This window comes from Narcine bancroftii, chromosome 6 (assembly GCF_036971445.1).
Source record: "Narcine bancroftii isolate sNarBan1 chromosome 6, sNarBan1.hap1, whole genome shotgun sequence".
In the NCBI taxonomy this organism is placed as follows: domain Eukaryota; kingdom Metazoa; phylum Chordata; class Chondrichthyes; order Torpediniformes; family Narcinidae; genus Narcine; species Narcine bancroftii.
The window spans coordinates 27768211-27837701 of record NC_091474.1 but is presented as its reverse complement, the minus strand read 5'-3'; the positions used below and the strand labels follow the sequence as shown (position 1 = coordinate 27837701).

At 44.1% G+C, this 69491-nt stretch overlaps 1 protein-coding gene across 2 annotated transcripts; it reads right to left on the bottom strand.

The window, feature by feature from the left end:
- Positions 1-27732: 27732 nt before the first annotated feature.
- Positions 27733-59248, bottom strand: LOC138735875 (angiopoietin-1-like). Of its 2 annotated transcripts, none has more exons than XM_069884420.1 (8): positions 59097-59248; positions 55722-55843; positions 49636-49868; positions 44430-44545; positions 41792-41893; positions 37762-37928; positions 33155-33285; positions 27733-28419 (listed from the first exon to the last, which is right to left on the bottom strand). In XM_069884420.1, exons 1-8 carry the CDS (start codon positions 59214-59216, stop codon positions 28259-28261), a joined length of 1152 nt encoding a protein of 383 aa, XP_069740521.1. In that variant the 5' UTR covers positions 59217-59248; the 3' UTR covers positions 27733-28258. The 2 variants fall into 2 exon arrangements, with proteins under 2 accessions (XP_069740521.1, XP_069740522.1); XM_069884421.1 differs by having other exon boundaries at positions 44430-44542.
- Between the last annotated feature and the right edge of the window lie 10243 nt (positions 59249-69491).

The window sequence follows — 69491 nt, the reverse complement described above, 5'->3', positions numbered from 1 at the left end:
TACCCCTCCACCATCAGATTTTTCCAACAACAAACTCAATCAGGGACTCATTTAAGGATTCTTATGTGGTGATACACCACTAGCCTACTGCAGGGGGAAACCTGTGTACCTGGAGGACAAGGCAACACCTGGCCGGCTGTCAGCTAGATCCAGCCCTTTGAAGCCAGTCTCAGAGCTTGCAACAGCATTCTCACAGCCAGCTCTGTGGAAGTTTATGTTGAATAAAGCCTGTACAACAGATTTTATGTTTTGTGTGTTTGCTTCTGTTCGATAGCACACCACATCTTACTTTTGCACTTTATTGATCTTTTATTCTCTCTGTATTGCACAACCAGTTTGTTTACATTCATTATCTGTACATTCGCACAATTGTTTTTCTGTACTACCAATAAGTGGTAATTCTGCCTTGACCACAGGAAGAAGAAACTCAGGTTGTAGGTGATGTCAATAAATCTGAAATATATCTTTACCTCCTACAGATGATGCGAGATCTGAGATCCTCCATTACTTCTGTGATTTTAAGACATAATATGAATCATCTTGCTTTATGCAATTATGAACTGTTTAACATCTTGGTGCCCAATTCCTCTGATATTTTTTCTGACTATGTCATGGTTAGGACCCAATTCTTTCGAGCCCGTGGAGCTGTTTTGGTGTCACTGGCAAGACCGGCATTGATCCACACCCTCCATCGAGGGTGATTGGTGGTGAGCTGCTGCTTTTGTACCACTGAAGTCTGTGTGGTGAAAATGGTTCTGAAAAGTTTGAGGACATATCATTAACAAGCTGAACTCATGCTCAGAAACCCTTTTCCGAATGGACACCTCTCCACGTTAAACGGAAAGCTGTAAAAGACTGAATAAGTTCTGATCACAGAGAGAGTAAGATCGTGAGATTATCTGTAAGTGTTGATTTCACTCGCAGTGTGATTTTAGTGTAAATATAGATCACTTAAACTGGCTCATGGGAATCGATGGAGGTAATTCTCCTCGTATGTCTGTCACCAACAATTTGTAAACAGCCCTGTTCGAGAATAACATGCTGTTTCCATTTAGTAATTATTAGGACTGAGGACTGTGATGGACTCTGTGACCCAGACGTTGCTCTAACCTGGCAGAAACTCAGCGTGAGAAAGGGAATGGTTACACAAGGAAAGGGAAGCATATCACTGGCTACTGCACAGCCAGTGAATTCAATCAGCATCATGTTGCAGAAAACAAGCCAGGAAAATGCAATATAGAAAGTTCCCTCAAACCCACACTGTGGCTCACAAAATTAGTGAGGACACCTACCACCCTACACACAGCATCTATCAGCTACTCCCATTGGGAAAGAGATACAGGAGTATCAAAGGCAGAATCACCAGGTTGAGGAACAGCTTCTTCCCACAGACAGTGAGAATGCTGAATGACTGATGAGCTGCTCATACAAACCCTCTGTGACTCTACTATATATTTAACAATAATACAGTATTTATTTATTTCAATATTTCTATATACTGTATATACTATGCACATGTATCATTTGTCTGTGTGTGATGTGTGTTTGCGGTATGTTGCACTGAGGACTGGAGAAAGTTGGTTTTCATTTTCATTTTTCAAGACAAACAGAATATCACTTTTGAAGACACAATTATTTTTATCATGTTTGCACTATATCACTTCTGAATTTCAGATACAATGCCAATTTACTTGTAATTCCCTTCTCATCTCCCAAAAGTCAAAAGAAACAAAATAACTAAAGAGACAGAAAATAAGGAAGGAAAATTCAGTGCACCGCCAATCTTTCTAATCTACTTCCACTCTCTGAGGTGCTTCACTGTGTTGTCTTTATGTTTTATCAGATTTTCTGATCTGTGAGCTGTTATTATAACTGGGCACCAAAGTGCTCTAGACAAGGTTGCCATATTTTTGCAAATGTGTTGTATTTATTTCTTAAATTATGTGTTATCTTCTCCCTGGGCACACAGTTGTGCATCTCTGTGGACCATTGAATGATGAGCGGGGGGAGTTGGACTTCCAGGTGATCGCAATACATTTTTTTGATATTGACAGGGGAATATTTATAAATTTTATCTGGAATTTTGTCACTTTTCTGCCCCATCCTCTAAGTTTCTCAATAAATACAACTCTGAGTCTAGCTGGAAGTCTACTCCCATAATCGTAGCTAATATGTTAGATAATTCAAGCCAAAAGGGTCTCACCTTTGTACCAATTTCTAACCCACACCTAAAGCACATTTTTGATATCCTTGGTTTTCCTTCATGTAATTTTTGTGGTGTGAGGTTAATTGGTGAAAGAAATTGTATTGTACCAATCTTAGTGTAATGCGGATCACCAATATTACACTTTCCCTACGTAAATCTAACCAAAACTCATTGATCGTTATTCCCAAGTCCAACTCCCATCTCTCTTTGTAGGCCTGGTTTTGGGCTCTCATTTTGAACTGCAAAATATGTTCTGGATATATATTTGGGAGCGCCTCCTGGTCAAAGTAACCCACCTTGTTCCCTTCAGGTGGGGTCATTGTGGGGCCTCATTTTTCCCTCAGGAAGGATCTTAACTGGAGAAAATAGTGAAAGGTTCCATTAGGCAAATCATATTTATTCTTCAGCTGTTTGAAGGACATAAGCTGTCTATTTTCATAGCAGTCCTCAATATTTCAGATCCGCTTTTGATGCCAGATATCCAAAATTTTGTTGTCTAAGTTCATGGGCATTAACTCATTGCATATCAAGGGTGCTTTTGGCAATGTTACAATATCTTTACTAATGCAATCATTAATTTCCTTCCAGATTCTTATATCATGTTTTTGAATGTGGTTATTCATTCTTTTACCTATTTGTTCCTCAGTGGTGTTTGTCTTGTAGGTGAAATCCTTCACCATCTTCTCCCCCTAAATATGTAGTTATATGTTAACCCATTTTGGTGGGTCACCTTCAAATAACGACACAAAGAATCTCGACTGGTGACTGCCATTCCAAAGAAAATTCTTATATTACTGTTCATTGTCTTAAAAAATTTCTGTGGACTGAAAAAAGATACTGCAAAAAGACACATTCATTTTGATACAGTTCATCCTGTCCATCAGAATGATGGGTAGGCTTCTCTATCACTGTTCGATTTTTGCAAGGATAGGGGGTAATATAGTTTATATAAGTTTCCCAAGTCTCTATCTATCGTTATCCCTAGATAATTTATACTACCCATCTGCCATTTAAATCGACTCCCTTGTTTATATCACCTATAATCCAAATTAGTTAAGGGCTGGTTCTCACTCTTTTCCCAATTTACTTTATATCCAGAGATTATTCTTCCAGGGTGGCCTGTAGTTTAGGCAAAGATTCAACTAGTTCCATCACATACAACAGGACATTGTCTGCAAATAACTTTATTTTGTGCTTGACTTGTTCCACCTTAAACCCCCTTATGTCTGGGTCTTTTCTAATGTATTCTGTTAATGATTCAATTGCTAATACAAACAATCCTGGAGAGGGCAGACAATCCTGTCTGTTAGACCTACTTAAGGGGAATGTTGAAGAGATTTGCCCATTTGTAATAATCCTTGCTTGTGGTTTATAATATAATATTTTCACCCAATTGATATATATATATATTTGTCCCAGTCCAAATTTTTCCATTACTTTGAATAAGTACGGCTAGTCTAGTCTATCAAAGGCCCCAAGAATTTTGTTTTGTCAGGTTGTACTTATACAATTGGATGATGAATAGATTTGAATTTGAACTTGAGATGCAATGAAAGTTATTGTCATGTACACAAGTATAATGCAGATGCACCAAAATTCTTACTTGCTGCAGTTACACAGGTATGTAACATAGTGCATAAAGCACAAAACATTACCATTCAGGCCCTTCAGCCCTTGAAGTTGTGCTGACCTATATATTCCTACCAAAACACCACTACCCTGGCGAGGCATTCCCTATGACTTTCTGTGTAAAAAACCTTACCCCTGTCATCTCCCATAAACTTTCCTCCCTTTACTTTGTGCAGATGTCCTCTGGTGTTTGCTACCCCCACCCTGGGAAACAGGTGTTGGCTGTCTATCTTATCTATGCCTCCCAAATTTTGTAGGCCTCTATTAAATCACCTCTCATCCAACAACATACACCAATCACAATAGTATATGCAAGGGGGAAAAAAAAATGACACTTCAAAAGAGCAGACAGATCTTTTGGTGTTTCTGCAGTAGTTTATGCTTAGGGGTAGTATGTATGCCTGATAGTTGATGGTAAAAAAAAACTTTTTCAGCCTAGAGGTGCTGATCTTCAGGCTTTCTACATCTTCGGCCTGAAGGTCACAGTGAGAAGAGGTTGTGACCAGGGTGATGGGGGGGGTCCTTTATGATGTCGGATGCCTTCTTGAGGCAGCACCTCATATAGAGGTCTATAGTGGATGGGACATCAGAGCCTGTGATGGACTTGGCCAGGTTTGCCACTTTCTGCTGTCACTCATGTTCCTGGCCACTCAAGTTTCTAAACCAGATCACGAATGCAAACAGTCTATATACTTTCCAGAGTGCACCTGTAGAGTTTGATAAAAGATAGAAAACAGTTTATTCCCTTCTGCCATCAGATTTCTGACTGGACAATGAACCTGACACCACCTCACTTTTTTTCTCTTCTTTTGCACTAATTTATTATTATTTTAATAGTGTATTTATAAGATGTAATTTATAGTAATTTTTGCACCTGTAATACACAATACTGCTGCTGCAAAGCAACAAATTTCATTACACATGTTCACGACAATAAACCTGATTCTGAATATCTGATGACAGGTCAAATCCCCTCGGATTTTGATAACAATAAGAGGCAGAAATTCATCTTTGGACTGTTGTCTTTGCTGGGATCAAATGTCCATGATATTGAGATATATTGTATACAGGAATCCAAGAGCAAATTTAACCAGTTTTCATTTTAGATTAATTGATGTTTATGGTACGGAAGCTGGATAATTGTGTCCATATCAATGGTGTTGACTGAGGGACAAATAGTGACCTAGATACTGAGCAAGATTCCCTGCTCATTAGAAAATAATGTGTTGGGATCATTTACATTCTGCCTGTGAGATAAAACGACAGGTTAATTGGAGAAGGGTGGAACTAAAATCCTCTTTCATCTCCTCCTTCTCCAGAGCCTCTCTGATTTCAGGGATTGAGCTATCCATTCTGCTGGAAGCTCACTGTCACCCCCTCTTTCCCCGCCTCCCCCTGCTCCTGAATCCCCCTCCCTGAAAATGAGCTTTCAGCAGGGCAAAATGGGGATCGGGGGGGTGGGAGTAGGGGAGTCGGGGGGAGGTGGAGGCAGGGGGAGATAGAAGGGCCTGTTATCCTGCTGTATGTCTATACATTTAATTTAAATAATAAATATTCACAGTAAATGCTAGTGCAAAAAAAGTGACTTGCAATACAAACAATTGTTTTGTGCTGTCAGAGCAGTCTGTGATAACAAAGGGAGCACTTCCCACCACCAATGTTCAGGATACAGTCTTGACTCCTCCAAAAACTGTCAAACAAATTCCTGGTCATGTCCCAATGGCCTTCCCCTCCTTACAGTGCCAGCGACTGGGGTCAGAATCTGGTGCTGTCTGTAAGGAGTTTGCATGTTTCGTCTGGGTGATCTGGTTGCCTCTTGCTATTTAAAAAAATACCGAGGTTGTAGGTTAATTGTGTGGCAAGGGCTCATGGGCCGAAAGGGCCTGTTACTGGGCCATATGTCTAAATAAATTAAATTACTCCACTTCCATTGTTTCCCTTAAAACCAACTTCTTTCACAAGGCTTTGGTCACCTGGTCTAATATTTCCTTTTCTGGTTTGAAGTTAATCGTTCTTTGAAACTTCCTGGAAAGCACTTTGGGACATTTTATTAGTCTAAACAGGGGAATTCTAAATGCAAGATGCTGTGACTTGTCATGTTCTTGTGAGACCAGCCTTAAAAATAGAGCTGTAGGCTTCCAACAATCTGACAGATCAACCATTTAGTGCACGGTGAATGGGACTGATGAGGACATGATCATGGGAGTATCACCTACACACTAGCACAAGTGTTTACCCTAATAAGGTTAACATCAGAAGTGAAGGGGGGGTGGTGGTGTCGATTGATTCCTGGGAACAGGTGGGCGGTTTATATTGTGGGCACACCGATCCAAGTTTTTGAGTCGATATCCCAGAGCTGACCTCTCTCCAGGGTCACCTGGTCTGCATGCTGTTCATTTACGAGATCTGTGCTCTCAGGATGAAAAAAGGATTTGGAGTCAGGGTGATATCTGCAACATAAGGACGGGTGTCAGTGTTCACTCTCTGTGGAGCATGCAATTAAAGATGTCCAGAAATTTAATTGCATAATAGTGTTTTTTCCTGAAATTGTGATTTTTCAGAAGGAAGCATAATGTCTATTTCTGATCACTCAGAAAATAGGAGCAGGCACTTTTTACCCTGTGTACACCTGATTAAATTCCACAATTTTACTCAAACTAGCTGGATGATTGATATTTTCTTGTTACCTCACTGTCAGCCATGCCCTCCTCAATTTAGATACAAGCATGAAATCTAACCATGAGTCTTAGAATTATGTCCAACTCAGATCCTAAAACCCAGGCCCCTGAGTCGAGCCTCGTGGTGCATCACTGCACACAGCCCTCCAGTCACTAACACTCCCAGCATTTGTTCTCCTGGGCCACTGATCCTACATTGAATCCCACTTGCCAATTTCCCCAGGCTTCCTCCAAATGCTCCCATTTGCTCCCACATTCAGATTGTCCCTTGTGCAGGAGATTACTCGACACCGGGGGACATGATGGAGAGAATAGGGAGAATAAAAATGGGATGTGTAAGTGGGTTGGCAGGAACACAATGTGCAAATTGTTTTTTTTGTGTTGCACTGCTGTTTGATTCAGTTAATTTATCTTTGATTTGCTGATTCATCTCTGGACAACTATTTTGTTTTTAGACACTCAGATTTTTTTTCCATCTCACCTCTCAGCTCCAGAGACCCAGTTCAAACCCAACCTTGGGTGCTGTCTGTGTGGAGTTTTCATGTTCCCTCTGTGACTGAGTGCATTTCCCCTGGGTGTTCTGGTTTTCTCTCACATCCCAAAGTCATCTCTCTGTGAATTGCCCCAAGCATTTGATTGAGTGGTAGACTCTGGAGGGTTACAAGAGGATATAGACAGAACGCAGAGTTGGGCAGAAAAGTGGCAGATCAATTTCAATCCAGGTAAGTGTGAGGTGATGCATTTTGGAAGGTCAAACCAGAAGGAAGAGTACAGGGTTAATGGTCATTTACTCAAGATTGTGGATGATCAGAGGGACCTTGGGGTCCAAATCCATGCATTCTTCAAGGTCACTGTGCAGGTTGATAGGAGAGTTAAGAAGGTCTATGGGAGCTGGGCTTCATTAATAGAGGGATTGAGTTCAAGAGTAGAGAGGTCATGTTGCAACTCTATAAATCTCTGGTGAGACCACACGTAGAAATATTGGCTCAGTTTGGTCACCGCATTACAGGAAGGATGTGGAAGCTATGGAGAGGGTGCAGAGGAAATTTACCAAGATGTTACCTGGATTGGAAAATAAGTCTTATGAGGCAAGGTTAGCAGAGCTGGGACTTTTCTCTTTGGAGCAGAGAAGGATGAGAGGAGACTTAATAGAGGTCTACAAGATTATGAGAAGCATAGATAGAGTGTACAGCCAGTGCAGGGCTGGCCTTAGGAGCTGCAGGGCCCAATTGGAAACATTTTTTGTTGGGCCCAAGGTCTGTAAAATCTTAGAGAATAAAGTTTATTATAAACTTTTTATCTCTATGGTAGAATGGAAAGCAATCAAAATATGCACTTAAAAGTGGATAAAATTAGATCTAAGCACATTTTAATATAACATTGCATACATGTAAGTCTGCAAGTAAACAAACAAAATGTGTAGATTACCTTTGAAAAAGAGATAGTTACAAAACCACTTGTTTGAGTGACTGTAAAATGATTTAGCATCAAGTCTTTAGCAAGTTCACTGGCATCAATCAAAGCTTCATCAAACCTTTCTCCCTGTACGCCTTGAACTAGTTGCAAAGCTTTTGGAATGAAGAAAGCCCTGTAGCAACATCTATGGTATTACTCTAAACTTCCTTACTCACAAAATTCACTTGAAAGGGTAAGGCGTGCTAGAAAACTAGCGAGACCAGAAACTTATAATCTCTCATTTGACTGACTAAAGCTTCAGCATTGCTCTTTGCTTTAGCATCATCAGTGCTTTCAAGTGCATCACAAACTTCAGCAGCTCGGTCCTGTACAGCTTTGACCCTTTCCTTTCTATATTCCCATCATGTTTCAGAGAGAGGTTTTACAGACAGACCTGACATGTTTTCTTAAAACAGTCCATCTTTTAGTAGATGATGCAATAAGGGTGTAAATACACTGCAAAATTCCAAAGGAAGTCATTGCATCTGGACATGTTTAGGCCATGTCTTTCAAAACAAAGTTGTAGATGCAATACGTGCATGGTGTGAAGAAAGCTCTTGAATTCTTTGCTAGAAGTCACGCCTGCACACCTGAGGTGTGTTCCTTCATATTGGCACCATTATCATACCCTTACCCGCAGATATTTTCAATAACCCTAATGTTTCAAGTTCATGTAGAAGGATGTTGCATAGATTTTTCACCTGTGCTACTTTCCACCTCTAAAAACATTGAAATGTTCATATATTCCTGCTGGAGCATTTGACTATACAGCAGCAGCTCTACATCTAATTACCATTGACATTTTCTCTTGATGGCTGATGTCAGGAGTGCAGTCGAGAATTATTGCAAAATACTAAGCAGTCTTGATTCGCAAAATGATTTCCTGTAGAACAGCTTCATTCATTACATTAATAAGCTCATTCTGGATGTTTTTTTCCTAAATAATGATCATGTATTTCCTAATTCTGGATTTTTCGCAGATGATCTTGCATTACTGGAGCAAACTTTTCTAGCAGCTCAATAACACCACGGAAATATCCATTATGTGGTGTTCCTATGTGTTCCTCAGATCCACAGAATGGCAAGTTTCTTTCAGACAGGAACTTTACAGTGGCTACCAGTCGCTCAAAAACCTGACGCCAGCGTTTTGCCTCTTGTCTGATTAGTTTTTCTTCTACTTGATCAATCATTTTTTTTCATCAGATAATCTTTGCTGCAGTTCACAGTAACTGAGCACGGCTTTCAAATGCTTTATGGTGTTCTCATGCTCATCTGGTGTTGTATGAACATTCGGCCAGTTATTAAAACCACAAGTTGCTCGCACACTTGCTGCATTACTGTTAAAAGCTCGCAGTAGTAACAGAAGACTTTATCACTTAATGCAGAATATATTAGCCATGGGCGATCTACAATTTCACCAATTGGTAATTTTCTCTTTCAGTGAAATTTTGAAAAACGTGATCCACTCTCATTCTTGGGGAAATGTTCTAAAATAATTGTAGGTGGTCCTTTTTTTCACTAAATAGTCCCTGACACTCTGACTGATCATTTCTGGCCATGTTGCAGGACCATCTGGTAATTCTACAGGACTGGCAGATTTTGAATTCCAGTTCTCCCTTGCCTTACAGGCATCAGCGTTCATGTCAACAGGCAAGTTTCCTTGTTTGTCAAATTCAATGCTTTTGAAATGGGTGATATCATCTTTAGTACTTTGATTATCTTGTATAACTTCTTCAGACTGGCTTCCTTCATTGTTATCATTTTTACTGTACTGTGCTTCTGCATTTTCTGAGGTAGGTTTGCTGAAATACTTCTCTAATGCACCTTTCTCCTTTTCTGCTTCGGCCTTCTTTGCCTCGGCTACAGCCCTCTTCTTACTACCACTTAATTATTTTCTTCCGATAACCCTCATATTTACAGGAACTATAAAGAAAATAAAAAGTATGTGTGTAGCTTGTTCATAGCGTGGCGCTGCAATGTTTGTTGACATTAATTTAGCCTCAAAACTTGAGCATCAGTGGTGCTAAATCTAAATTTTGACTGAGTTTTAAAAAGTTTGTTATCTCAGGCTCTCTGGTATTTTGAAGGTCGTACTTTGGACTTCTACTGCACAGTAAAAAATAATTCAAAATATAAACAGTATAAACAAAAACTATTGACTTTTTAAGAATTCAGGAGAAACTTAAAATCGTTGCTCTTCTCTATAAACTGCAGTGTGGTGTTAGGTGTATGTTGCAATGTGTTGTGTATTTGACAAGACTAGAGTAAACATTACCCTAGTGTGGGGCCCCCTTAGGCATGGGGCCCAACTGGGAGCAATTGGTCCAAATGGCTTAAAGCCAGCCCTGAGCCTGCACCTGTTTCCCAGGGCAGGAATAGGAAACACCAGAGGACATGAGTACCGGTACAAAATGAGGGGAGGAAAGTTTGGCGAGACACAGGGAGTTGTGGATGCCTGGAATGCCTTGCCAGGGATGGTGGCAGAGGCTGGATCATTAGGAGCATTTAAGAGTCTCCCAGAGAGGGTCATGGATGGAAGAAAAACAGAGGGTTACGAGGTAGGGAGAGTTTAGTACTTTATTAAAGTTATTATCTGGATTGGCACAACATTGAGGACCGAAAGGCCTGTACTGTGTGAGTAAAAGGTAGACAAGGATCTGGATTAAAAGGATGAGAAGAAGGGAAGAAATGAAGAAAGGACAGGAGGAGGAGCATGGATGAACAGTCAAAAGGTGTTAATTCAACAAATGGGAGGAAAGGTGAGAATTAATGGAGGTGGTTACTCTGTGATAAAGGATAAAAAGGTTTTCCAATCATATTTTTATTAATAGTTACCCACCAAAAGAGGGTTGACTCAAACCCTGCTGCTCGCTGATTGCGTGCCTAAAATTCGTTAGGTACTCTCCTTGGCACCCCAATTAAATCAATATAAATTTGGTTATCTAAAGACGTCCCAAAAAACTCCCTCTTACTTTATCCCTATTACCTTTTCCCATTCAAATGCCAAGGTGAAGGGTATGGCTAATCGAATGATTGCACAGGTGTCCTTCCAACTGGGAGGAAGAATTGGTCTAAGGATTCTGTCTCTGCAGAACCACCATAGATCCACTTGAGGTACTTTCAAGGCTAGTATTTCCCTCCCCTCTCCTCCGTCATGTCTTATACCTTTGTGCATAGTTGTAATTTTCCTAGGTCCTTCGTGAACTGTCTTATGCAGGTTGTGTGATTCCCTGACACAGCCCAGAATGTCGGCAGAATTCGGACATCCTTCCTCTTCAGGCAAGGGAACATCGAGGATGGAGATTTACAGGACTGCTTACCCCAGGCCTCTCTATCCTAATACAAAGCCATCATGCACCTCATTCCTTGTCTGTCTTTCCCCACCCCAACGGAAGTTGAACCACCTGTGCTATCGGACGTCTAGAAGCGCATGCATAGCAATTGCTCTTGTTTAAACTCTTCACCATATATTTTACCCATTCTACCCAGGCATTTGTATCCCCATATCCTGTCTCAATCTCAATCATCTGTCTAAGGTCTTCTCCCTCTACTATCTTTACTATTTTCGGATCATTAGATGGAGTATAGGATTTCACACATACTTTTTATTTTCTTTATAGTTCCTGTAAATATTGTGAAGGTACTATCAGTTGGATTAGTCTTGGATCCTTCTATGATTATTCTAAAACAACACGCCAACAGGTCCTTTCCACTGATGTTTATTCCCTTTCCAATTTTTTTTTCCATTCACCCCTTTCGAGTAGGTTTTTCCATTTATTTCCTCAATCCATGAGGTTTGTTTAATGGTCATATAGACAGGATTACAATCTTTGTTCCTGCAGTTTGTGACAAGAGGTCCTCTCTGAATTGATATGATTTTTTATATGAGATTTTGTACTAGCCGTCCAGCCCTGGATCTGGGTGGTCCACCATCCATCACTCCAATAGGGGCAGTATCTATTAAGACACATATATTTCTCCTGAACACTATATCATCTCTGACTCTTGATCCCTCCACATTTTATTAAACTACAAGCACCGAACCCTATCACCTGTGGTTTAGAATTCTTGGGAATGGTAATAGTGAACTTTACTGGCTCTGAGGGCTTGACAATGAATTCCAATCCTCTCCTTACTGGGATATGAATCCCATCAGCCCAACCCTGGTTCCCACTTACCAAACCTATTCAGCATATCCACCACCATCTTATGTTTCTTTTTTACTGAAGGAGGAGGGTTGTACATTGATATTTAGCTTATGCTTCACAAACTATTCAAAGTCCTGTTCTGATGACCATCAATGTCTTTTCAACTGGATCTTGAGCAGGTTTTCAGTGGGAAGTATGTGCCAAGTTGGTGACTCAGCAGGGGTCCTCACTGGTCCTTTCACTCTGGTGCGATGTGTTCACCCTTTTTCTGCTGTTCTTATCCTCATCTCAATGGTCAGGAGAGTTAGAAATGGTCCCTCCCAACTTGGCTGAAGCTTGGCATCCTACCACGTCTTAACCAGAACCCAATCACCTGGTTGTATTTTGTGAACAGCAAATTTGAGTGGAGGTGTCTGGGCCAACAGACCCTTTTTCCTAAGAACAAATAAAGAAGAAGCGAGCGCAATACATAGTTCCTTAGAAATTTGTCAGTGACTTCTACAGTAGGCAATTCCCCTTCTCTTCCCAAAAATGGCAGTCCAGAATAGCATCTCATAAGGGGACAATCCGACATTCCTTCGAGTTGCTGTTCAGATTCACAGTAATGCTATAGGCAGGCATTTAGTCCAGGGTAACTTTGTTTCTAGCACCAATTCGTTCTACCCATCCCGAGGAAGGGTGATGCCATGGGATATGAAAATCCCATGTTCTTTCTAACTTTTGAATTGTTTCTTGAAGTATCCTCGAGGTGGATTATAAGTTTCTAGTCGTTTGTGCATATGAATCTATCCACAGTCAACAATAACCCATCAGTCTCAGGAACTTCCTTAGTTCCTTCTTTGTTATCGGGAGAACCTGTTTCAATATCCCCTTAATCCTTTTGGGACTCATTTTCCTTTTACCCCCTCACTTATTAAATGTCCCAAATATTTTACCCCCTTTTCTAACCCCAGTTGTAACCCAGGAGGTTACTTCCAATATCTGTAATGTTAGTAATTGCCACGTCACTTCCTCATGATCTGTTCTGATCATAATGGGCTCCAAAATAGGTACAGAAAACCCTTCCCCTTTTACCCGATACCTTTAATTGTTGACTAGTGAATCTAACTCCCTCCGGTATAAAGTTTAATGATGATCTAGTGGCCTCTGTGTCCACCAGTAAAACAGCATCCTCTTTGTTGGGTCCCACCTGGAAATTTATCAAAGGTTCCTGGTGGGTCCCAGGAGGAAGAAACCCCTGAAGTCATCAGAGGGATCGCATCTTTTTCCCTCTTTAATTCAGGACATTCCTGTTTGAAATGTCCCTCTTTCCCACAATAGTAACACCCTGCCTGCTGGAGTTACCCAGAACTCAAGTACATCAACATAATAACAACCGGAACATTTCCATCGCTCAATTTCTCTATCAGAGGTGTCCCTCTGGTGGAGTCTAATCTCCTGGATGGAAGGTATAAGGCTCGTTGAGGAGGACTCATGTTGAACTAAATCTTTGGGGACCAAATCCTGATAACCCTTTAGATACTTTAGTTACTTTATCTGCTGCCTCATTAAGTTAACAAACCATATCTTTATCATGGGTATGTGCTCAACTTTAAACTGCAAACAAATTGGTATCTTGCATGGCCCCTTTAAGAGTATTCCTGGCTGTCTTAGTTCTGTGCTCTGTAGTATTCTGCACAAACTGGTTGCATTCTCTCTTCTTCTGGGCTTCCTGCCAATTTACCTGGCTGGCAGAGCAGTATCTTAAGTTTTTCTGCCGAGTTCTCTCTGTCCTCACTGAGAACAGCTTAATTTTTAAACTGTGCAAATGCAGACAAACGTGTTTTAACAAAAGCTTCTAGAATTTTCCACAGACTTTCTTTAAATCTTTACTTCTTTGTTGCAAGGGCCCAGATGATTTATCATGGCTCTGGGTTCGAGCACTAACAGGATCCGAAAATACTTTGGGTACTGCTGGCACAGAGAGGACCGCTGCTAGGGGTCTAGATACAGGCAGATGATATGCTAGTGGTGGTCCTTAGGGGGCCCCTGAGGAGTACTTGGGGTCACTCGCCTCTCCCTCCTCCATCAGCCTTAGGACTTCCATTTGACTACATAGTCTTTGTTTATCCTCCTGCTCAGGAGGCTTCTCCTGCCTACCCTTTGCTTTTTTTTTCCCCCTTTCCTGATTTTTCCTGTCCTGCTCCTTTCTATGTGCACATTCTTTCTGGAGGACATCCATAGGTTTTACTGTCCCCCCTTCTGCCAGTTTTACAGTATTAGTTTGGCAACCTGCAAGCCTATCTCTTTTCTTTCTTGTGCTAATAGGTGCCACTTTCCAATTACCTCTTTAATGAATTCATCATCCCAAGTACCCCCCAACGGCCAGCCTTCTCTCCCAGAAATTTTTTGAATTATATTTTCATCCTCCGGATAGTCGTATCTACACAATTCCCCATTGTACCTCAGGATCCCAAAACCTGAGCTCCCCGAGCACACACACACAGACACACCAACAGACCCTGACTGGACTAGTTCCCTGAACTCTTAACTGAGCTCCCTGAGCTTTTATTCAACCACGGTCCCAGACCGCTGAGTTCCCTGAAATCTCCCCAGAGACATTGTTGGTCTCCAACCCAAACAGGTACTTCTCAACCCTTTCGAGTCAATTCCCAACTCTTTTGGGTCTATTCCTGACCCTTTTACAGGTCATTTCCTGACCCTTTTACAGGTCATTTCCTGACCCTTTCGGGTCTATTCCCGACCCTCTCAGATCTAGACCATTAAGGTAATTCTTAAGAGTCTAGTTTTCTTCCCTTGGTCCGTGCACAGAATTACCTGCTCAGCGCTGTACCTGCCTCTTCATTTTCCATACTGGTTCACCCAGACTCAGTCCAGTCCTTAGTCAGTTCATCTAAGGTGCCAAGCTCACAAAGTACCAAGACCATTCAAACCTGGAACAGGATGCATCTTCTTGATACCATGACCCTTGGAAGATGATGGGATCCCAGACGAGTCCCCAAATTGTGAGAAACACAGCTCACTGATGAAATAATTTCTCAGAGTCAGTAGGTGAAGCGATGTAACCTTTTATTCAATGTTCTTGCAAGAGCGGGTCTCCTTCAGAGAAGGCACACTCACTGATATTCATTGACCTTTTTATACATTTCTTTGTGTTAATAACCACTCTTTTGTTCACTTAATTGGTTAGTTAACTGAGTAATTGATATGTTAGTTTATCCTATCAAAAGCTGTTCCGCTCCTCGTCTTAAAGCCCGCCCTTGTTTATTTCTCCCATTCCCATGATTTTTGCGACCCCGACTTATTTATTCTTATCCTTATTTGCTATGATGCTTTGTCACATGTTCCCGCTCTTTTGCAGTTTTTTTAAAATATATCAAGTTGGCCTTGCCTGCAATCTCTTGCAGGAACTGTCCTTCCTTTGTATTCTAGTAGACAGCCCCCCCGCCTCCCCGCCCCCCCCCCCCCCCCCCACCTTTTCCTCTCTCACGTCTCATCTCTGTACAGCCATTGTTAACACTGATTATTACATTTTTCTGAAACAGCACTTTGGATAATTCTCATGGGGGGGGGCAATAGGGGAAAGGTGACATAGAGAAATATGGGGAATGGGGGGGGGGGGGGCGTGGGGTGTAACAGAAATCAGAGAATCTATGTTAATGAACAGTTTGCCCAGAAGATGGGGCCAGAGTCACAGTAGCTTGAGATCACTTCAACGTTACCAAATACATTTTCTGGACATTTTCCCCTTGTGAGTTTTGTTTGCAACATATTATATTAATTGGTTAAGTTAATGCGATTTGTAGTTGTTCTTTGAAATAAAAACAGAAATTGCTTTGCAGTTTTCGCTGGGTGCTCCTGGTGCAGGTTAGTTAGTCCTGGTGTAGGTTAGTTATACATCTTTATCTCCTGTGGAAGCTGTGAGACCTACTGAGTTCCTCCAGTAATTCTGTTTTTAGTCCTTTCATCTCCAGCCAGGCTAAGTCCCAGTGCTTGTTCGTGAGTACTGGCGATGAGGCATTCTGCAAAGGTCTGCTCTGGGAACCACCCCATTATGTCCAAACTTTCTATTTCCACAAAAATAAACTTTATTCACAATAAATTATTTACAAAAAGGAAAACAATTAAAAGTCTTTAAACATCATAGTGTCAATCATATCCATACATTCCTATCAATGTACATTGCAACATTTGTATTCCCATTACCACCCCAATAAGCACCCTGTCGCTTCTCCCCACCTCCATCTCAGCCCCTCAATGGCGGGTTATGGGAGGACACTGTTCTGTGATCCTTCCCCACAGAGCCCTTGCGTTGGCTGCACCAAGCCTCAGTGAGTAAATCAGCATGTACTCCTGCAGCCAGGAATGTGCCAGTTGGCAGCATCACCGCACCAACACCTCCATGTGCTGAAAGATGAACAAGTTTCCAAACTGGCTAAGGGGAGATTTCCTTCCCCAAAGTACATCAGAGAATCAGGTGGGTCTTCATAGCAGACCATCATTCCATCCCATCTTTGGGTCAGGGTCGGTTTCTTGGTTGGATCGTTGTTCTGCAGGAATGTGCATACCATCTCACCGTGCGTGCACACACACACACACACACACACACACACACACACACACACACACACACACACACACACACACACACACACACACACAACCTGGAGCAACACTCTACTGGAGGAACTCAGCAGGTCAAGCAGCAATCATGGGAGAAAGAGAACGGTTGACATTTTGAGATGAAACTCTTCACTGATGCACTCTGGACACATAACCATATATTTTGCATAATTAGGTGGGGAAGAACTCTAAAATGAGCATTATTGGCTGCAGAAAATGTACAAACTAAAACAAAACCAGGCTTGTACAGAGAGAATTCTGGAATGAACATTAAGCAGGGAATGTCAATTTTTAGCACGGCCCCAGACTGGACTTTTCAGACTGCTGTAGCTCTCTGCCTTAGTTACAGTCAAAGAATGTTGCTTTTCAATTGTGTTGATTTAAATCTGGATTATATGGTCAGAAAACATCAGCCAAAGCCAAGCAGAGTCAGGGCAGGAATCACAGACCGAACTGGTCCCTTGCTGAGTGAATGTGCTGGCGGACAGTTCCCACGGAGCAGCACAGTAGGGGTAAATGTGGGGCAGGATATGACCCCATGGTCAGTTTGCCTAGGGACTGGAGGGCTCCCTCTGCTCTCTGGGGAGTAGGTCCTTTGCCTTCTACTGCCAGTGGTGAAGCCATGAATTTTACTCAGGATTTCAGTTCACTCACAGGAACACCCAAAACCAAATGGCCAATGAAAGACTATAGAACCATAGAACACTTCAGGCCATTCAGCTCTTTTAGTCTGTGCCAAAACTCCATTCCACTACTCCCACTGACCTGCACCCAATCCATAGCCCTCAAGATCTCTCCAATCTATTAGCTATCCAATTTATTCTTAAGAGTGAGCTCACATTTATCACGTTTGATGGGAGCTCATTCCACACTCCCACCACTCTCTGAATAAAGAAGTTCCCCCTAATATTGCCCCTAAACCTGACAGAGATGGAACCTGTAACAGTAACAAGGCTGGGAATGGTCTATGCCTGAGCTCAGGATTGAGTGCAGGTCCTGGGTGGCAGCTATTAGCTTCAGCACAGCCCAAAAATGGCCTGTGTCCTGCACACAGGCCTAGTAAAATTCAGGAAAGAGTGGTACACAGTCCCAATATGCTGGAGAGATCAATGCACAGGTCTAGTACCCTGGAGAAACCACTACACAGGCCCGTGGCCCTATGTGGGTCAGAGCAGTCCGCAGACTGAATACACAGGACTGAGCAGTCCACCGGCCTAATACATGGGGACAGACCATGGGACAAAATGGTGCACAGGCCCAGGAACAGGGCTGCATATAGGTAAAGCACATAGTCATGCACAGGTCTGATACACAGGAGCCAAGTAATATACAAAACCAACACACTGGAGAACAGGATTGTATACAGGCTTCCCATAGCGTTCAGTTCTGCACACAGGGCTAGACTATAGCTTCCTCACTGTGACATGTCACCTACACCCTATCACACCCTCACCAGCCTCATCCTACCTCACCCTCACCATTCCCACCTTCACTTTCACCCTCACCCTACCTCACCCTGCTAATCTCTCAGAACATCCAACCTTGCAGTTCATTTGCTTTCTCGAGTCCACAGGGAAACTAATAAATTCTTCATCATCCAATTGGATCTTTCCTCATTCTTTAGTGTCCAAACAGATAATACTTGGATAATCTTTCTCCAACTGCTTCTATTCCTGGCATCTCTTAAATTCTTAAAATAAAAAATCAAACGTATTCAAGAAAAGCCAAACACTCAATGTTTCAGACACTCCCGTAATTTCTCTCCTGGGTTTTACTCTGAGCTCTTTGCTGGAGATTAATCTTCAATTTCGGGAAGGCCCGGATCTATTCTGGAGAGTTGGCAGTGTTGGGACAGGGTTTAGTGCAGAGTGAATTCAATTCTCTTATTGTTTCCTTATCCTTAGGAGAATAAAAAGTTCACCATGGTTCTCCCAGTGAAAGGGGCCATAAAAGTTTGGGCTTGCCTGGGAGATTTCAGTACAAGAACCAGATCTGATCTGTGATTCACAAAAGCCAGATGTGGAGTGTGTTGTCAAAGCATGATTCAGAGATTGGTCTTCCCTTTCCAAAGGTTGCGACCAGTTGAATTGACTGTCTGCTCTCCGAGATAGTTGCCGGAACAGTTCTGATTTACTTTCCTTATTTATAAGAAATTTATGAACCAAGATCTTAACAGAACGAGAATATATGGGAGGTGGAACTGGAGAAATATTAAAATCCAAGTGAAACACGAAAGCCTGCAGATGCTGTGATTGCAGTAAAAGCACACAGAGGCTGGAGGAGCTCAGTCGGTCTTGCTGCATCTGAAGAAGGTGAAGATGTACAGCCAACATTTCAGGCCTGAGATCTTCTTCAAGGTGTGAGTAAAAAGCAGGCAGGTGCCTCAATTAAAAATCTTGTGAGAAGGGAAGAGTGGGAAGTACAGAGGAACAGACAAAAGGTGTTAAGTGGATATGATAAGGGGAAAGGAGAGGAAAGGTGAGCATCGATTGAGGGAGGGGGGATTGTTTTTGGCTCTGTGCAAGGAAACAGAGGGAAAAGGGAAAATATTAAAAATCATCTGGCAGAAAACTAAATCATTAAATTCTACATACTAAAGAACAAAATAAAAAATAAATCTCATCATTCAATCTGAGCGACTGGAAATGTTTTGTTCTGACTGTCTGGTTTCTGTGGATGGAGCAAAACCAAGTTAATTTGGACTGGAATTTTTTGATTTTTCATTGCCATGACTGATAATTCCTCAAAACAATGCTCCCCCGCACAGCCAAATGAAATCCAAGCCATCGTGCAAAGGGCCAGTGAGTTGCTGGCTTGGCTGCTCCATCTTACCCAAGACTTACTGTTACCTTGCTACCAGGTTACTGGCTGGTTACTTCGTTACCCTGAGTTAATGACAGGTTAGTCAAAGGTCATCGCTGGAGAGAGGAGCCAAAATTTCTGCAAGTTACCAGAGGACGTGATGGAATCAGATAGAAGAATGATGGTAACGATGCATTTTGACAAACAATTAAAGTCATGGAAGAATCAGGTACTAATTGAGGGTGAGTGGGATTAGTGTAGATGATCTAGGTACTTGATGGATTAGGTGTTAAATAGGGGTGAGTTGAACAAGTGTAAATATTCTCAATCAGCCATTCTCAACCGTTTTTTGGCTCTGGCCCCCCCTTTGCACGCTACTCAAAGTTTATGGCTTCCCTTCCCTGTGAAGCAGTCAAGTTTAGTTGGTTTCTTCTGTACTTTCAGGGTAGCACGGTTAGCTTTTATAGCATCAGTGATCGGGGCTGGGGTTTGAATCCGGTGCTGTCTGTAAGGAGTTTGTACGTTCTCCCTGTGTTTGTGTGGGTTTCCTCCCACTTTTCAAAACATACCGGGTGTGGTAGGTCAGTTGGATGTAATTGGGTGGCATGGGCTCGTGTGGTGTAAATTTAACTTCTCTCCTATCGATGACGTAAAAAACCAAAAAAAATATTTTATGATTTCAGTCCGTGGCCTCCCTTAAATGTGCTGTGGCTTTTGGGTGGGAGGTGCGGGGTGGAGGAGGGAGGTGGGGGGTGGAGGAGGGTGGGGTGGGGTGGCACCATTGAGAAAGGATGGTCTAGGTACTTAAGGGATCAGGTGCTAATGGGTGTGGGATTAGTGTAGATGTTCTAGATATTTGAAGGTGGCATGGGCCAGTGGCTGATGGGCCTTTAGCATGCTATATGGCTCTATGAGGGTCAGGGGTTTTGAATGAGTAGCAGAGATTGTAGGCTCCGTAAGTGGAGGAGATGGAGAAAGCCCAGGGAGTTTTCTGTCGATCCCACTGGGAGGTCATACAAACGTGTGGTTGTTGTTGCAGGCTCCAGCTCAGGCTCAGCTCAGGCTCAGCAGCTGCTACTTCACACTTCGACTCAGCCCCTAGAGGACAACAACTCTGACACTTCTTTTTTACCCCTCCAACAGCACCCCACGCACCATCTCTGAACTCATCACTTCCTGTCACCTCCCTGGCCCAGCCTCCATCCTTATTGTTTCCCAACCCTGTATCACCCCTTTCTACCTCCTACCTAAGATCCACAAACCCAATCGTCCTGGCTGACCCATCATGTCATGTGCTCCTGTCCACTGAATTGGTCTCCACCTACCTTGACATTATTTTCTCTCCCCTGGTGCAGTCCTTCCTCACCTAAATCCAGACACTTCACACGCCCTCCATCACTTCAACAACTTCCAGTTCCCTGAACTCGACTGCCTCATGTTTACCATGGATATCCAATCCCTATACACCTCCATTCCCCATACTGAAGGCCTCAAAGCCCTTTGCTTCTTTCAGGACAATAGAATCAACCAACTCCCCTCTGCCACCACCCTCCTCCGGCTGGCAGAACTTGTCCTCACCCTCAATAATTTCTCCTTTGACTTATCACACTTTCTCCATGTCAAATGGGTAGTCATGAGTACCCACGTTCGCCCCAGCTATGCCTGCCTTTTTGTTGGCTATGTGGAGCAATCCATGCTACAAGCCAACTCAACCAAGGCCTATCAACTCTTCCTCTGCTACATCGGTGACTACTTTGGTGCTGTCTCATGTACCCATGATGAGCTCAATAACTTCATCCACTTTCACTTCCAACTTCCACTCCGACCTCAAATTTTCTTGGTCCATCTCTAGCAACGCTCTCCTTTTCTTGGATCTCTCTGTTTCCATCTCAGGAGACAAACTCTTGACAGACATCTTCTATAAACCCAACAACTCCCACAGCTACCTCGACTACACCTCTTCTCACCCTGTCCCCTGTAAGGATTCCATTCCATTCTCTCAATTCCTCCTTCTTCATCACATCTACACCCAGGATGAGGACTTCCATGCCAGATCATCAGAGATGTCCTCCTTCTTCAACCAATGTGGCTTTCCCTCTACCACCATCAACTCAGCGCTCACCACATCTTCTCCATTATCCACACATCTGCCCTGGCCCCCTCTGCCCCACGCACAACAAGGACAGGATTCCTCTTGTCCTCACCTACCACCCCTCCAGCCTCCACAACACTTCCACGATTTCTGCCACCTACTATGTGGTTTTACCAGTAGACACATATTCCCCCTCTACTCCCCTCTCCACCTTCCACAGGGACTATTCCCTCCATGACACCCTTGACCATTTCTCCCTCCCCACAAATCAACCCCTTGGGACCTTCCCCTGTGACCACATAAGATAATCCATTTGTATCCACACCTCCTCCCTCAGCACCATTCAGGGCTCCAAGAGAAGCAACATTTCACGTGAATCTGCAGGGGTCATCTATTGCATCCAGTGCTCGTGCTGTGGTCTTCTCTATGTCGGACAGACTGGACGAAGACTAGGATATTGCTTTGTTGAGCACCTCAGCTCTGTCCACTGCCATAGTGTGGATCTCCCAGTGGTCACCCATTTCAATCTCCATCCCATTTTTTTGCTGACATATCTGTCCATGGTCTCATGTTCTGCCAGACTGAGACCACCCATAAATTGGAAGAACAGCACTTCATCTTCCGACTGGGCACCCTCCAATCGGATGGCATTAATGTCAACTTATCATTAAAAGCCCCTCCCCCTTCTTCCCCTGTCACCTTTCCTTATCTGTCTCTCCACTCAGTCTTCTTTCACAGAAACATGATAAATACTTACTTTGCACATTTTGTTGGTCTAGATTCCTCCCCCATTGTCTGAATTCTGAGACTTTCCGAGATTTCCTGCTTCTGGCTTATTCTGCTTATTCCTTGTAGAAGGGCTCAGGCCCAAAATGTCAGCAATATATCTTGTCTCCTATAGATGCTGAAAAGACCGGCTGAGCTGCTCCAGTATTTTAATGTATTTTTACTCAGGCCCTAGGTGACCAGGTTCTGGGAACCAGGAATCAAGCCCAGGTTTTGTGAAGGAGCAATGGCAAGCAGGCACCCCCGAGAGACCTCAGGTGATGATGACTTGCTAACACTTTGGGGTTTGGAATCAGAATAGAGGAGATGTGATTTGGTTATCTTGAGCTTAGGGGTCACTGCTGAACAGGCTGTGCAGCTATGGAGATCACAGTATCATTGGAAGAAATGACATCAGAGGTTACAGGATGCCAGAGGTGGTGACATTGGAGGTCATGGGGCACCAGAGGTGGTGACATCGGAGGTCATGGGGCACCAGAGGTGGTGACATCGGAAGAGGTAGTGGAATCCATACTTCAGTAATTTGGCAACCTGGTTATATTTCACAAATTTGATTGAGGGTTTTGCAGATGTGATCAAGAAGGTTGTCAAGGGCAGAGTTGTGGACACATATACAGATTTCAACAAGGCATTTGATAAGGTTCCACATGGTAAGCTGTTCTGGAAGGTTAGATCACATGGGATCCAAGATGAGATAGCAAGATGGCATGATTAGTGTGGCGGTTAGTGCAATGCCGTTACAGAGTCAGCTGTCGGAATTGGGGCATGAATCCCATGCTGTTTGTAAGGAGTTGGTACATTCTCCCCGTGTCTGAGTGTGTTTCCTCTGGGGCTCCGGTTTCCTCCCACCGTTCAAACATACTGGGGGTGTAGGTCAATGGGGTGTAATTGGGCAGCATGGGCTTGTGGGCTGAAGGGCCTGTTACTGTGCTGCATGTCTACATTTAATTTTTTTTAAAAAGTGGATAGAAAATTAGCTTCACGGAAGAAAGCAGAGGGTGATGGGAGAATGTTGTTTCTTGGACCAAAGGCCTGTAACTCGTGGTGGGCCACATTGCTATTTGCCATCTAGTTCAAATTGGTTGAAAATGTATACATCGTGATTAGCAAGTTTGTGAATAACATTAAAGTGGCTGGTATTGTAGAGAGTGAAGACGGGTGCCAAAGATTACAGCAGGATCTTGATCGGTTGGGACAGTGGGCAGTGAAATGTGAGGTGTTGTATTTTGGGAAGTGTTACATGGTTCGGACCCACACAGTGAATGGTAGGGATCTGGGGAGTGCTGTAGAACAGAGGGGTCTAGGAGTACAGGATACATAGTACCTTGAAAAGGTCAAAAAGGCTTTTGGCACATTAGCCTTTATCAGTCAGAATACTGAATATAGAAGTTGGCACATCACGTTGCAGTTGTTTAAGACATTGGAGAGGCCCCATTTTGAATATTGTTTTCAGTTTTGGATACTGTGCAACTGGAAAGATGTTGTCAATCTGGAAAGGGTGCAGAGAAGGATTGCGAGGATGTGGCCAGGATTCAGGGGCCTGAGATACAGGGAGAGGTGGAGCAGGTTAGACCTTTATCCCTTGGGAGGATGAGGGGTGGTCTTGTAGAGGTGTACAAAATCATGAGAGATACCGATCGGGTGAACGCAGATCAAAGTTGGGAATAGTAACCAGAGGACATGGGTTGAAGGTGAGGGGAGAAGAGGCTGGTGGATGTATGGAATGGACTGGCAGAGGAGGTGGATGAGACAGGTAGTACTGCAATGTTTTTTTTTTAAATTTGATGGATACATGGATAGGATGGGTTTGGAGGGATATGAGCCCTTCTGGCAAGAGGGGGTTGGGGGAGAGGTGTGACTTGATGTACCTTGAGATGTTTTGGTTTGTTGGAAGGTGACTCATCTATCACAGGATATTGTTCAGCCAATGAATCTATATGACTCACAGAGCAATCCTTCTTTTCCCTAATTTTCCCCATAACTTATTATCTCCTTATTCTGATCAACCCCACACCCCAAGCCCCAGATTCTACCCTCTCTCCTACACACTATGGATATTCAGAGCAGCAAATTAACCCACCAGCCTGCACATCTTTGGGATGTGGGAGGAAACCTTCGAGAGGGTGCTGAGGTCAAGGGCTCCTGAAGGGACTCACTTTTGCTTCTCTTTCTCTTGTATGGGAAGGGGTGCTGGGCAATGATCATGGTGACTTTTTGTTTGCCTTACGGATACGGCAGACAAAAGTTGAAGCATACCATGTATATTTCATTTTTATTGTACTTTTACAAGACAATAAAAGGAACTTAAAAGGAATCTTGAAACTGTAGCATCCCAAGGAAGGCCACACAGTCTCAAGGGGAACACAAAAACTCTACATAGACAGCACCAGAGACTGGGATTGAACCCTAGTTACTGGGTCTGTGAGGCACTGACACCTCTACTGCACCACTGTGCCACCTGATGTTCCTCATTATTTCTCCCTGGTTTCTCTCTTGCTTTGAACCCAAAATCTGAGACAAAATGTGATGGGACTTGGAATACTCTATCCCACACCACCCCCCCCTTCATTCTGGGATATCATGGAATAACTCTGTCACCTGGATGGGAGTTTGGTTGAAGTTAGCGGAGGACAGGACAGTGGCATATGGCGTAGAACCTCTGCCTCAGAGCACCAGGGAGCCGGCTACAATCCTGACCTCAGATGCTGTCTGGGTGGAGGTTGCATGCTCTCACTGAGACTGCCTGGGTTCTGCCAACATCCCAAATTTATGCTAGTCGCTGGATTAATTGCCTGGTGTGCCTTGCACTTTTCACTCTGCAGACAGTGAGGTACTGTTCACAGGTTGTTACTGCTGATGTATGGGGAATAGGGACCACAGCAAGCCCCCACAAAACTAGACCTGTGACAACATTGGGGCAGACTGTGTGTTCCAATCCTGTTTGGGGTCACCAGATGTAGGAACTACAGAATCCTATGATAAAACAAAGAACTAACAAAGTTAAGTTGAACAAGACATACTGTTTATTGGGTGCGTCTGCATTACGGTCTGCAATAAACTTCACCTGTGTCAGGCAAAGGCTGCGTTCTGCATGTGACCCCAAAGTTGTTCCTGTTCTTGACTGACTAGTTTAGTGCCCAGTGACTCACTGGCAGTGACCGACTCCACGTAAATCAGGTCAGGCGCAAGGCCAAGGCTCTATAAATTCCAGGGTGAAATTGATTGACTTTAGATTCAAGATTCAATTTATTGTCATCTAATAAAAAGTGTCTTATTACATGAAATTGCCTTTTGTCTGCTGTAAGGCAAACAGATTCGCCATTGGCCGAAATTGCCTTAATTGCCTCTTACAGTCAGAGAAAGAGAAGCAAAAGAAAGTCCCCTCAGAGTCACCGAGTGTCCGTGGATTTGCCTCCAGCGTTACCACAGCCCCTGCAGCCACACAGAATTCAGTCCAAACCATCGGCAACCCAAGCTCCAGATCCAACCATCCAATATGATTAGAAACCCTTCAACGCCCTCGGCATCCTCTCGCATTCCGGTTTTGATAGCTGATACCCTTTCAGCCTGTTTCGAGCCAGTCTCTAGCAGTCTGCAGCCTGGTGTGAGACCCTTCACCGCGGTCTCCAGCAGCCCGCAGCCTGCATGGGTTCTTCAGCTGCAGAACCCCTGACTGATCCACTGCTGTGGTCACTGTCTCCTCTGCTCCTCCTTCTCAGTTGAGGGGGTGGTCTCCCTGTTTTCTGGTGCCCTGCATCAGTCCTCCGCTTCCTTAGAGTCTGCAACCCCTCATGGCTGCTGCCAGTCATAGCCACCGACATCTTGGGTCCATACCCCAAGATCACAGGAGCTGATGGCAGTCGGACGGGTGAAGCGGGAGGACTGTGTCTCCACTCCCTGCTCTTCATGGGTCCACACCAGTAGCAGCACTGCCGTTACAGCAACTCAGGCAGCACCATCTTTTTTTCTCCTTTAGTTAGAGAGGGGAAGTGAGGCCTCAACTGGGGTCAATGAGAAAATCAATCTGAGGGCCTAGGGTCAACATCCACTTTGATGACGTTCTTATTGGAAGCATAACCTTTCTATTGTCAACTCAGCTGCCCCTTTCTGTGAGCAAGGAAATAATACCCATGGTAGAGCTTTAACGAATAGTTTGTTTCCATGCCAATATTTGCCCTTTACCTTGCCCTTGTCTCCCTGCAGCTAGTGGGATCCAGGAGCACTTTAGTGCCAGGATTCCTGTTCAGCAGCAGTGTCTGAACCTGCATTGCACCAATTGACCATGAGGTGTGAGTGCACATCAGAGAAGAAATGAAGGCACATCTTTCTGAAGTCCGTCGCTGGAGTTAGGGGACAGAGCATTTGCGATGTCTCTGAAGCTTCTCTGTCCTCTGGAGTCGGCCATCCTCCCACCCCAGCAGCACCTGTGAGATCATCAGGGATCAGTGCTCCTCTTGTTTTGGCCACACTCCAACACTGCAGCCATGCCTTCAGTTGCCGAACTCCATGAACCACCCCTGAGAACCTTCCTTCTTAAAACCTCCCCAAAGCTCTACAACCCAATATCTGGTCACCCATTCTCGAATTGCCTGAAAATTCCCTTGGGAAGAGGCTTGTGACCAGTCACCACGTGGAAGGCCTTTGGTAGCATTGAGTTTAATTGGTCAGTTATATTGGTGTAACCAGATTGAGGCATTGATTGAGGTACTGAGCTGAGATCAAAAGAACACATTGGATTTAATACCATCTAGACGTGTGTAATAGTTGAGTTTTTTGGACCAACCTTTTGGGTCAAATTTTATGCGGGTCATTCTTTCGCCCGCAGTAAGTACCTGCATCATTCAAGGCATCAGGAGCTTGGATGGTCAGGACTGGGTGGTAAGTTCACATTTAGGGTGTTGGGAGGTTGGATGGGCAAGAAGTCAGGCCCAAAAATAGTTGGGGGGGGGGGTGTTTGACCTTTATATGAGTTATATGGAAAACACACAATTTTGGGGCCAAAAAAGTGGGTGGTTGACTATTAAACGAATATACACAGTACATGAGCATTTTTAAAATACTATTACATGTTGCCTGTGTTTTGAAACCTAGCCAACAAGAGCTGGTGCCTGCATTTGAGGCCAATTCAATGGGAGCCGGCACCTGTGTTTCAGACCCAGCCAATGGGAGCTGGGGCTTGTGTCTGAGGCCCAGCCAATGGGAGCTCACTGTTGTCAAGAATTGTACCTGTGGAACTAAATATTAGCTGACATTTTATATTAACTACAAGTTCATCTGTTGCTAATATTGTACAAATTTACATAACAAAATGAATTTGAGTAAAATAACATGCTTAATGATATTTGGAACAGCTGAAGAACAATCCTTCCTCGACAAACCTTCCAGATGTTACCAAATTGATTTAGTTCATGGGACCCTCTGGGGTTGATCGGCAAAATCTTTACCACCTTTGAACATTTATGTACATTCAGTAATGCAAAGATCTGTCCGATATCTCCCACCTCCAAAGCATTGCAAGGTTACAGAGTGGAAACCGAGGTGCATCGGAACTTCTATAGTTCTCAATCCTGAGAGGTTGTTAAGGCGAGATCATTAGGGGTATTCAAAAAGGGTGAAGATTTTTTTAAAAATCAGAGTACCAATGGGGAACTGGCATAGAAGTGGAAATGAAGCTTGGGCTGATCAGGTGTGTCCATATAGAATGGTGGGGTGGGATTGAGGGGCCAGGACCTTTGTCATGGTCCACAATCCCATCCATTGCCTCCACCTCTGCCTCGGGAAGACATTGTCCCATTGGTGCTCACTGCCCGAGCTCTGTGGCAGCCTCTCACATGCTCCATCAGAAGTCCGAGGGTCTGATCATCATAATGGTGGACAGCAGGGAGTAGCTGGGGCCCCTGAAGTAGTGCCACTTGATGCCGTTCAGCTTTCGTAGGTGGTTACCAGCAGTGTAATAAACCCCGTTGAGATTGGACAGGCCACAGGCATCAAACCACCAGCCTGTGAGGAGAGAGAGGCTCAGGGTCAATGATAATCCCAACTCCTGGAGTCTTGGTTTAAACCCTCCTCCTCTCCGGACCTTCAGTCACCCCAGGGTTTAGAGAAGCCATTCTCAATGAGGGCCCTACAACACACACACACACACACACACACACACACACACACACACACACACACACACACACACACACACACACACACACACACACACACCTCTGGGGGCCACAGCACACATTTAAGTAAAAGCCTGGTTTTCTTTTCATCTCAAATAACATACATTTTTTTTAATGTAGTTAGTAGGAGGAACCAAAACTTGACTGATTCACAGGGAAGGGCTTCCATAAACTTTGAGCAGAGTCTTGAGAGGGTCATAGCCAAAAAAAAGTCTACAATGGCTGGTTTAGAGGGCTGAGGGCTTCCATGAAGACACAGGATTGGGAGAAGGTTGGAAGGGTGACTGCATAGAGGGGTGCTTCACTACAACAGCCCAGACAATTGAAACGCTCTCTCTGGAAGTCGACTGTTCAGCCCTTCAGGACAGTCATGGCTAGGGGAATCCCATCTGGCATCTCTAACGGGTGATGATTCCATGCCACAACTTTGAAGAAGAATGGAAAAGTCCCTCCCAGTGCCTGGAGGCCAACGTTCTCACTCACCCCTGCTCAGGCAGATTTCCTGGCCAGTAGGACTCCTCCACTGTGGGATCTTGTTGTACACCAATCAGCCACTGTGTTTTGCAACAACTATATCAAATTCTCCATGGAAGTACCTCAAAGGATGTTCGTCAGTTCGGGGTGTTGTGACGGTCGTGAAAGGCAATACAAGTATGAAAATCTTCACTCTCCTGGATGACCAGGCTCATATTTTTATATTTTAGAGATACACCACAGTAACAGGCCTTTCTGGCCCATGAGCCAACACACCTCAAATACACCCACATAACCAATTTAACTATAAATCCTGAAGGTCTTTGAAATGTGGGAGGAAACCCATGCTGGTCATGGGGAAAATGTACACATTCCTTACAGACAGCAACAGATTCGAACCCAGGTCACTAGCACTGTGATAATCGCATTGCCCAGAGTTTGGTCAGTAAGCCCCAGTGACACACAACTGAGATTGGACTAAACAGGAAGCAACTGAGAGCGGGAGCTCAGTTGAGCTCCCCACCAGCTTAGACTGCAAGGGGACAGATGAAGACAATCTCAATGGTCCAGATTTAGAGTCTACTGCAATGAATACTTCAGACAACTGTTCAACCTCCATCCTGGAGAAAGCCATCAATTTGACAAGCTCTGCTGTGTGCCCTGATTAGAATCCGTGAACACGTGAAATATTAACCCCCTGAAGTTAAATTGGCTGCTTTATTCCCTTCACTGGAAACCTCTGAATCCCACTCAAGTATTAGCATGAACTTTTTCCCATATTTCACATCACATTCCCTTCCCTGTGAAGCTTGCAGGCTGTTGGAGAGACTCCGAGGCTCCTGTGTCGAAGACCACACACCAGGCTGCAACACAACAACAGGATGGCCTGGAATTTAACCAGCACAGAAAGGCCATTCAGTCCAATGAGCCCTGCTTCCACAAAGCCAGTAAGTTATTGTTGAAGAGTAATCACCTTGTTAATGTGGGTAACTCGATAGCTAATTTGCAATTTGTATCAGCTCCTACAAAACAGTAATTCGATGATCAGAGATCCTGCTGAGAAAAGGGAAAATATGGCCCAGAACACTGGGAAATAAGCAAGCATGAAATAAAATGTGCTTCCTTCCATTCCCCTGGGCTGCTATGAATTGGTGATTGTTATATCCACACAAGAAGGCAAATGAGACACAAGATCATAAGATGAAGGAGCAGAAGTAGGTCATTCAGCCCATCGTCTCTCTGCTATTTGATCATGACTGATGTATTTACATCTCCTGCCTTCTTTCAGTACTGACACCCTCATTAATCAAGAACTTGTCAACCTCTTATTTAAATACACCCAATGACTTGGCCTCCATAGCCCATCTGTGATCATTTTTAAAAAATTTAGATAAACAGCACGGTAACAGGTCATGAGCCCGTGCTGCCCATCTTACACCCAATTTACCTACACCTCACAGTACATTTCAAACGGTGGGAGGAACCAGGAGCCTCCAGGAAAAACCCACGCAGACACTGGGAGAATGCACAAACTCCTTACAGACAGTGCGGGATTTGAAATCCAGTCCCGATCACTGGCGCTGTAAAGGCCTTGTACTAACTGCTACACCAACCGTGCCGCCTGCATTTAATGAATTCCACAAATGTACCACCCTCCAGCTGAAGAAATGTTTCCTCATCTCTACTCTAAAGTGTCATCCTATTATTCTCAGCTCAGTGGTAGAATGAAACGGCAAATGATTATTTAAATGGAGTGACACTACTAAAACCATTCTGGACCTTTGCTGCATTCAAATGAGCTCAAAATGAACTCAGGATTTAAGCTATAAGCACTCTGGGTGTGACAGGAATCCCATTTTAGGAGGAACCCAAGGATCTAGGGAGCTGGTGGAGAATTTAAAATGTCGAGCGTCTTGACAATTCCAAATCTCTGGTCCTTGCAGGCATTCTCCAGATTATCTCTTCTCCCAACTGCAGAAACCTGATCCTCCAGATCAGTGGTTCTCAACCTTTTTCTTTCCACTCACATACCACTTTAAGTATAGGGATTGCTTAAGGTGATATGTGAGTGGAAAGAAAAAGTTTGAAAACCACTCTTTTAATCGTACCTAACTGATGAGTTATGTGCATGGTTTCATAACTCCAAAGGAAATGGGCCAAGGACAATTTTTCTCAAGCAAAATATTTCAGTAACAATTGGGTCTTGAGCAGAGATTCTCAACCTTCCCACTCACATACCAATTTAAGCAATCCCTTACTAATCACAGAGCACCGATGGCATAAGAATTACTTAAAGTGGAACGTGAGTGGATCGAAAAAGGTTGAGAACCACTGCTCCAGATCATGATCCCAAGGTGCAGCTGAATTGAAACTGTCTCTGAGGGAGCACAAGGCCAGAAATATCCTGTTGGATCCTCTTAATCTGCTGCTCCATCCATGACAAAGCTTCCTGGCCAAAAGCCCATATTCCCAGCAGAAAACACCATCTCACCACCTTCCTCAAAAGAAATCACCAATTACAATTAAATAGAAGTAAAATTCACAAATTCTTGTGAAAATCCCATTGGGACATTACAGCAGAGTACAGAAACCCTTCAGCCCACAATGTTGTGCCCATCAATATAAACCTGCTCAACAGTCTGAACCTTCCCTACATCACACACATAACCCTTTAATTTTCTTTTATCCATGTGTCTGACTCTTTTGAATGTCCCTATTGTACTGACTTCCACCACCATCCCTGGCAATGCATTCAGGCACTCACAAATCTCTGTGTTAAAAAAAAAACTTGCCTCTGATGTCTCCGCTAAACTTTCGTCCACTCACCTTAAACTGATGTCTTCTCAGAGATCAGTTGCTGAGAAAAATTATTTCTTTAAGAACTCGATTGAAACCTTGTCTCATAGTTACAGGATCTCATGGAGACAAAAGGGTAGGAGAGCACAGAGGATCTAGGGGTTACCACCACTGAAAGCATGGACTTCAAACTACATGAAAATTGGAAGCACGAGTCTACAGATGCTGGAATCTGGAGCAAAGAACCAACTGCTGGAGGAACTGCGGTCGAGCAGCATCTGTGGTGGAAGGACCTGACAACATTTTGGGTGAACCCTGCATCAGGACTGAGAGTGGAGAGCAAAGATAGCCAGTGTAAAGATAGGGGGTGGGGAGACATGGGGCCAGTAGGCGATAGGTTGACTTGGCGCGGGGTAGGAAGCAAGGGGAGAGGAGGAGGGCTGGAGTGGGAGACAGGTAGGTGCTGGGCCTATGGGAGGGGCTGTCCTCCAGCCATATTGAAGGGCTGCCAATTTATACTGAGAGGTTGTCCACATCCACATGGCCCACTTGCAGGATCCATGGTTCCCCCAAAATCTGGGGTAGTTTGGGTTCTGCAGGCTGACTCCTCTATCTTTGTGATGTTTCCAGACCCATGGGTGAGTCCTCTCCCACCCTTTCTGCCCTATCCCTTGGCGCCCCACGTGAAGTTCCTCCACAATATTACTTCATCGTTATTTCGGCAATATTGCCCTTTGCCCACTTTATAGAACCTCTGTTGGGGGCTGTCCCCTGCATTGGTGTGATGGGTTCACACCCTCATCCGTGCAGTCACAGAGATGTGTCAACATTCAGACCCTCCATCTCCCCCTGAAATATTGACAATCCCTTTCCATCCATAGATGCTGCTTGACCTGCTGAGTCACTCTTGTTTGATCCAGACTTCAGCAGTCTCCTGTGTCTTCCAAGGAACATTGAGCTTGCTTCTCCCCTCATGGACATTGCCTGACCTGCTGTGTATTTGCTGCAATTGCCTTAGAGATCTTGCAGTTCTAATGTTATGCACGCAGAGCAGGACAAGTGTAGTCATGGAGACTTCTCAACATTTAAGAGAAGATTGGACAGGTACATGGAAGGGAAGAGTATGGAGGGTTATAGTCTGGCTGCAGGTCGATGGGACTAGGTGGAATAATATTTTGGCATAGATTAAATGGGCAGAAGGGCTTGTTTCTGTATTGGAATGTGCTATGGTTTTATATACTGGCCAGGGGTGGAAGGGGAGCGGAGATCTGGGTGCAAACCCATCCTCGTACCTCCGGTCAACAGCAGCGTGCACTTGCAGTGGCAGTTGTCATTGTCTGCGTCCCTGGTGCTGAAGCTCACTCCGTGAGTGGCCAGGCTGCTCTGCCGTCCTGCTGTCCCACTGTAACCCCTCAGGTAGAGCCTGTGATAAAGAAAAGGAGAACGTGAGCATGGGTGGGGGGGGGGGTGAGGGGGGTAACAACTGCAGCAGGGGCACAACAGTACACTTGGGAACACGTGACGATAAACCTGAACCCAAGTCCTTTGCAGACCGCAGGCACGTTGAATTCCCAATGCCACTAGTCCCACCGTAGTAGCTGGTATAGCTGGATCTGTTAATTAATTAAGTCCAGAACGATTAATCAAATACAGGAATGGTCACCAAGCGACCTCTGTGAGAACATGAGGGAGACATGGAGTCTGGGCTTTGAGATTTGGCCAAAACTCTCTGCTGGACGTTTGCTGGGAGAAGCCTGAAGCAATGAAGGGGTGCCTTGGGCAGGAACCTGATGCAGAGCAGACATGAGCAGTCTAAATAAACAGTCCATCTGACTGATCCAATCGCACACCTCATGGTTAACATGCTGACTGCACCGCAGGATTCAAGAGTGTAGAGTCCAACTCAAAGCCACCCTAGGAAAACACATTTCTGTTTGCTTTGGCTGCAGCAATGGAGATTTGTTCTCTTTTTGACAACAAGTCCCTGATTTCCTCTCCCAATCCACATAAGTGCTGGAGAAACTCAGCAGGTCACACAACTTCCAGAAGAAGCAAAGATATATACCCAGTGATCATGCCTGAACTCTTCATCAAGTGAGGAAGGCTCCAAAATAAAATGGTGAGGGGAGAGGGGAGGGAGGAGCAGAGACTTACAGTAAAGAGGTTAGTGGTGGATATGGGTGGGAGGGCAGAAGAGAAAATAGTTGAAGTGATAAAGGGAGAGGGTAGCTCTCTGAATGGAAAGAGGAGGGGTTGGGGTATTGGAGGAAAGGAGACAGAGGAAAGAGAGAGAAAGACTGGGAAGAGCCTCACGGAAACCAGAGAGGTCAATGTTAATACCATCTGGTTGGACAGGGCCCAGAGAGAATATTAGGTGTTAGTGATACAAGTGGTTTTTAAAAAAAAAAATTTTGACTTACAGCACAGTAACAGGTCATTTTGGCCCACAAGTCCGTGCTGCCCCACTTATACCCAATTAACCTACAACCCCGGCACACTTTGAATAGTGGGAGGAAAAGGGGCTAAAGTTACAAACTGCAGGTAGTATGCCAGTTAAGATTGGGTTCAGGCCTCTAATCAGTGTACACACCTTGCCGTTGGCTGGTTCAAATCACTCAGTGTCCTTATTGGCTAGAGCCCTATATTTAGCACCAGCACAGAGGACACTCGCACTCACTCTCTCTCTGCCTTGTGGTAATAGCTCTGGAAACCACTCCATGCCAGGTCGCAGTTGCAGATGTTGTTTGGAAGGGTCACGGGTAAGGTGCACACTGCACTGAAGCTGAGCTATGGTATTGCTAGAGCTCAAATTGACATAGATCAATAGTGGTAGTCGAGCCGTTGCTCTCAACTGATCAGGGGTCCAAGGGTGTGTGAATACCCCTGTGGGTCAGTGGTACCAGACCCACATTCCCTTATTCAGGGGTCCAGGAGGGTGAGTATAACCCCTGCTTATAGGGTGCGAAAGGCTGCATCGCCTGTGTAAATTAATACTTGTGTACTGTCTAATGTTCTTCCCTGTTTGCTTCCCATTACGATCAGTTCCCATGCTCCCTTATAAATTGTACACATGTTCTCACACTTTCTTATAAATTGTCTCTTTTATTAATTGTTGTGTTAATAAAGTTATGTTTGATTGCAAACCCTTGTGTCCAGACTCGTCTCTCTTTGAATCTACAGAACCTGGCACTTCCTCAACAAAACAGAGTGTTTTGTTTTTTATTTTGGTAGTAATATATAGGTCAGCACAACACGAAGGGCCTGTATTGTGCTGTAGTATTTTATGTTCTATGTTCTAAAAACTTTCCGGGACCTTGATCCCAGTGCTCCCTGTAAAATCGCTCACACCCCAGTTCCCATTTCCTGTAAAGTTACCAGGTTTACTGAATCTTAAAAAAAGAGCAAATTAAAACTATTTTGGATTGTTCATTTTGAGTAACATCCTGAACATCTGCCAAAGTTTGTGTGTGGCATGGCGAATATGGGGTTTCCTTGTGATTAATGGGTTTCCTTGTGATTAATGGGTTTCCTTGTGATTAATGGAACACAAGGTCTCGAGGGTCTCGCAGGTGGATGTGGAGAGGATGTTTCCTCCTGTGGGAGAATCTAGAACAATGGGCTGCTGTTTATACAGTAGAGACAGGTTCACCCCTTTAAGAGATAAGATGATTTCTCTCAGGAGAGAGGTTTAGGAATTCTCTTTGTTGAAGGCAAATGGAAGCGGAAGCAGGGATGAAGTGATCTCAGGGAAACATCCCGCGAAAGAGGTCGACAGAATAGATGACCTAGTCACCCTAATATAGGGTAGGTATGATAGTGTGTGGAACAGGTACATGTAAATTTTATCAGGACTGGTGAGCTTTGTTACAAATGGAGGCTGAATGAGGAGCAGGTAATACAGGTACTACATTTAGAATGAAACATAGTAAAGAAGACAGGACCCTCTCAGAAATGAGGCCCTAGCAAGGGATGAACTCACAACCTCTGGTTTACAAGACCAGTGCTCTAACCACTGAACTATAGGAGCATATCCAATTAGAGCCATTGAAGATGAAGGGACCTTTTAGGGGTTTATAAAATCATAAGGGGCATGGAAAAGGTGAATGGTCACAGCCTTTTTCCCGGGGCAGATGGATCTAAAACTAGAAGGCAGAGACTTAAGGTGATATGAAAGGGATGTGAGGGGCACCAATTTCACCCAGAGGTTGGTGAGTGTGTAGAAAGAGGGGGTAGAGGTGGGTATGATCACAAGGTTCAAAAGAGATTTAGACAGGAGCATGGGTGGGAAAGGTTTGAAGAGATATGGGCCAAATGTATGCTTGGGTACACAACTTGGTCGGCATAGACAAGTTGGGCTGAAGGGCCTTTTTCTGTGTGATAAAACTCTATGACTATGATGAGAAGCTGTTTCCTCAGGCAGGGTCTCCTTGACCATGGGACACACTCCCAGTTTCAATAAGGACCAAGTTGGGGAGAAAATACACAGAGGCCAAAAGTCTCTCACATGGAGAGCTATGGATGTCCCAGGAATGAGAATATTCCAGTCAGAGACCGAGAGGTATATGACCGTGAAGATGGGGAATCAGCCAATCTCATTGTACGTGCAGCAGCCATGAGAAGCAAATGGCTTTTCTCTGCTCTTAGTTCACAGAGCATTCCAGCACAGTACAGACCCTCCAGCCCACAATGTTGTGCCAACCTATTTCTTAACAATCTAATCATTCCCTACCTCACAACCACAACCCTCTATTTTTCTTATATCATTTGTCATCGATAGAAATCTCATCCCATACAAAGCATTAGCAGTGATATGATAATGAGCTTTCTCTTCATCTGTTGTAATTCATCTTGCTTTTTCACCTCCCCATCTGCCATGAGGACAGTTTAGGGTCATTTCATGGGGAGATGTCCTACCTATTTATCATCTCTCTATTTCTACAGGACTTCTCTAATACTTGGTATGAATACGATCAATTCATCCATACAATTTTCTGATCCTGTGTTACATTGGCCACTCATAGATACAAGTTCGACATAATTGTGAACAGTGAGTGTGAGGGTCCTTTTTAAATTTTTAAAGCATTTAGAATTACAGCTCGATAACAGGCCATTTCACCCATGAGTCAGTGCCGCCAAATTTACACCCAATTGACCTACACCCCCAGTATGTTTGAACGGTGGGAGGAAACCGGAGCCCCTGGGGAAAACCCACGCAGACATAGGGAGAATGTACAAACTCCTGGTTCTGATCGCTGGGGCTATAAACGCGTTGCACTAACTGCTACACAAACCATGCTGCTTTGTAGAAGGTGAGACCTCAGCCTGTGAGCCTTTCATTTTACTGTGGGTGATTTTACTGAGGCTTGGATGTGACTAAACAGAGAACATTCAAGCACAGTACAGGCCTTTCAGCCCACAATGTTGTGCCAACCTTGTAAATCTATTCCAATGCTGTCTCATTCTTTCCCTACCTCACACTCATCACCCTTTAATTTTCTTGCATCCATGTGCCTGTCTAAGAGTCATTTAAATGCTCCTATTGTACCAGCCTCTACCATTACCTACAGCAATTCATTCCAGGCATCCACCTCTCTCTGTGTAAAAAAAATTACTTCTGATGTCTCCCCCAAGCTTCTTCTCCTTGCCTTAAACAGATGTCCTCTGGTATTTGCTGTTGCCACCCTGGGAATAAGGTGCTGGCTGTCTACCCTATCTCAGCCCCTCATAATCATATACCTCCATTAAGTCACCTCTCATCTTTCAACACCCCAAAGAGAAAAGCCCTGGTTCTGCCAGAACCCCCCACTGCACCTGTGATAAAAACATAAAGTCTGGAAAGGCTCATCAGGTCAGGCAGCACCTGTGAGGAGAGGGGCAGGGTTAATATACTATGCAGTACCTGTATTTCTGTCTCTCACTGCTCAAGTGGAACTTGTCGTACAAACCGTAGACTTTGTGTTCATCCCAGTCCCTCAGCTCGATGCGCAAGGAATAAGGCCGTTGATTGGTGAGCTGGTAAATGGCCTCATTCCCCAGCCAGTGTTCGGCTGACCTATCACCGAAACCCTATGAGAGAAGCAGTGAGTTGAGGCTGTGTGCCGAGGGGCATCTCTCTACTGAAACAAGGAAGGACAAACAAGCATTACTGCAGTGTCCCATGCACATCCCCAGGATGGTCCAAAACAACTCACAGGCAGGATCACATGCATCAAAAACACAGTGATTGATATTGTTTTGCAAGCAGACCAGTAGACATCTCATGCATAGTACAAGTAAGACAAAAAAGGGAGATCAGTTGGTAAAGGCCACATAATTTTACTAATTTGAGGTTCATTCAGGAGTCCAATATATGTTGAACCCAACAACACACTGAACAAGAGAGGAAGCAAGATCCCAATGAACTGCCCATGTGTGGAAGGGAGTTATAGTTGGGAAGGAAGGAACTTACTGTGTAATTTTTTATGTTCTATTACAACCCAGAGGAGGCTGCCTGGCCTATCAGGTCTATGCTATTTCTGGAAGTATTCCCATGAACCCCATTCCCCTGCAGATTTCCCTATAACTTACTCTCTCTCTCTTTCTCTCAAAAACAACCTTGCCCATCCTCAATTCGGGTGAGAAAATGGTCTGTCTCCAGATCATTACTGTATGTAGTAGGCTGATGAAAATCTTGGCACCTTAATGGATTTTGGAGAGCAGCGAGTTGCCCAACACCATCCTCCAGACTCGAGGACTGACAAAGTCAACTTGGCAGTCCCAATCCCGACTCCAACACTCTTTCTGGATTGGAAGGAGGTTGGATAAAGGATACTGTACTGAAGTTCCAGTGGGATTCCCAGCAAGGTTCCCAGCTACACCGTGCCTAACAAAACCGAGAGTCTTGCAGATTTCACCAAATCTTTTGGAGAAAATAGATTGGAAGTTTCTGTGAAGATGTTTGGAGAAATTATTTGCCCTTTAAATGTTTTTTTCAATGTTGCCACCTGGGCAGATTAAAGCTTTCATATTCCAAGGCTGACAAAATAAAATAAACCAGCTGCAGATTTAAAATCCTTTGAGGTTTGAAGCAATTCACTCCTTTTTCACTGACATACATATACATCATTTCCTTTGTGTACACGGCTGGCTCATTTACATGAAAAAGGCCTTTGATATTAAATCTCCATCTTCTTACCTGAGTGTTCCTTCCCAAAATCATATACGATTCCTCACATCTAATCCCTTTCTCCCAGTTAATGAAATGTCCTCATCATCTAACTAAGCCCCCTCCACCTCTCCCACACATGCTGAGCAAGCCACAGCCTGAGCCCACCCAAACATACCTATCCCAACCACCCAAGTGCACTAGCTTTTACCCACCACATTTATACCCCAAATCAAAGCTCCCCTATAGCCAGGTCCACCCAAAATATTTGCCTCTCCTCTCTATTTCTCTCCTCCCTAACCTGGTAAAATCCCTACCTCATACTCCAAATTATAGAAAATTACTGCACAGAAACAGGCGCTTTGGGTCCTTCTAGTCTGTGTCAAACTATTATTCAGCCTAGTCCCAATGACTGCACCCAGTCCATAGATCTCCATACCTCTCCTATCCATGTCCAAATTTTTCTTAAATGTAAAATTGAGCCCACATTCACTACTTCGACTGGCAGCTCGTTCCATACTCCTACCACATAACATGTGAAGAAGTTCCCCCTCATGTTCTCCTAAACTTTTCCCCTTTCACCCTTAACTTATGTCCTCTGGTTTGTAGCTCACCAACCCAGTGAAAAAGCCTACCTACATTTACTCTGTCTATATCCCTCATAACTTTAACAAATCTCCCCTCATTCTTCTATGGTCCAGGGAATAAAGTCCTAACATGTTTAAACTCTCCCTGAAACTCAGTTCCTGAAGACATTCCCAAGACTTTCTACCACTGTCTACATCTAATTCCTTCCCCCCCCCACCTAGTTATTCCTGCCCAACACTAAGACCCCATCTCCTAAAGCATCTTCCTCACCCATCCAAAACCTTTTGTTTCACGGTCCCATCAAGAACAACCCTCCCCCCACCAAATCATCCTTCTCTCTCACCCATTCACCCATCCACGCAGCACATCTCCACATTACCCCTCTCACATACAGTCCCAAAGCACCTTCCTGCCCCCTTTCTCCTACCCTGAGAAAATCCAGGTGTTAATCCTGGGACTTCTGACTTCACCACTGTTTTAATCCCGCCCCCCTCCCGGCTCTGATTTACCCAGGCAGCTATCCTCACAGTTCATTCCTGAGAGCATACATTGCATTCAATAAAACCCAGAACTTGGTGTTATTTTTAAACTCAGCCTGATATTTGTTGGCTCAAGCCTTTCAGAGTAATTGGAGATCACTGCCACACTAATAACATTCTGACACATGCTGATTATTCCAGCACAGGGCAGTGACCTGGGTCTGTAACAGAGAGCCCAGTGTAAAGGCACATTGATTGAATCAAGGCTCCATGCCATGCCAATATCTAGCCTCAGGGTCCAGTTCACAAATGATTCCAAGCCAAAGCCATCACATGCTTCAAACTCTGGGAAACACAAAAATAAATCCTTATCTCGATCGACCACTGTGGTGGGCTGTTAGACAGAATCAGACACACACAAGGTAAAGACTGAACAACAGGCTTTAATCCACAAAAACCTCTACAGAGCCAAGCTGGCTGTGGCTGCAGCAACTCAGTGTGAGGCTTCGGGAGGCCAGCTCAAGCTTATATCCCGGAGGGTGATTGACACCCAATCGGGTGGGGCTTGATACATTCAGGCCGACTGATTGGCAGCGGCCAGGTGTTGTCCTGTCCCCTTACACTCCTGCAGGTACAGAGGTTGCCCCCTGCAGTAGGCCGGTGGTGTAGCACCACAACCACCTCCTGGAGGGAGAGGCTTTGTCTGTAGCTCGGTGCCAAGAGAGGTGATCACTGTTGCTTATCACTGGGCTGCGGGAATGAACTTCCTGTGGTGATGGGGAGGGGAAGTGCAAGATCCAAGCCACCCACCCTTGTCTCACCACAACCATGTTAAATCCTGATGAAAGTCCATAAATGCAAGACAGTCACTGATGATGCAACACAGAACAAGAGCTCTCTTTACCATAAGGTTCCATAGATATTAAATAGGATGAAGTGGGCTACGATTGTAGGGAATTTGAGAGAATGAGGCTGGTGAATTAATAACAGGAGACAGGGAAATGACAGATCTGTCAAATTAAATGTTTGCATCAGTTGGAGGACACTGCAAATATCTTTGAGATTTTCCAAAGGGTAAGCTATTGAACAGCAGATCATATCAAGGAGGATAATTTTTTTTAAAACTTTATTTAAGATTTTATAACATGAATAACATATAGGATTACATTAAAAAAATTAAGAATAAAATAATAAAATTACAATACAATATCAGTAATCTAAATAAACTATACCCTCCCCAATAATTATTACACATTAATAACCCAACTCAAATTAGTCTAACCGCCCCCTTCCCCCCCAAAATAAAGAGTGAAGAATTAATAAAGTTAATAATATGTGAGAAAAAAAAACCCACTTACAAAATAAAACAAAAACATAACCGATTAAAATACTAACAAAAAGAAAAGTAATTAATACTAAGATATCAAGGAAGATAAATTTTTGAGTCTAGACCAGATGCATCCTGGAACATTGTGGGAAGACAAGAAGAAAATCATTGGGGCCATTCAGACATTTTAGTCCATAACATCATAAAACATAGGAGCATAAACAGGATGTATTTAAGGCAGAGATTGACAGGTATTTAATTAGTCAGGGCATCAAGAATGTCCTGATGTAGTGTGTGTGTGTGTGTGTGTGTGTGTGTGTGTGTGTGTGTGTGTGGGGGGGGGGGGGGGGGGAGCGTTGTAGAATTGGAAGAATTATCTCCTTGTACTCACCAGTTTGTACTCCTTCCAGTTTCTTTGAAAGTCCAAGCTGCCATTAAATCTCCTCTGTATCACTGTCCACCCCCCTCCACTAGTCTCCATGTCACAGTAAACCTGCAGAGGAATACAGAGAGAGAGAGAAAGAGAGGTGAACTTTGATGGAATTGCTCTGTGTATAGTGGCTGGAATATATCAAATCCAAATGGACCCTTGCAAGAATTTGTTGTGTGAGGAATCATGAAAAGATATTCAAGTGGAATGCAGAGGGTGCCAAGAACTAAGGCAGTCAATGCAATTCTCTCCAGGATCTTGGAGTCTGATTGCTCCAATGGGAGGGTCCTTAGATGTTCAACAATGAACTAACTCATCACCATATTATGACCAATGTCAGGCAATGTTCCATCCTTCTGCACAAACTTAGAAGAAAATACATTTTTAAAATTTTTTATTTACTTTTTTAATGATACAGCATGGTAGAGGATCCATCCAGTCCATGAAACCCATGCTGCCCAATTACACCCAACCCTTGAGGAGGCTCAGAGTGGAGCAGGCAAATCCCTTTGGAGAGAGGAGAACCTTTGCAGGGTGGGCATCCCTTGCAGAGGTGTTGCAGTGCTCCACATCTCACCTGTTCCACTGCAAAGCCTCTTCAAGGGATGCCTACCCTGAAGAAGCTCTCCTCCTCTCTCCAAAGGGATTCACCTATACCAGCTCCATATGTTTTGGACGGTGGGAGGAAATCAGAGTACCCAGGGGAAACCCATGGAGGTCACAGGTACAAGTTCCTGACAGACAGCGCCAGCGAACTGGCGCTGTAATAATGTCAAGCTAGCTGCTACAGTAAGTCAGGATCCTGCTGAAGGATGGACATTGTCTCCCACTTTCAATAATGGCAAACATCAATTTGTTCATCTCTTTTGTTCTACTTTGACTGTTGCTTGGCAAAGCCAGCGTTTATTAACTATCACTTACTGCCTTTGGGAAGATGATGTTGACTGGTCATGTGAACCACTGCATTCCCTTTGGCGATGATGTGGAGGTGAGAGGTCCAGGATTTAGATGCGATAATATCCCAGTAATATGGGACTCTTCAACTCTGGCACAAACCAAACAGAGAAACCTCCAGGAGCTGGAGACTAGAGCTACACCCGAGAGCTGCAGCGTGAGACATGGTCTGTCCCTCTTTCTCCCATGATGACATTGAGATTACTGTCATACACACAAGTACAATGTACATAGGCACTGAAATTCTTTCTTGCTGCAGCCACACAGGTTCTTTGGAGAAAAAAAACTCCAATAGAATGCAGCAAATTACTGTACAGAAAGGAATAATAAATTTGAAAGATAGATAAGAAATAGGAGATCATTCATCCCATCATAAGGACTGCTGGTCACTGGATCATGTGAACCAGATATTGGAGCCAGGATTTGAGAGGGTGCTGAGGTCAAGAAGGGTTCCTAAAGGGCCTTGGGCATTGAAAGTTTCTTGATTGTATTGAAGGTTAGGACCTGGAGCTTGGGTTACTGATGGATCAAACAGGAGTCCATGCAGCTGCAGAGGCTTCGTGTGCACTGGAGGAGAATCCACTAATTCCCAGTAACTCTGAAGGGTTCCCTTTTTCTTATTGTAAGGGATATTGGACAATGCTCATGGCGGCTCATTGTTTGCCTTACAGCAGACAGAAGTTAAAGTACATCATGTATGTTTTATTTTTAATGTATTACTACATGAAAAGCTTATGGCAGCTTTATAAACTGACCTAGTCAATCCAGCTACTTGCTTGTTACCCATGGCTACCAAGAATTTTCTCTGCCAGGCCCACCAAATTCCATCCTGAGAGTTTCACCACTCTCTTGAACCTTTTTAATCTGTGCTGTTTACTATCTGCATTCCTTTCAACCTCTACATTGGCCCAATAGTGTTGTCATCTTGAATTGGATGTAATCCCCTGTCCCCAATCACCTCCAGACCACACCACTATCCCACCAGCACCCCCACAGCCCCCTGGCTCCAAGTGCCCAACTCCCAGGTTTCATTCCATGTTTCCTTGGTTCCTATCTCTCACATCAAGTTCTCTTCCATGAACCTCCCACTGTGCACCAACTCTAGAGCCACTGTGCACCAACTCTAGAGCCCTTCCCACATCCAATCACATGGCCCAGGCTCCTTCCATTAAGCAGCCTATTCATTCTCACAGTAGTTTACCCACTGCTAACTAGACAGTGTCCAGTTTGTCTACTCGATATTTCCTGACCCTCAGCAAATGGCTTTTATTCCCCAAAGGTTAACATTTATTCCCTAAAGTCTGACATTCAACATGATCAAGCAAAAAATATTTTAAAAGTTCTTTGGGCTTTCCTGCCCACGATCCATGGACTCCTCACCCTCACCCTGGGGGTCGTCAACATTAATCAGCACCTCGGTCAGTTCCAGAGAAGTCTCGGAGGGTTTACCACCAGACATTTTTAAAGCAGTTCGTCGCAAAGTTATGATTTGGAATGGTCCATAAGCTGGTGACATTTACAATGGTAAAGGGAGTACTTGTGTTGTGACCACACCCCCCCCCCCCCCCCCCACATTGTTGTTTCCCATTGGAAGCTAATGTACTGTTGTAGAAAGCAAGTCAGAGGGATGGGTCTGACTGATTACCTCCCGAGGGTCTGTGGTGTTTTCAATCTGGATAGTGTAGACACCGCTCACATTCGCACCGGATTCTGAGGCCTCGGCACAATCTCGGTAGATCTGTTCTTTCTTCACCTCTGCTGCTGGATAAATGGAAGGAGCAAAGAGGGATAGGATGGAAAGAAAGAACAAAAGTAAAGAGAGAAGGAAGAAAACAAGAGAATGAAAAAGAGAAAGAAAAATAAAGGAAAAGAGATAAAGAAAGAAAAAAGAAACAGTAAAGAGAAATTAAAAATAGAAAGAAAAGAGAGAAAAAAAGAATTAAAGCAAGAGAGAAAGGGAGAAACAAAAGAGAAAGAGAGAAAGAGAGAGCAAGAAAGAGGGGAAGAGAGAAAGAAAGAAAGTCAATTATGAACTGGAAAATCACATTGAGAGAAGGAAGTGGCTAAAATGGGGAGGTTAATGGAAAGAATCAATACCTGATGCTGAGCTTCACAAACCAACCCTGGAATTTTGACTGGGACTTTCTGTTCTGTCATATTCCCACTCCACTCTCAGCAAAGTTATGGAATCAGTGTTGGAGAACACCACGGCCAGTCTTGCCATTATAATCTGGTTTTTGCAGAGTGACAGAGGCTTAAAGGTGCAGGACAACTCAATAAAGTGGTTAGAAAGACATCCAGAAGGCTGAAGAGTCTCATGGGTGAAACAGTTGGGCTGGACCTGGTTCTATCCCCGGGAGGCAATGAGAGTTGGTGACCTTCCAGCTAAAGGCAAAGATCTAATGATGGGTACAATCTTAGTGTTCTCCATTCTACATCTCCAAATATGAGAAAGTTTAGTAGGAAGTTTGATTTGTGAGCTTCAAACCCATATACAGAAATCAAACACAGCCAATGCTGGAAACCTGAAACAAAAAGAGAGAGGGCTGGGGAACTCAGCAGGTCAGGAAGCATCTGAGGAGAGAGAATAATGGAGTTAATATCATCTTACCACTGAACTGGGAGGTTCCAAAACAAACAGGAAAGACTGGTTATCCGAAATTGAATATTGAGACCTGTGGGATGCAATATATCGGAACATAAGATGAGGTACTACAGAGGTGGGTCAGTGTGAGAGGTCAGGGTGGGAGTGGGATGAGGATTAAAGTGGGATGAGGAATATAACCCTTGGCCCAACCTGATCAGGAACCTGTACATCAGCAGTTGAAGTGGCGTCACTTTAGTTGACATCATGGACGAGATGATCCCTTAGTCATCATTTGAGCAAACTGGGACCAGAAAATCAGAAAGCAAAGAAGTGGAATTAGGCCATTCAGCCCATAAAATCTTCCCTGTGGTCACATCATAGCTGATTTATTATCCTTTTTAACCCCATTCTCCTACCTTCTCTCCATATCCCTTGATATTCTCCCCAATCAATATCTACCTCTGACTCAAATATACCCAATGATTTGGCCTCCACAGCTAGCTGAAACAATGAATTCCATAGACTTGGTAAAGAAATTTCTTCTCATCTAGCACCAACAGCTACATCCCTGTACCAGATACACTGTTGAAGTTTCCATGTTCTGTTTATCTGTAAAAAAACATTTATCTTGCAATTGTTGTGAAGAAATTCCTTCCAATGACATGTCTTTCTTGAGCCAAAGCCCAAGATATTTGCTGACTGCATTTCTGGGCTTGACCCATGACCGGATGAAACATTCTTGTTCAAGAAATGCCTGAAGCTTCAATTCCATTTTTGGTAGAAAGCAAAATTCAAGTGTTTCTGCACATTTCCTCTCTTTAGATGGAAGGTCAGAGGTTATTGGGATGAAGGGACTGGGTGTAATGTTCTGATGATACAAAGGTACACTGCAAAGATTTATTGATGGATGGAGTGGGCAGCTGTTGCTAAAATGTGGGCAAATACAAACGTAAATCTGAGTTACCATTTTAACTAGTGGTTCTTAAACTTTTCTTTCCACTCACATACCACCTTAAGTAATCCTTACACAGGGTCGACGCTTCCATTAGGCCAACTAGGCAGCCGCCTAGGGCATAGACCTCAGTTCGGATAGGCTGAGGGGAGGGTTCAAAGTCAGTATTGGGATCTGTGGTATTCACCTGAAGGCCGACTGCTGATAGCTCAGGACAGGAACCAGCTGGTTTCTAATAGCAGAATAACTTTAAAAATTGTGACGTTCTCCCATTTTTTTCAGTTCATTTTATTGTGTGGGACTGTCTCTGTAAAATAACTAAAGCCTGCAGGTTTTGGAAAGTGACTGTGAACTAGCAGCAGGTTTCAAAGAGTTCCAAAAAGTTTTTACATTTGTAGAGTGAAGGAGAGCAGCCCTGGAGAAGCCAGGGGCAAAGACCATGTGAGCAGCTTCTTGAAAAGACAGTGCACATTTTGCTCAGGAGGCCATTTTAAGGAAGCATCAAAAGAGTAAACAGCTCTTCGACCTTCCTTGTGGGAATGAGAAACCCATTTGGTCTCATTGTGTGATATTAGATAAATTGTCAGATTTCCTCCATTTGCTTATAGAAGGATGAGAGACCACTTCGACTGACCCACAAAAAGGGTTTTAAAGTTGCACCCTACTTGACTGACTCACAAAAAGGGTTCAACTGCAGAAGAAGGCACTTGTGTAAAAAGGACATTTCTCTGAAGCACCTCAGCAAGGGAATCGTGAGTAATTAATGTTCTGTCACCTTTGGTCTCTTTCACCCACTTCAGGAACTGCTAACTTCATCTTGAAGCCTGTGTGTCACATTCATCTAAGGCCTGTGCGCCGCAAGCATCTAAAGCCTGCGAATCAATTTCAAACCAATGTGTCATCACTGAATTTCTGAAACTGAACTTTGAACTGCCTTCCCAGAATTGAGCCTTGAGCTGTGGTGGTTTGGGGTGTTCCACACACACACCAATATATTTACACATAGTTAGAGTTTAAGTTAGATAACTGTATATAAATTTAGTTAAGTTTAGATATATTAGATTAGGTGTTATATAATTGTTGCTTAATAATGAAAAATATTATTTTAAGTAATCCTCTGTCTTGGTTAATTTTTATTGCTGTTGTCATATACCTAACAATATTCATGGATGAGAAATAAAAATATATAAATTCTTAAAAGAAATCAACTCATTAATTACTCCAAGCTATATTTTGTTGTTATATTTATGATTTTGTTTATCCTAATTGTCAAAGTTTCATAAAATATGAGAACTTCAAAAGGCAGACTAACAGTAAAGCATTCTTGAATTTCCGTGTAAAGCCATGCAGAAATTATACAGTTACATTTTGCTCAGGGTTCTCTATCAATGTATTGCAAAGTCTCTCAGTGGTTGTATAATATGGAGATACTCTCCTTCAGGCAGTTCTTAAAGAGATATATAAACAACTTGATTATTGCTCTAGTTGATGCCGTCCCACAGTTAATAGAGCTACTAGCTCACCACTCCAGCCATCTGGCTTCTGCCCTGAACTCTGGCCCCGTCTGTGCAGTTTGCACATTCTCCCTGTGACCATGTGAGCTTCTGGATGCTTCAGTTGCTTCTCAAATCTCAAAGATGTGGGCAGGTAGATTATTGGCTATTGCTGGAGTGTGTAAGTGAGTTGTAGAATCTGGGGGAAAATGATAGAAATGTGGGAAAATAAAAAAAAAAGGGAATAGCAAAGATTTGTAAAAATGGTTACGGGAAAGTCAGAGGAAACTTGATGGGCCATTTTCCTACTGCATCATTCTTGTGGAAAAAATGGACACTGGAAGACTTAAAAGGTTTTAATGTTGTGTTGCTTTTGGTAGAGGTTTGCATTCTACTGAGTGCCCTTTTAGTTCAAAATTATTTGAGTTCCAAAATATTTTCTGTCGTATTTGAGAAAGGTAATCAAAAATTGATGTATTACTTATTCTTGTAATTTAAAATAAATTTAGCAGTTTCAAGTTTTGGGCTTTTCACTTTTTTTTTATACAAAATATCTGTTTTTGAATATTGATATAGGCAATTTATTTGGGGGGAGGGGGTGCAGGTAGTTGACTTTGCTTAATGGCTGAAAATAGCCTGATACCAGCCCTGCCCTTACTAATAACAGAGCACCTATGGCATAGGGATTACTTAAGATGGTATATGAATGGAAAGAAAAATTTCAAAACCACTGGTTTAAACTAAGGAGGACCAAGCTGTACGGCTACAGAAGCTGTGGAAGGGCAGTAGGTGGATCCATGGATACTCGAGGATCTGAGGAGACTCAATTTTGCTTCTCTTTCTCTTATTGGTGGGGATGCCGGGCAAGGCTAGTGATGCCTCTTTGTGTGCCTTTACAGCAAGCAAAAGTTGATAGATTTTGCATATTTATTACATAACAAGAATGAATCTTGAAAATATTGCAGTGTAAAGTCAACAGGGGACTTCAGTATGAAGCTGGCATACAGGTGTAGTGAGTAATTCAGAAGACCAATGGCATATTGTGCTTAGTGCAAGGGGGTTTGGAATATAAAAGTGGGCGTTGCAGAGGCTCTGGAGCGACTGTGCAGGGAGTATTTAAGGAAGGGTGCCCCTGCATTGGAGGCAGTGAAGAGGAGAGCCACAGGTTGATTCTGGGATGAAGAGGCTGACGTTTGGTGAAAAGTTGCATGGGATAGGGGTCTTACACATCGGAGCGTAGAAGAATGAGGGGTGATTTTATTGTGACATAAAATGTTGACTGAGTGTTTCTCTCATGGGAGTTTCAGAATAATGAATGGGCGATTCAGATGAAGAGGGTGGAGGACTGGGCTTTCTTTGTCATTGACAATATCCAAGGCTGGTCAGTGAGAAGTTGGGAGTCTGAGCTTAACTAAGGAAATGATTGTGGACTTCAGGAGGGGGATATCAGGAGAACACAAATCAGTCCTCATCGAGGGCTCAGCAGTGGAAAAGGTAAAGGGTAATTTCTTGATGTCAATGTCTCTGAAGATCTATTTTAGGGCATCATTTTGATGCAATCACAAAGTAGGACCCTGCACTCTGTGACTCACTGTAACACAATAACCTGCACTTTTGTTGTATTATTGCACCATTGACTCTATTTAAGTAAGGGTTGACCTGCCTGGATAGTGCGCAAAACATTTCTTCTCATGTCAAAAAACAATTTAATATAATTCAATACAATCCTAATCCATTTCCTGATATGGTTCTCCCTTCAATGTTCGAGGGCCACTGGGGTCCTGCCCAGCTCCCATGGTGGCTCCACCCTGCTCCTCACCTTTCCTCTGGGAAACCAGCGTAACAAGGTGTTGGACGGTGTCTACCAGCTGCAGCTGCTGGCGCTGGAGGCCACTATTGTTGCTGCTGGCTGCCTGCACCCGTTTCTCCAGCTCTCTGATGGTGCTGACCTGCTGGGTCACCAGCTGCTGGAGTGACTCCCTCTCCCTCCGGACGGAGCCCACCTCACTCTGATGTCTGGTCTCCATGTCGTACACCTTCCTCTCTAAAAAGCTGAAACAAGAAACACAGTTAAGATCAACAAACCCTTTGGGTCTTGTTAACGTCAACTAATGAACAATGCCATTCATTCTTCAGGACTGGAGAAGCCCAACAGATCACACAGCATCAATGAAAAGTAAAGGGTAAGCAATGTTTTGGCACTGAGCCCTTTGTTCCTTTGTGTGAGCCTACACAGTAAAACTCCATTAATCTGGCACCATCAGAACTTTGGTGCTGCTGGACCGATGGGTTTTACAGACTATTGGATGTTATCACCTATGTCATCAAGGACCCTCATCACACAGGCCATGCCCTCTTCTCACTGCTACCATCAGGAAGGAGGTACAGGAGCCTGAATAAGAACACCCAGTGGTACAGAAACAGCTTCCTCCCCTCCGCCATCAGATTTCTGAATGGACAATGCCTCATGTTTTTTTTCTCAGTTTTGAACTAGTTATTTATTTTAAATATTGTATTTACAGAACCATAATTTATTGCAATTTTGCATCTGTAACGTACAATACTTCTGCCGCAAAACAACAAATTTCGTGACACATGTTCAAGACAATAAACTTTATTCTGAATAACCAGAATTCTGATTATCCCATCCCCATCACCCCCACCCCACCTCAAATGCTCCCTCTCCATTTTTTAAACTTTAACCCTTTGGACTCCAGCCATTTTTAATCTTTCATAATATATACTCCAGACTGGGTCCATGGGTAAACAATAGAACAAACACCAGTATGAACCAGCTGGAAAATGGAGAGATGGAGTATATGTGTTTGTTGGTAAGTGTCATAAAACTGGGACATGGGGTCAAAAGGGTTAATTAACCTTGTGTTTAGTGCATGCGATTTTCCAGCCAACATGATGAGCTGCAGCTTGGACGCCAGGGTCCTGCTGTGTTAAAGGGAGTGTGGGACCTAGATCCTGATGTATTAAAGAGAATGAGGGATTGAGATTCCAATGTGTTATCTAGATCTAGATCCCAATGTATTAAAGGGAGTGTTAGATTTAGATTCCATTGGGCTAAAGGGCATGTGGGATTGAGATCCTGATTTACATGTATTGAAAAGGCAGAGAGAAAGATTGTTTGGTCCAGTTGACACCTCATTCATAGTACAAGTAAGACACAGGACTAAATTACACATTACTAAAATTCTCCCTTACACTGACTCTATTAAGAAAATCTCAAAAGTTATTTCTTTAAAATTAGGAAGGCAGAATTGTAAATATTCAGGGGTGCGGATTGATATCTGGGACAGACTATTTCCAACCATTGCTTTTCTATCAGTGATAACTAGGTTAACCACAAGAACCAGGTGTAGAAACCATAAGGACATTTAAATCTTCAGACACAAAAAGCCTAAAGATCCAGTCCATTCTCTTTCTTACCTTCTTATCCTCCCACTCATTCTCATAAGGTTAAGGGGAGATTTAGTTGAAGTGTTCAAAATGACAGGAGGTTCTGGAGGAGAGAAGGCAAACCTGGTTCCAGCAGCAAGAAGAAAAGAACCAGAAAGAAGTCGAGAAGTGTGGACTAATGTGCTATGTCTCTGGTCTAGAACACGGTGCTCGTTAGGCTGCTGGACCCTGAACCATTAAGGGCTTTCCAAAGCAAACTGAGTGAATAATTCCTTGGGAAATATTGCAGGGGAATAGTGGGGGAGCGAGGGAAAGGGATGAAATTTGTTTTCAAAAAGCTGACACTGACTTGATGGGGAGAAAGGCCTCCTCTTGTAACAGTCAGCAAGCCTGCCAAGTGATCAGTTGGCTGTGGCCAGGTTCACTGAATTCCTTGGGCAAGCAAGGGGCTGCAAGCACACCAACAGGAAACCATGGACGGTCTGGGAGTTCAAGCAATGGATTATATTACTGATTCAGGTCAGAGGTCAGTGATACAAACTGTGGCCCAGATGTGTCTGTAAAGATGCTATCACAGTGACAGCTTAACTCCCTGTCTGCTCAATGGATTCTGACGCCTCTGCCCAGACCTGCCTTTCACACAGTTCCTCCTTCAATCAGACCCATTCCACACCCCCCACCCCCCAATCACCTCAAGAATCACAGCTCTGACAACAGCATAAACACCTCAGAATATTCAGGGAGTTTAAGGACATCAAGCTGATGGATTGATTTTCACCTCTCCTCCACCAACCCCAGAGCCACTGAGTGAAATTTACAGTTTTCTCAAGATATTATCAGACACAGAACAACTTGAAATGTTTGGCCCACCAGCGATTGTACTTTCATCACATTGGAAGCCAGATGAGGCTCTGTGAATGCGCAGCAGAGAGATCAGCTTCACAAAGTCAGCAATCAGGCCCAGGAGAGCAAGCCTTGGGCAATATAACACAGGAGTAGGCCATCTAAAGGGTTAATCCTACTGCCATATCTACCTCCACCACTTCCCCTGGCAGCCTGCTCCAGACACCAAGAACTTGTGTGTAAAAACAACACATGCCCGCAGATCTTTAAACTTTCCCTCCTCAACTTAAATGCAAATCCTCTAGTATTTTATATTTTTACTCTAAGAAAAATATTCTGTCTATCCTATTAATTCCCCCATAAACATTGACCTTTCTCCACACAGTAAAATATACACACTCACACAAAAATACTCACATCCAGTAGAAAGATGGACTGGGAAATCTGCAAGCTCGGGAACTTTCACTTGGTCACTATTTCCTGGCCTATGATAAGATCTCTTGGATGATCTGTGGAATGTTTCTCAGGATCCCCACCCCCCCCCCCCCCCCCCCCCACCCACTATGACTTTGGCCAAGAAAACTGATAAAACTTATTCTCTGGAATTTCTTTGAAGCCCTTTCTAGAGATTGGGAAATCCCTCCTTCACCTCACCAGGACATCTTCCCTCCAACTCCCAGATGGGAACAGCAGGAGGTTATTCACCCCTTTCAATTTATTCTCCTGTTCAATTGGATTATGACTGGTCTGTTTTAAATCCAATCAACTGCCATAGTTCCATAATTTGGATCCTGTCTCATTTGCTGCTCCACTGAGTGACCTGGCTTCTGAATCATTCCCTCCTCTCTCCTGGCTCCCTTTATCTGCTTCCACCTATCCCCCTCCTACCCCTCTAATCTCCACCCCTTCTGCTTCTGCACCTGGTTCCATCTGTCCCTCACCTCTTCTGGATTCACCTATCACCCACTGGTCCAAATCTCTCTTTAATACCACATGTATTCCTTCCCCTCTCTCAGTCCTGAAGCAGGGTTTTGACCCAAAATGTTGACAGGCAACTTCCCTCCATGGATGCTACCCAACCTGCTGAGTTCCTCCAGCTGCTTGTTTTCTATTTTTCTCAGGATTCCAGCATCTGCTGTCTCTCTAGGTCGAAGACTCACTCCACAAAACATGAGGCTCTGAGGACAAGGCCCACTGGTAAAGGTAGTGAAAACACAGAAATGTTGGAGGAACCCAGCTGATCTCGTAGCATCCGAAGGAGGTAAAGATATATTACCGACATTTTGGGCCTGAGTCCTTCTTCAAGGTTTACCTCCTATAAATGTGGTGGGATCTGCTGAGTTCTTCTAGAATTACTGTGTTTTTACCACTGTTGAAGGTACTGCCTTTTGGATGTAAAAGATCCCCCAATGTTAACTCACAAAGAGCAGCTGAAGTTCTTTTTCAAAGGCTGGTGGAGAGAGGAACCCTGACCATGTTTAAAAAGTTCTTGGGAAAGCAGCCGAAGTCCCACGATTTACTATGGACCCAATGTATGAAGGTGGGCTGAGGCTGGGGAGCTCCTTCTCAACCAGCAGGGACACAGTGGGCTGGATGGCCTCTACTGTGATTTTCTTCCCCCTAGATCAGTGGTTCTCATCCTTTTACTTTTCACTCACTAACATCTTCACAGCATGCCATAGGTGCTCTGTGGTTAGTAAGGGATTTAAGGTGGTATGTGAGTGGGAAAAAAAATGGTTGAGAACCACTGATCTAGCTCATCTGTCATTGAAACAGAATATCAAATTAATTTCACATTGTGCACTTGCTCTTCACAAACTTGCTACTGGAAACTCAGCAGAGGAATGTGAGAAACAAGGGATATTTATGAGAAATCCATGAGTGTTAACTACAATGAGTCAAAATAAACTCGAATCATTTGCATTGTGCAGGACTCTGTTGATTCACATCATTTAACACCCAGCTTGCCTTTATTACTTCAATCCTGACTCAAAATCTTGCATGTTATGGCCAGGGCCCTCGCAGTAGATATTTCAGCTGGTTTTTGCTTATTTAACTAATGGCTATTTTTATTCACTCAGCCCCAAGTGATATTTTCTCTGCCAAATAATAAATGATTTACAGGATTGCTGGCATGGTGCAGATGAGAGCTGCAGCAAAATGTCTGGGAGCTTAACGGCCAGGGAGAAGCTGAGTTTAACACTGATAGTCAAAGGGCAATTTTTCTCTGAGTTGCTATCTGAACAGGACATCTGACTGGTCAACACAAGGCCTTGAGTTAACAACGCAAAGTTCACAGTTACTACGAGGAGGGGTCAAACCCAGCCTCCCCAGCTGTGTGGGTAGAGTTTGCATGTTCTCCCTGTGACTGCGTGGGATTCTTCCCACATCCTAAAGATGTGCAGGTTGATGGAGGAACAGGTTAATGTAAGGTGGCCCTCATGTAGTTGGGTGACAGGAGAGTATCGGTGGGGGAGAATCAGGGGGAAGGAGTTTTGTTCAGGATGACCCCGGAAGGATTGAAAGACGAAAATCTGCAGATGCTGTGCCAGGGCAGTGGGAGTATTGCAGGTTCCTTCCAGAATTACCACACAAAAATGCTGGAGGAACTCAGCCAGTCTCGCAACATCCATAGGAGGTAAATATATAACAAACGCTTAGGGCCAGAACCCATTTCTAAGGAATAAGCAAAGAACAGGAAGGCATCAGAATAACCTCTCCTCTTATCATATCCAATGAACAACTTGTGTTGGTCTGGGTTCCTCCCTCAGTCAGTCTTCAGTCTTCATTCTAACCCCTTCTAGTTCTTTCCTTAAAGGGCTCAGGTCTGAAGCATCGATAATATATTTTTACCTCCTATGGACTGTGAGACCGGCTGAGTTCTGCTAGCATTTCAGCGTGTTAATCCTGGAAGAAACCTGCAAGGCTCCTGTTGCCCTAGCCCTTCTCATTGGGATTGGGACGTGCTGTTAGAATAGCCTGGGCAAGTAACTGCAGTGCATTAGGTCACTGGCGCCATGCCGTGGCCACTCTGTACTGGTGGAGTAGGGAGCATGTGTTTAGAAAGGTGGGTAGAGAGACAATGGTGGGCTGGTGTTGGGAGTTGATGGAGTTACATTCACGTCACCAAGCACAAAGCATTCCATCACACTCTTCATGTGGCCAAGGGGATGCTGGAGTGGTGTTGGGGTGTCAGGAAATTAGTCACTTACTGCAGGATACCCTGCAGTCAGTGATTTTTGTGGCTGATCCAGTTGAGAGCCTGGTCTGTGGGACATTGATGGCGGAAGGTTGGGGAATGAGGAGCATGGGGAAGAACTCTCACTCTGTGCTGCTTTGACCTCAAACACCAGAACTCTGGGTGTCAACACTCGCCCACACAGGTCATCCTGTGTTTCTGACAAAACAGCCCTGCTGAGTCCTGCCTCTGTAACACATGGATAGGTGGAGAGAAGGGCTTTGAGGAATATGGACCAAATGACAACAATTAGTACTGACTTGATCAGGATGGAGGAATTGGACCGACATAACTGTTCTGTACTGTGTGGCTCCATGACTATCCAGTTCATCAGTGTGCCTGGTAATCTCTGCCGTAGGGTCCATGGAAACTCTAGGACCCCAGGAACAATGAGACGGGACGACGCAGGGGCTTACCGACTCCGCTCGCAAATTCTGCTGATCTCATCTGTCTGACGCATAAACTCTTTCTCCAGCTTGTTCATGGAAAGAGAATTCTCCAAGAGCTGAATTTCAATCCTTGAAGTCTGGTTTAAAACCTGTTGGATGGAGGGCACAGGTTGTTGCATACTTACAAGGGTCTTGGGTGGAGTTGGTTGCCGCAGATGACGTATCTGTGGTCATGCGTGAGAGATGCAACTTGTATGCTGGGGCCAGAAAGGATAGTTAGAACAGCATGGCGATTCACGCACCTGTGCAGGGCTCGGAAGGAGGACAGTAAGGAGTGTTGCACTCACCTACAAGTTTAGAGCAAATGGTTAAGTCGGGGTGGTTTCAGGACAGAAGAAGATTGTTGGTGAAATAATAAAATGTTGACACCATTTTGTGCCGAAGAATGAGTGAGTGTGTTCTTTTAATTGTTTGTGTAGTGTCTATCTTGCAGTGGGGCTGTGGGAGGCACAGAGGCAATGGTAGCAGCAGTGTTTGAACTGATCAAGCTGGGGAGGGAGGAAGTGGAGGTGGGGGTTGGAGTTGAGGTGGTGGGCAGAGAGGGACAGTGTAAATGTGGGGGGGGGGGGTTGAGAGGAACTGGCAGCAGGAGATGTGGTTGATGCTGGGTAGTGGGGCTGGTGGGGGTGAGGAGAATGAGCATGAGGTTTAGTGGGGAGGGAGTAGGGACATGTGATGGAGTGGGGGACATGGCTCAGTGGGAGAGGGGCTTGTGGAGAGGTAGATGGGGATTGTGCGCTGAGGCAGGAGCAGTAAGAATTTGCCTGTGGTGCCTCCTGTTCAAATCTTCTCCTTCCAGCACCCTCTTCCACATATCCCTGGGAAGACTGAACTTTCCCTGACATGGTGATCACCTCTTTGCTGGAGCGGCATGGTTTGTGTAGAGGTTAGCACAACACCATTAAAGTGCCATCGATTGGGACCGGGCTTTGAATCTGGCGTTGTCTGCAAGGAGTTTGTATGTTCTCCCCGTATCTGTGTGGGTTTCTTCCAGGGACTTCGGTTTCCTCCCACCCTTCAAAACGTACTAGGGGGGGGGGGGGTCACAGGTTAATTGGGTGTAGCTGAGCGCACAGGCTTGTGAGCTGAAATGGCCTGTTATCGTGCTGTATGTCTACATTTAAAAAAAATAAATACATCTGCTAATGTATCTCTGTTTTATGTCTGAATGAAATGAATTTTGTGTAATATTGCACTTTATAACATGATAATTGAATTTTGATGAAGATCTACCGGGACCAATGCCTAAAGAAGGCGCACAAAATCAGTGAACCGGTGCGGACTCGAAAGGCTAACGTGGCCTGTTTTCGCTCCGTAAATGGTTATATGGTTATGGTTATTTACATTAAAAAATTTAAATTTGAATGTAGGTGACAGCCAGACCCTGGAAAGGAATGGATACAGGGAACCATAGTTGCAACTCATAAGGTCCCTCTAGACTCCTCTAACTCACTGTGAATCCTTGAACCAATAAAACATTACACAAAGAGCTGCTGGCAGAGAGTAAACTGCAGGGATACTGGGTCCTCATTAAACGTGACACCTTTAGTTGCATTGGTGTCTGATCCCTGGACACAGCAGGGACAATGTCACCCCTGAATGCAGGAGGCCGCTGGCTGCAGCTGGACAGAGGTGAAGGAAGAGGCCATTCCTCAGCCAATCTGCCCCCATTCCTGCATCTCCTGGTGAGCTTTCCATAAACCCATCCGTCTCTTGGAGTCCAGATGCAAACTGCCTTTTGAGAGTGGGGGCTTCCAGATTTCCATTACAATTTGTGTGCTCTTTGTCATTCAATCTCACCAATTGGGTCCACATTTAAGCATCTCTCACTTGCTTTGGCTTATGGCTCACAACAGGAAATACTCTCCCCTCTCCTACCCCATCTCCTCTACATCTCCCCCTCTTCTACCTCTATATCTCCTTCACTCTACCCCCCTCCCCTGCATGCTCCCCCTCCCATACCCCCATCTCCCCAACATTCTCCCCTTCCCCTACTTCTGTCTCCCTTACTCTCTCCTTCCCCTACCTCCATTGCCCCTACACTCTCTCCTTCCCCTTCCTCATCTCCCCTACACTTTCTCCCTCCTCTACATCCTTCTCCCTACACCCTCCCTCTCCTCTACCTCTGATCCCCAACACTCTCTCCCTCCCATACCTCCGCCTTCACTACACTTTTCCCTGCTCTACCTCCATTTCCACTCCACTCTCCCCATACCTGTCTTCCTGATACACTCTCCCTCCCATACCTCTATCTCCCTTACACTCTGCCCCTCCCCATCTCCGACTGCAACTCTCCCCTTCCCTACTCCATCTCCACTACACTCTCTCCATCCCCTACCTCCAACTCCCCTACCTCCAACACCCCTACACTCTCACCACCATCACTGTCTCCCCTACATTCCTCCCTCTCCTTCCTCTGTCTCCCCTACACTGTCTCTTCCCTTTCATACCTGTCTCCTCTACATTTCCCCCACCATCTCCCTTTTTTGCCTCCTCCCACTACTTCCCCTCCTCTACCTCCTTCAGCCTCCTCCTGTTATCCACTCTCTCTCCCCCTCCTTTATCTCTTTATCTCCACCAACCCACAGAAGGAGATGAGACAGGTGACCAAAGGCATGCTTTCAGGATCACCTTAAGAAAGGAAAGAGAGAGGAAAGGTCCCAACACCTCAGGAAGGTTCCAGGAGCTAAGACCCAGGCAGCTATCAATGGTGGACTGAAATGGGTGACGTTCAAGAGGCCAGAATTGGTCAGGGTCAGAGATTTCAGAGGTGATGCTGAAAGAGGGATGTGGAAGTAGGAAAGTATTTAAAAATAAGGATGCAACATTTTTAATTTGAGAAAATGGTGGGCATTATCATCATAAAGGTTGGCGTAATACAGTAATACAGGTTGGCGTAATACTACGCCAACGACTTAGGTACAAATCTGCTACTGCCTCTAAAGAGTTTATATAACCTCCCTGTCTCTGTGGGGGTTTAATCCAGATCCTCTGGTTTCCTCCCACCCTTCAAAAATGAACAGGGGTTGTAAGTTAATTGAGTGCAATTGGGTGGCATAGGCTCATGGGCCAGAAAGATCTGTTACCGTGCTGTATGTCTAAAAGAATAAGGAACTGTCAGTCCAGGAGCTAATCTGGTCAGGAAAGCGGGAGAAATCTGGAACTCACAAAAATATGAACCTCCCCACATCAGAAGTGGATTTTAGGGTCAATTGATATATTAGGGACTAAGAAGCTTGTTCTTTCATGAGGGGTGATTTGGAGAAAGTGGGAGGTAATGTGCATCAGGAGTAGAGGGAGATGGTGATGGACGTGGGTGGAGTGTATCTGCTCACCCCTCACCTGAGTCTCGATCTTTGAGAGCTTGCGGGTCTGTTCCACTGTCTGGCTTAGGAGACTGGTGCCGATCTCCAGCATCGTCACTGTGTGGTTCTGTACCGCTCTCTGCTGCAGTTGAACCATCTCTGGTCTGACCTTATCCTGGATATAACTTTCAAGCTGCAGAGGGATTAAAACAAGGAGTGACTGTTTCAAGGTCTTTTCAACTCACCTACACTTCCTCAGGTAGTTAAAGGAAGAAAAGGCCTATTGTCACTCATCTTGACAAAATTTTACAACCGAGCCTGTCCTATCTGGCTGCAATATTGCATGGTACGGTAGCTGCAAAGCATCAGACTGGAAGTCAATACAGAGGATCATGAAAAAGGCTGAGAAGATAACCAGGGTGATGTTTAAATAGGGCTCAAAGAATTATCAAGGATCCCTAACTTCCATCACATAACATTGACCTATCATCAAGAAGGAGGAAAAGGAGCGTCCGATTCAAGATGGCCTGGCTGGGAAACAGCTTCTTCCTGCAGGCTGAGATTGATGAACAGTATCCTATAATTTTGGGTCTCTTAAAAAATGAAACTGAGTAAATTATCCAGAATATTTATACATATATTTATATTATTATGTATGCAAGTGATTACTAGGCATTTTGCGTGTGTGGGTGTGCACGCATGAACGTGTTCGTGTTTGTGTATGGGTGCGCATGCATGTGTGGACCGTAGTCTGGAGAGCCTCTTGGCGTGAGACTGCTCAAAGTGGAGCGGGAGCATTTGGAAGGAGCAGGTGAGGCCCAACTTCAGTGCAACACTCACAATCCACCACCCCCAACTCCAACCGTGGTTCCCACATTGACCTCATCAGTCACCCAAAAACCCACAGAACTGGGCAAGTCATCCTCAATCCCTGGTCGATGAAAAGGCCTCAACACCCTCCCTAGCCAAACACTGCTGGCAGGGATGTTCTCATTTCAGAAGAGTCCTCATTTTAAAGTTCAAGCCCGAAACGTTGGTGATGTACCTTTGCTACATAAAGGTACTCTTTGACCTGCAGAGTTTCTCCAGCATTTGTGTGTTTTTTCACTTAACCACGGTATCAACAGAATCCTATGTTTTACCCCTCATTTTAAGGATGTTTCCTGGCATTTCCAAAGGAAGTAGCCTCTTTGAATCCAGCTCATTGAAAAACCTTATTGTTACGACTTTAATCACATCACAATCTCCATGTACTAGTGAAAAAATGAACTAATACTGGGAACAGGATAAACTCCATTTCACATTTGAAAACCTATAGTTAATGGCAAGATATTTAAAGAAAGATGCTGGTCTGTTGCGCAGATCGATATCAGGCTCTAACTGGAATCAGGTGCTGGGTACATTTCCAAACAATTAACCACTCAACTAAAATCAGGACTGGTGTAATAAGAGAGAGAGAACAGCAATCAGGGAATAATTCAGAGGTCACTAGGTGTCAAGATCTTGAGAGGCTCACAACAAATGGGGTAAACTGATCAATTTTGGACTCTCGTAAAATTCTGGAGCTGATGAGTTTTAAAACTCAGAAACTGTAGACTTCAGGAGTGGGAAATCAGGAGAACACAAACCAGTTCTCATCAAGGCGTCAGCAAAAGAGAGGATTAAAAACTTCAAATTCTGGGTGTCTACATCTCTGAGGATCTGTACTTTGGCCTCCATGTTGATGAAATCACGAAGAAGGCTTGCCAGTGGCTGTACTTCATGAGGAGATTGAGAATGTCACCATTCTTTGCAAATTTCTACAGGTGCATCGTGGAGAACATTTGACTGGTTGCATTGCTGTCTGGTATGGAGGTTCCAATGCACAGGACAGGAAAAGATCTGAGAGTTGTGATCTTGACCTGTGACATCACGGGCACCAGTCTTCCCTCCATTGAGGACGTCTTCCAAAGCGGTGCCTAAAGAAAGCAGCCTCTATCCTCAAGGACCCTCACCACCCAGGCCATGCCCTCTTCACTCTGTTACCATCAAGAAGGAGGTACAGGGGCCAGAAGATGAACACTCAACGGCACAAAAACAGCTTCTTCCCCTCAGCCGTCAGATTTCTGAATGGACAATGAACCAAAGACACCACCTCACTATCTCTTCTTTTGAACTAATTTATCTACGTTTTAATGCAATTTACAGCAACATGGCCCAAAAAACAAGTTTTGTGACACTTTCATGACCATAAATTCTGATTCATTCTGTTTCTGGGGGGAGAGTAAGAGCTTACTGTTCCTAGAGGAGTCCACCTCCTGTTTCTGTTCCCAAACTTGCTTCATTTCATCCTTCAATATTTCCCTCTCCCTTTCTTTATCCATTTTTCCATTCAGTTATTCATCTTGATCATTCTCTTTGGGAACAAGATCCACATTTCCACCACTACCATAAAGAAATTTCTCCTGAAAAATCTCATTCGATGCATTAGAGATTATTTGTTATTTCTAATCACTTGGTTCAGTTCACTGAGTCCTTTTTGGGCTCTGCTGTTCAATTCTCTCCTGACTTCAAATCTTAGATTTCCAATTTTCCTCTTTCTGTTCAAGGAAAGATTGGCTGTCCAGGATTCACAAATAGATACAAACTCCAGCTACTGGGTTGCCAATGGCATTATGCCTCAAGTGTCCTTGGCATTGACCAATGTAAGTGGAGAGAATCCCATCACATTGCTGACTTGTGTCTTGTCGATTGATGGTGGAAAGGCTTTGGGTGTCGGGAGCAGATCCTCTGACTGTGAAACACCCAGCCTGTGAATGCTGTTGGAGCAATGTTATTATTGTCCATTGTAGCAATGGCTTCTCACATTTCAAAGCTACATATTCAATGTAAATTTATTGGATTGGAAATCAGTGAAATTTCAGCAGAATCATCTTGCAGATGAGTAAAAATGGCAACAAATAGAGAGTTGTAGAGACCAGACCCCTCCTTCCCAAACTTCCCATCCTTAATCACCCAGACCCCTCTTTCCCAAACTTCCCATCCTTAATCACCCAGACCCCTCTTTCCCAAACTTCCCATCCTTAATCACCCAGACCCCTCCTTGCCAAACTTCCCATCCTTAATCACCCAGACCCCTCTTTCCCAAACTTCCCATCCTTAATTACCCAGACAACTCCTTCCCAAACTTCCCATCCTTAATCACCCAGACCACTTCTTCCCAACTTCTCATCCCTGACCATCCAGACCCCTCCTTACCAAACTTCCCATCTTTAATCACCCAGACCACTTCTTCCCAACTTCTCATTCCTGACCATCCAGACCCCTCCTTCCCAAACTTCCCATCCTTAATCACCCAGACCACTTCTTCCCTACTTCTCATCCCTGACCATCCAGACCCCTCCTTACCAAACTTCCCATCTTTAATCACCCAGACCACTTCTTCCCAACTTCTCATCCCTGACCATCCAGACCCCTCCTTCCCAAACTTCCCATCCTTAATCACCCAGACCACTTCTTCCCAACTTCTCATCCCTGACCATCCAGACCCCCTTCCCAAACTTCCCATCCTTAATCACCCAGACCACTTCTTCCCAACTTCTCATCCCTGACCATCCAGACCCTTCCTTCCAAAACTTCCCATCCTTAATCACCCAGACCACTTCTTCCCAACTTCTCATCCCTGACCATCCAGACCCCTACTTCCCAAACATACCATTCTTGACCACCCAGACTGCTCCTTCCCAAACTTCATATCCCTGGGCACCCAGACTGTTCCTTCCTAAACCCTATCCCAGGCCACCCAGATCGCTCCTTCCCATCCTTGACCACCCAGATCACTCCTTCCCAAACTTCATATCCCTGGGCACCCAGACTGTTCCTTCCTAAACCCTATCCCAGGCCACCCAGATCGCTCCTTCCCAACCTTTACCACCCAGATCACTCCTTCCCAAACTTCATATCCTTGGGCACCCAGACTGTTCCTTCCTAAACCCTATCCCAAGCCACCCAGATCGCTCCTTCCCATCCTTGACCACCCAGACCACTCCTTCCCAAACTTCCCATCCCTGGGCACCCAGACCACTCCTTCCTAAACCCTATTCCTGACCACCCAGACCCCCTCCTTCCCAAACTTCCCATCCCTGGGCACACAGACCGCTCCTTCCTAAACCCTATTCCTGACCACCCAGACCCCCTCCTTCCCAAACTTCCCATCCCTGGGCACCCAGACCACTCCTTCTCAACCTCTGCAAAAGAATAAAGTCCAATGGCTACTATATTACATAAAATTTGTCAGTCTATCTGTTCCTCTCAAGCTCCCACCAACAGCATTTTGATGATGTGCTAATAATCTGTTTAGTGATTGTTGGGGGATAAGGATTACCCTGAACTCTGGGGTGAACTGTCTGACTTAATGGAGGAATTCAACATCTTTTACATCCAATGGCAACCATTCTCTAGTGGGCCACAGCACATTTAAGTAAAAGTCTGCTTTTATTTTCTCCACATGTAACTTAAATATTTTTCACATATTTACGTAACAAAGGGACAATGAAGTTTTTGGGTGGAGACATTGCATCAAGACTCAATGTGTAGGGGGAAGATAACCTAGGACTAGTGGGCAAAGGTTTAAGGTCAGACAGGAGAGATTTAAGAGAGAGTTGAGGGCAACTTTTTTCACACAGAGCATGGTTCATATTTGGAATGAGCTACCAGAAACCATTTTGACATTCAAAAGACATTTGGACAGATAAATGAAAAGATTTGAAAGAACATGATAGAATGGTAACTTGTTTGGCATCTATGAGCTGGGTCTATAACAGCCATTCTCAACGGGGGCCATAACACATTAATGTAAAAGTCTCATTTTCTTTTCAAATCACATAACAGCAATATTTTTTTATGTAGTCGGTAGGAGAGAAGTACGGAAGAAACCAAAGCTTGACTGCTTCGCAGGGAAGAAGGCCCATGAACTTTGATTAGAGACCTAAGGGGGCCATAGCCAAAAATAAAAATTGAAAATGGCTGATCTACAGGTCTCCAATAAAGAATGCACCTCTGACACTGGTTTCTCCTTTAGTACTGAGCTAGCATGCTGTCCTGTACTAAACATCTAGGGTAGGGAAAATCAGGTTCACTGATGACTGGGTGGCATCACTGTCTATCTTGGCATGAATCCTCCCTGAACAATAGTAATAAGGCCCATGAATTGTATCTGAAAATAAGACATTTTTATGCATTGAGGCTGTCATTGTTAAACAGAGACAGTGCAGTGCAAATTGAGAAGAATGTTAACAGCTCCCTGGTGCACATTCCTGCTCACCCTACATCCCACAGAACTGCTTCTTGAACCTGCCTCCCATGTGGTTTATGTCAACAACAACCAGAATGGAATTCATCCAAGCTCCAATAAATGAACGAGTAAAACTGCTTTATATTGCTATGAATAAGCCCTGGATTTATGTGGAATGAACTGCAGGAAGAAGCCGCAGGTGGAGGTACAATCGCTACATTTATAAAACATTCCGACAGGTACATAGATAGAAAGGTTCAGAATCAGGTTTATTGTTATGAACACATGCCATGAAATTTGTTGTTTTGTGGCAGAAATCTTGTGCCGAACACGTGCAAAATTACCATAAATTATAGTTCTGTAAATACAAGATGTAAAGAAAAAAAATGTGGGTTCATTGTCCGTTTAGATGGTGGAGAGGAAGAGGCTGTTTTTGTAATGTTAGGTGTCTGTCTTCAGGATTCTATATCTTCTTTCTGATGGTAACAGAGAGAAAAGGGCATGGCCTGGGTGGTGAGGGTTCTTGATTAAGAGCAGTGATTCTCAACCTGGCATCCTATGCCATAGGTGCTCTGTGGTTAGTAAGGATTACTTAAGGTGCTTGTGTGAGGAAAGAAAAAGGTTGAAAACCATTGGTTTAGAGGGATATGGGGCAAATGCAAAGAAACAGGGCTAGCTCTGTTGGACAACTTGGTCAACATGGACAAATTAGGCTGATGGGCAAGTTTCCAAGCTGTATAATACTACAACTATTTCCCAACTGTATCAATCTGGCCCATTACACCAGTCCATAACATGGGATTCCTTTCATGGCCAAAGAATCAAATATAATGTTGAATAGTTGCCATTATTGGCCAGAAGCACTTCCAGATCCACCTGTCTATGGACCAGAGACCAGCTAAATTTTGTGCTTCGCTAATGTTCTGGGCAGTTACCATTTTATGTGATTGCTAAACTAAATGAAAAGGCAAAACTAATTTGTATTGCCAGGGGGCTGAATGCATCCGTTATTAGGCGGATTGATTTAGACAACAGATAGCAATCAGCTAACGTTATTGGAACATTTAAAGATTTATTGAAACAATTGATATAAAAGCATATGGTTATAGTTAGTACTAATGACAACATCCATTTTTTTCTACAACACTGATAAACATACCAAATTATCCCAAGGGCCCTCAAGGGTATAATTATGAAGCAAAAAATTTGATGAGAAGGCACGTTTTCACTGATTTGAAGAGGTCCTTGTGGAGTGTACTCCAATGTTCATGGAAATAAATCAGGAAGAAAATAAAATTGTGAGGACACCACAGAGGTAAAATGGGCTGCAGGAAGTAATTGGTATGCCAAGGCAGCATCTGTGGAGGCAAAAGGATGATGAAGGTTTTGGGTTGAGACGCTGTATCATGACTCAATGCGTAGGGGAAAGATAGCCTAGAACTAGGGGGCATAGGTTTAAGGTCAGACAGGAGAGATTTAAGAGGGGCCTGATGGCAACTTTTTTCACACAGAGCATGGTGCATATTTGAAACGAGCTGCCAGAAACAGTTTTGACATTCAAAGGACATTTGGACAGATATATGGAAGGACATGATAGAATGATAAAAAATCTTGGAATCTATGAACTGGGTCAAAAGACCTGCTCCATGCTGTGGAGCAGCCATTCTCAGTGGGGATCACAGTATATTGATGTTGAGGCCTTGTTTTCTTTTCACTTCATGCAACATAAATATTTTTCATGCAAATCTTGACTGCTTCACAGGGAAAGGGGCCCATAACTTTGGGCAGAGTCCCAGGGGAGCCATAGCCAAAAAAAAACTGAGAATGTGTGGTCTCCAGCCAGTATAAAGAGCCAGGAGAGGTGAGACAGGAGCCAGACGCTGACTGGTGGAGCAAGGAGAGGTGATAGAAATATGAACCAGGTGTGAGATGGGTGAAGTTGGGAGACGGGGTGGGGGTGGGGAGTGAGGTGTGTGAATCAGTGGCAGAAAAAAATTATGGTGCATGGAGTGAGTGAGACAGCAGATCTGACAGAGCAGGCTCATCCAAATGATCCACTATGCATACAGTGTACATTATGGGCAGCACAGTGGTACCCGAGACCCAGGTCCATTCCAGACCTCAGGTGTTGAATGAGAAGTTTACACATTCTCCGTGTCTGTTTTAGCTGGTTAGGCTGTGCCCACAGGACACCAGAGAATGCCATTTGTTGTGTCAACCAACCCACTCACAACAGTCAGACAACACTCACATTCTCAGATTTGCGATTTTCTCTCTACCGTGAATGGGTGACGGGCCCAACTTTCTGCTGACTCCACAACTTCATTTTTCCCGAACCTCACACAGGATTGGGAAAAAGTGAAAGGTCAGGGTTCAGTGAGAGAGCCTGGACTGTATGGGTGATGTTTTGCTCTGAGAGATTCTGATGATGTCGCTAAAGCAGCAGTGAGTGAGTGAGTGAGCTCTGTCTCTCTCTCTCTCCCCCTGGAGGAAGTGACTCTCCTCTGCTAAACACTGAAGGCAGGGGAGAGGTCCCCAAATGATCAGCAGAGTCAAGCTGCTGCCAAGGAACCGCTGATAATTCAGGACAAATTCTCATACCCGTTCTTCAAATTTCCATCAACGCACTCACTCTGCTCATCCCCAGTTGTGGTCACTCCACTTACAATGAGTTCAGTTCCTGAGGTTCTGAGCTGAGAGGCGTAGGTGGGGTGGACAGTCAGCATCTTTTTCCTGGGGCAGGGGGGGACAACAGGAAATAGCGGAGAATGTCTGTTTAGGGTGAACGGACAAAACTTTTATGGGAGACGTCAGAGGCAAGTTTTATTTTACACAGATAGTGGAATGTATTGTCAGAGGTGTTGGTGGAGGCTGCTTTAATAAAACTTAAATGGGCACATGGATGTAAGAAAATTATAGTGATTTGGGGAGAGAGGGAAGGATTACAGAAATAAAGGCACTGCCAATTTCGTTTACCCTGACCCTTTCCCCACAGGTACTGCCTGACCTGCTGAGCCTTTCCAGACTTCATGTTTTTATTACATGTGTTGTGGGGGGGGGGGGGGGGGAGGTTCTGGCAGAAATGGGGGGCTTTTCCTTTGGAGTGACGAAAGATGAGAGGTGACTTAATAGAGGTATATAAGATTATGAGGGACTAAGATAGGGTAGACAGCCAGCACCTTATTCCCAGGGCAGCAACAGCAAATACCAGAGGACATCTGTTTAAGGTGAAGGAAGAAAAGTTTAAGGTTAAGTTTTTTTTCTACATAGAGAGCAGTGTGTGCTTGGAATCCATTGCCAGGGGTGGTCGTTGAGGCTGGTACAATACGGGCATTTTAAAGACTTTTGGACAGGCCCATGGATACAAGAAAAATAAAGGTTTATGGGTATGAGGTAGGAAAAAGTTAGACTGTTGTGGAATAGGTTTACATAGGTTGGCACAACATTGTGGACTGAAGGGCCTGTACTGTGCTGGAATGTTCTATGTCCGATGTGTCTCCATTGCCACCTTAAGTTCACCATTAATTCAATCTCTGAGCAAGCTGTTCGCTCATCCAATCATCTATCAGTAAATGAGAAGTAAAACACAGGAGATTGTGGTTAAGTGAAAAAAGACAAACTCTCTCTCCATCTCACCTAGACTACCCTTTCACCCTTTACACCCCCCTCTTCCCCCTTTTGTTCAGACATTTCCCAAGCCTGAAACGTTGGTGATGTATCATCACCTTTGCTACATAAAGGCACTGTTGGACCTACTGAGTTTCTCCAGCATTTGTGTTTTTTTTCATCAGTAAATGTAAAGTTAATGACCTGAAATGATAATTGTTTCTCCCTCCATAGATGCTGTCTAACCTGATCAACATCTGCAACATTTATTTCTGATTTCTGGTATCTACAGAATTTTGATATTGTACAAATATTTCCCCATGACTACCTCAGATGCCCTCTGGTTTTAATTGGAGGGGTGCCTGATTGCATCATGACCCCTGACCTGCAGCTGAGGCTATTGGTCACCTACCCATACATTGCACTGCCTCCCTATGAATTTATTACCTAATTGGCTGATTAGGAGTTCAAGAGTTCTTGCACTATGTCTGATATATGAATAAAATTTTGCATGGGATTTTTTTAGGAAGTGTAATTTTCAATGCCACCTGGAACCACTAAGTGGTGTGGGTGGCATGGTTAGTGTAACTTTGTTACAGCACCATTGACCAGGGTTTGAATCCCACACCATCTGTAAGGAGCTTGTATGTTCTCTTCGAGGCTGTGTGGGTTTTCTCTGGGTGCTTCAGTTTCCTCCCACCCTCAAAAAAAACTACTGGGGGTTGTAGGTCAATTGGGTGGCATGGACTTGTGGGCCGAAAGGGCCTTTTACTGTGCTACATGTCTAAGTTTAAAATATAATCATTTCAAGAGTTTGACAATCGAGATTAAGATAATTAGCCGTGCTAAAGGTGCTATGTAAATGCAAGCTACTGTTTGCAACCTCAGGAAAATTGGGTTGGTTGTAGCTCAAACAAGATGTTATAACCATATAACCATTTACGGAGTTGTTTTGCTTGATCTTTCATTTAAATTTTAGTGAAACACACAAGTCTTCAGACACTGCAGCTGAAGTAAAAACACAATGCTGGAGAAACTCAGCAGGTCAAACAGTGTCCTTTATTTAGCAAAGATAAGGATGCAGAACTAATGTTTCAGACTTGAGCCCTTCATCAAGGTATGAGGTAGGTCAGTACCTTGATGAAGGGCTCAAGTCTGAAATATTGGTTATGTATCTTTATCTTTGCTGTATACACTGCTTGCTTGACCTGCTGAGTTTCCCCAGTGTTGTGTTTTACTTTTCTCTCCTGGAAAAGCAGCAGGTATGGATGGAATCCCCCCAGAGGTCTGGAAGGCTGGCGGCAAAACTCTGCATGTCAAACTGCATGAGTTTTTCAAGCTTTGTTGGGACCAAGGAAAGCTGCCTCAGGACCTTCATGATGCCATCATCACCATCCTGTACAAAAACAAAGGCGAGAAATCAGACTGCTCAAACGACAGGGGAATCACACTGCTCTCCATTGCAGGCAAAATCTTTGCTAGGATTCTCCTAAATAGAATAATACCTAGTGTCGCCGAGAATATTCTCCCAGAATCACAGTGCGGCTTTCGCGA

Coding starts and splice junctions, on each gene's coding strand:
- LOC138735875 (XM_069884420.1), bottom strand. CDS start 59,216: ATGGTTCAACTGCAGCAGAGAGCGGTACAGAACCACACAGTGACGATG. Junction 44,546..49,635: donor GCTGGTTTCCCAGAGGAAAG/GTGAGGAGCAGG, acceptor CCATTTATCCAG/CAGCAGAGGTGAAGAAAGAA. Junction 33,286..37,761: donor AGTGAGAGACAGAAATACAG/GTACTGCATAGT, acceptor TCTTTATCACAG/GCTCTACCTGAGGGGTTACA.